Below are 72,089 nucleotides of genomic sequence, written 5' to 3'. Positions count from 1 at the left end.
CAGATGCATAATCGTGCTCACCCATGCCTGGCAGCATTTGTATAACTTCTTGTGTATTTTTCTTTCATCAGTGTTCTTTTGTAAAAGTGTTCACTTGTGTTTATTTGTGTATTTTCCTTTCATCAGTGCTCTTTAAAAGTGTTCACTTGTGTTTACCGCTGTATACTCCAATGCATTTTCTGTACCTTTTCCTAACCCACTCCTGCTATAGCGCGAATTGCGCTGCAGTATGTATAAATAAATAAATAAATAAATAAATGTTTCGACCTCATCATCCTGCAAATCGTTAATTATAGCCAATGAGATCCCCTGAAGCAGAACTTGCGCGGTTAGCGTGAAATTGACAAGGGGAAGGCAGGCGCGGTTGCCAGTAATTGTCAGCACAGTGTGCGGCACGGTAACATCATTTGTAAGTATAACGGCCGGAATTGGTGCGAGCACGTAATTGCCATCAGGTACAGCTTGTGAGGACAATAAGTCGACGTGTGTCACAGAGCGAGGCGGTAGGCGAATAAAATCCATGCAGCTCAAATGGCTTGGAGGCGGGTCCACAGGGTCGGCAAGAAGAGGCAAGTCAAGGCAAAGTGAGCCGGCCGAACAGTCAATGAGGGCAGAATGATTGGCAAGGAAATTCAGACCGAGAATGAGTTCGTGAGGGCAATGCTCGATGACGGTGAAGAGGACGACGCTGTGTCTCTCAATGGTGAGTCGGGCAGAGCACATGCCAACAATAGCGACAGTCCCTCCGTCGGCGACTTGTACAACTCGGTTCGGGGCAGGCGTCAGAACTTTCTTGAGGCGATGGCGAAGAGCAGCTCTCATAATGGACACATGCGCCTCGGTGTCAATCAACGTGCACACAGGAACATTGTTGACGAGAACGTCCTAAAGCTTCTTGTCCGTGGGTAAGGTGAAGTGATGATTTCGTGCCAATGTCGTCATTGCAGCTTCAGCTCCAGAAGCTGCTCTGTCTAGTTTTCCGGTCGGGGGTGCGGCGAGTAGGTCGGAGAAGGAGCACGGCGTGACGGGGGCAAACGAGATTGACGGCGGGAGGGAGAAGGCGAGCGGGAGCAGTGGGGTCGTGTCAAAGGTGTCGCAGGGTCCGATGATGGGGCGGGCATAGAAGGAGCGAAGGAAAAGGACGCGCTAGAGGGACGATGGTGGTAATCAGGAGAATAGAGCGTCGGAGAAGTCCAGCGGCTGCGGCAGTGGCAAGCAACATGTCCAATGGTCGGCAGTTAAGACAGATCGGCTTGTCCACCATTCGTCGTTCGAAGGGGTTGCGCTGTCCAGAGGAGTAAGAAGAGAGGGGTGGGGACGTGCGTGCAGAAAGAGGTTCTGAGCGTACGGAACGAATGGATTGCAGGCCGACGTTGGACAATTCTTGACGGACGATGGCCTGGACCAAGGAGATTGTCACCGGAGAATGATCAGGTGACGGGAATGAAGGGGCCGCCGGTTGTGCTGCTTCAACCTCACGACGAATGATGCGGGTCAAGTTGCCAGATCACGACGGCTGGTGGAAGAGGTCGTCACAAGATGGCGTGGCAGCTGTGTTGGGAAGTCTCATGATGTGCTGGGATACCCGGCGGCTTTTAGCATGCTCGAGACGGCGGCACTCCTTGAGGATCGCATCGATGCTGGTGACGTTCGTAAACACCAGTAAATTGAAGGCGTCGTCAGCAATGCATTTGAGGACATGATTAACCTTATCGTCCTCAGACATGTTCAGGTCAGCCTTAGCACAAAGGACCAACATGTCGAGAATGTACGACACGTGGGACTCGGTCGACGTCTGTACACGTGTGGCAAGCGCTTTCTTGGCATTGACTTGGCGACCGAACGGATTGCCAAAAAGGTCGCGGAGCTTCTCTTTGAAGAGATCCCAGCTCGAAATCTCCTCTTCGTGAGTCTGGAACCATGCCAGTGGAGCTCCGTCCAGGTAGAAAAGAACGTTGGCAAGCATAATAGTCGGATCCCACCTGTGAATGGTGCTGACACGTTCGTGTAAGCGGAGCCAGTCGTCAACATCAGGACTGCCTACTCCGGTAAAAACACCAGGATGCCCAGGGGGAGAAACGGCGGCGTAGGTCGGAGCTGCAGGCGGAGACGCTTGCGTAAATGAAGTGCCGCCAGCAAGAGCCGAAATTACACTGTCGCCGTTGCGACCGCTGCGAAGCTCCATGACGGGTAAGGGGAACGTCCACCTCCACCAATGTTACGTGTAGCTGATGTACAAGTCTATTTACAATATATTTACACGTAGACTAACGGTGGCAAAGATGGCGACGCTATATCAAGCGGACACGCGTCGTCTCCTTCCTCCTCAGTGCAGCCACACTGTGGCGGCTCTTCCGTATCAATAGGTCATTTAAGTTTTATTGTGTTTTCCTGATTTACCGGTTTTAGATTATTTTCACTCCGTCATGTAAGTGTGTCTGCATGGGTGATATCGCTGTGCACGTGGTTGTTTGGGTGTGTAAGTACGACCGACCCCGGAAGTAAATTTTCGTTGTTGATAGCGCTTCTCTTCGTTTCTTCTTGTGTCCTTGTTTTGTTGCGCTATCCAGATACCATTCCATGTGTCGTGTGTGACCGCTTGTGGTTTTCGAGTGACCTCACAACCATTACTGCACTACGGGACGTCGACCAAAGCACGATCGCCTTGGCTACGATGAAGCAGTGTGTGCCCTCGGAGGTGCGCGCCTGTTCTACGTGTCGGGATTCGTTAGTAAAAGTTGTCGTGCCACACATTGCAATAATACATGGATATGTATACATGGATATATGTATGATACATAGATATATGTATGATATGTATACATGGATATATATGTATAATAGCTGTGTCTTACCAGTACTCACCTACGGGGCAGAAACCTGGAGGCTTACGAAAAGGGTTCTACTCAAATTGAGGACGACGCAACGAGCTATGGAAAGAAGAATGATAGGTGTAACGTTAAGAGATAAGAACAGAGCAGATTGGGTGAGGGAACAAACGCGAGTTAATGATATCTTAGTTGAAATCAAGAAAAAGAAATGGGCATGGGCAGGACATGTAATGAGGAGGGAAGATAACCGATGGTCATTAAGGGTTACGGACTGGATCCCAAGGGAAGGGAAGCGTAGCAGGGGGCGGCGGAAAGTTAGGTGGGCGGATGAGATTAAGAAGTTTGCAGGGACGGCATGGCCGCAATTAGTACATGACCGGGGTTGTTGGAGAAGTATGGGAGAGGCCTTTGCCCTGCAGTGGGCGTAACCAGGCTGATGATGATGATGATGTATACCCCCCGGCGCCTCATGATCTTCCGAGGCTCAACATCGTGCAGGAGCGACTAGTCGTACCTCGCCTCCCCTTTTTCTGCCTATGGAATTTGACACACGGCAACGGACAGTTCGCCATTAAGAGGCCAACATACGCAGCTTCATCCACCTCCGTAGAGTGGAATGACAATGAATTTTTTACAGCAAAAGTGTTAAGGGCTAGTTCCCCCGGGATCGTGTCCATATGTCGGCACAAAACTATCATCAGGATCAGCTCCAACGTCCTCGTCTTCTTCCACAGCTGGCTCATAGACGACCCTCGCGATACCGCGCGAACACGCTCATGCCACTGCTACCGCGTTTGTCGTCGTCCTCATTAATTATTCTAAATAATTAATTATTCATTCATTCATTAACAATCACACAGACGTAACCAATTTTACATCGGAGCTGTTAAGTGCTAGTTCCCACAGCATCGTGTCCTCGTGTAGACACAAAGCGCGTGTGCCGTGTGCCGATCCCGAAGACAGTGCAATACCGGGCCGACCCGCGGCGAAGGTGAAGCAAGCGTTAAGCACTCCCCATACGTGGTCCGATGCCGAAGACAGTGCAATACCGGGCCGACCCGCGCCGACCCGCGCCGGAGGTGAAGCAAGCGTTAAGCACTCCCCATACGTGGACCAATCCCGAAGACAGTGCAATACCGGGCCGACCCGCGGCGGAGGTGAAGCAAGCGTTAAGCACTCCCCATACGTGGCCCGATACCGAAGGCAGTGCAATACCGGGCCGACCCGCGGCGAAGGTGAAGCAAGCGTTAAGCACTCCCCATACGTGGTCCGATGCCGAAGACAGTGCAATACCGGGCCGACCCGCGGCGGAGGTGAAGCAAGCGTTAAGCACTCCCCATACGTGGGCCAATCCCGAAGACAGTGCAATGCCGGGCCGACCCGCGGCGCAGGTGAAGTAGGCGTTTACCCTTTAATGTCCACTGTTGCCCTGGAGCAACAGCCCGAAAGATTTTTTTTCTTCGTGAATGCTGCCTCCTCCATGATAGTGTGGCGTCATCTGCGGGAGGACACCGAGCCTCTTGAACTTCAAACAAGTATGTAGACATGGCAGCACCGGTTCTTTGTGTTCAAAAGTAGAGCGTTCTTGGATCTACTGAGAGGTGGCCACGTGAGTTCAGCACACATGAGTAAGTTTGTTGAACTACAACGGAATAGGACACGAGAACTATTAGAGTTAAAGCGGCTCAGAAGACGTTGTAGGACAGTTATGATTACGCTAACCGGTGTGGCCGTAAATTGCACAACAGAATTTTACCCGCCAACATTGGTGTTGCTCATGAGCAACAACGGGCATATGCGGAGGCGCGATGAGTTATGGGGAGATACTGCTTGTAGTATTTTCCCGCTGGACTGAAGGTAAAACAAATTAATAAAATGATGTTAATTCTACAAAAAAGAACAAACATTAGTCATAGGGTGATATTTCTTGTATTTTATAAATAGATGGCGACGTCCAAAGAAAGAAAGTGGCTGACTGATGAAGAAATTCGCGAGCTTACCTTCCTCTCGTATGGTTAATTGTCCAGTGATGACTTCGACAGTGGCCCGGATGACTCTTAGATCCTTGAGATAATCGAAGATAGATTGATTCCTGCTCACTTGAAATTGTGAGCAACCTTCGCGATGAAAAGTCACGCGAAGAGGAAGACGCAGAAATGCCAAGCGATCCTGTCGAAGATTTGCCGGGAACTTCTAGTGCACACGCAGCGGCTCAGCGCAGAAAGAAGAAAATTTTCTCAGAACGTGGCCTGCTTCCAAGCCGTAATTGTTTCAAGGCCTTCCATGCAAAGTAGTACCATAGGTTCCCAATGTTGCTCTGGAGCAACACCCCATTCTTCAGCAATGGATAAATATTTTTTTTCTGACAGCATATTTGGCATATTTTGTCACTCCTTTATGCATGCCAAAGTTTCCGTGATGCTGCATATTGAAGAAAGCCTCCTACGCTGAAAACATTAAAAAGAAATCGCTGGGCTTTACGTAAGCGATGCAGTACAGCCGGTTTCTGCTAATACATAAGTTAATCCGACCCGCCTTTTTCGTTCAACCGTGTTTGAAAAGTCCTAAACGCCCTCATTCATGCTGGGCACGTTTAAATTGTACAAAGGATGATTCTACGCAATGTTGCATAGAGCAGTCCACTCTTAAAGGGAACACCCAGTTCAAACTTGCAGTTGAGATACAAGAGGAAGGCACCCAAGCCACACTCTTATGCATTATTGGATCTTAGCGTTGAGTGCGGGAGTTGGCAGACGTTGAGGTGAACTTTGAGAAGCGAAGGTTTATTTACATTATGTAGAGGATTAGGAACAGCTAGAATAACAGTAAGTGTTAAACGACGGCCAGCCGCAAATCCTACGCTGCGGCCCATGGCAAGAAGATCGTCTTTCTTTCGATGGTTCTCTGGCCTCCGGGGTCAGAGAACCATCAGAGAACGGGGTCAGTCCATCGGGGTCACTCATTTTCAGTCAATCGTCGAGCTCGTACAGCGGTCGTCATTTTCATCCAATCGGCGAGCCCGCACAGGTGTCGTCATTTCCATCCAATCGTAGGGCCCGGGCAAGCGGCGTCATGTTCGGCCAATGGGGACACTCGTTCGGCTCTACCCTCCGATGGCCACATCCGTCCTGCGTTGCCTCCTCGCCTGGTCGTCCTTGAACGACCTTTCAGTGCTGCCAAGCAGATTTTCTCGGGACTAAAGTCGACTACCTCGAAACGTGCCTACCTCCACGTACACTTTCGCGAAACGACACGCGGGGGTAGGAGTAGAGACAAAAGCTCCACCCATCCCAGTTGAAAATGACAACAGAGGTTGTGTTCAGTACTACAGAAATTTCTGTTGTGCAACAGGATTTTTCTGTAGTAACTACAGATTCCTGATGGAGCGACAGACTTTTCTGATGTACAACAGACATTTGTTGTTGCTACTACAGAAGTACAGTCTGTTGTATGTCTGTTGTTACAACAGAAAGCTGAAGCTCCACAACAGATTTTTGTAGTACTACAGAAAAATTTGTCATCACTACAGGCACCCTGTTGTCCCAACAGAAGTGTTCCTGAAGTAACCCGAAAAACTTCTGTAGTGCTACAGAGAGCTGTTGAAATACTACAGAAACCTATTGTGGCAACAGGCCCCCAATTGTCACAACAGAAGTGTTCCTGAAGTAATGCGACCCACTTCTGTTGTACTACAGAAAAATGTTGTTGTACGACAGAAACCTATCATTGCAACAGGCCCCCAGTTGTCATAACAGAAGTGTTCCTGAAGTAATGGACAAACTTCTGTTGTACTACAGAGAACTGTTCCACAACGGAAACCTATCGCCGCAGCATGTACCCAATGATGACAACAGAAGTGCACTGAAATTGTGTGATGCGACAAGCTTCTGTAGTGCCCGGTTGAAAAAGACAAAAGGAATTCCTGTCGCAACTACAGAAATTCTGTTGTACGACAGAAGTTGTTGACATTTCGTAATTGGGAGACATTTCTGACGTTACGACAGAAATTCTGATTTCGCAACAGAAGCATTCTGTCGCGACAACAAGAGTTCTGAAGTCGGAACAACAGCTTTATATCCTGACAGCGACTCCGACGTTACGACACCAATTCTGACGTCGCAGCAGAAACATTCGGTCGCGACGGCCAAGAGTTCCGAAGTCGCAACAGAAGCGCTTTCCGTCGCGGTCCTTTAAAATTGTATGTTTTCGCATCGGTGGTGTACACTGTACTTTTCTCTTGCGCGATATTCAATCGCGCTTCTCTGAAGCCGGCAATGCTGATGGCACCGACACCGGTATTAAAGTCGACGTGGCGAATAGTTATAATTGTGCCGTGACGACGCGGCACCAGCAACGCCCTACCGGCCTCCTCAAAATCGGCCGCTCATCAAAATCATACCATCTGCGGGAATGGCTGCGTATCCGTTTTTTTTTTTTGTAAGATGTGGCACACAGGCCTGTGGACTTACATGTGCTGTTACACTGACACATTAGTTAATTTCCCAGGAATATTTCACAAGCTTATGCGAAGCGGAAAAGAAGATTTGGGTTGTTCCACAAAGTTGCGTGAAAAGCTGTCTCGCTCGGGTCTCATTAATCTGGTACAGTGCTGCCGTGAGAAGCCAGTATGCTGTCAGAAAGAACTCTCATCCACGAATGTTTATGTAGCTATTTTGCATTGAACACACGAATTATATGCGCGCTCAAAAGTGTAAAGAACGAGAGACAACTGTCGAAACTAGCAGTAATAACCCTAAAAGTCAACGTTGTCTATTTCTGAATTCCTTATTTAATGTGGATATCGTACATCAAAATCGATGTTCTAGCACTGCACGATGTACCTGTCGATGGTACGAACACACTTGCTCTTCTAGAGATGCGGCACTTGACGCGGTGGAGTGATAGCGGATCTTGGCTCTCAAAATGCAGATGTAAACATCAGCGCATCAGCACGTCGTACTATTCACATGGCGAAAACGTACACTCCTATATTCTTTAGTGACCATTGCCTAGTCTCAGCATCTTTTGGCAGCCGTCGGTACCACAGTCGGCGTATGTGCTGGGAGCTGTGGAAGTTTAATAACCAGTTACTTTCGCGTGAGTGTTTCATAAATCGCATTACTGAGCTTATAGCTCATGTGTCTTGCCGCAAGGATTTGCCACTCTTTGCTTCGTGGGAATTATTCAAACAGGAAGCTAAAATGATAGCTATCGAAGAATCATCAATATTAGCCTTTGAAAAAAAGCATAATTACAAAGCATTGTGTAGACTTTTGAGTGAATTGCATGAGCTTGAATGCATACATCCGGGTCAATATATTGATGATATTCATAAGGTCAAGGCACAGTTACAAACTTTGAACGCAGAAAAATACAGAGGTGCACTAGTGCGGGCGCGAGAGCAGCGTTTCCTGGAAGAACAGCCTTGCAGTAGGGCCCTTGGTGATGAGCGCCGACACGCGCTGTCTAAACAAATACTAGAGATAGAGTATGGTGGAATGATTGTTAACGAGCCTACTCTAATAACTAAAGCATTTTTTGAACATTATCAAAAACTATTCCGAGACCATATGCCATTGGATACAGATGCTGCCAAAAAAATTGTATCGTTGCTGCCCCAGTTAAATCAGGATGAGTACGATTATACAAACGAAAACATTGATATCAATGAGGTAACTTCATGCATCGATTCGTTAGCGAAGGGCAAAACGCCCGGCCCGGATGGCCTTACTGCCGAATTTTATCAGTGTTTTCGTTCCCTCTTATCGCCATTATTACTTCAGGTGTACCGAGAGGCCTTGGAAGTAGGGTACCTAACCGCCACAATGTACGAAGGACACACAGTCCTTATAGCCAAAAGCGATGATGAAGAGAAATTGCAAAAAGTTGACGGATATCGGCCTATCTCCTTATGCAATGTGGATTATAAAATCTTTGCTAAGGTATTAGCTAACCGTTTGCAAGTTGTAGTAAGATCTGTGGTCGGTGATCATCAAACATGTGGCATCAGGGGGCGGTCCATTCAGACGAACATTCATGTTGCGAGATCGGTGCTAGAGTGTGTAGCTGAGGGGATTGGACAGGTGGCAATGGTACAGCTAGATCTGGCTAAGGCGTTCGACAGGGTGAATCACTCATTCCTGTTTACTTTACTAGAGCATATAAATATCGGATCTCTGCTCCTTAGAGGTGTCAGGATATGTTATGCTAATGGCTCAACGCGGCTTATAGTAAATGGCTCTCTCTCCGATCCGATTAGGCTTTTATCATCAGTACGACAAGGATGCCCCTTGTCACCGCTTCTGTTCTGCTTGTATTTAGAGCCACTTTGTATGGGCATCCTTAAAGAACAAAATTTCCAAGGGTTTAAATTACTGTCTAATGAGGTTCGGGTTCTTGCGTATGCAGACGACGTGGCCTTTTTCTGTACCGATAAAAAGAGCGTAAAGACTGCTCTTGCAATTACAGAAGAATTTTGTGCTGCTTCTGGTGCAAGCGTTAACTTTGAAAAAAGTTCAGGTTTTTGGTTTGGATTATGGGCCACAATGCCATCACATTACGCAGGAATTCAATGGAAAGAAGATCTGCGTTATTTAGGTGTGCCTCTCTCACAGTATAGAAATAGCAACGCTCATTGGTCGGGGGAAGTTGGCAAAATTCAACGTAAAGTGAATTCATGGCGAGGGCGGAATTTGTCAGTGTTCATTCGTGCTGAAGTGTGTAACGTTTTCTTAGCTTCCCGTCTTATGTATGTGCTCCAAGTACTGCACTGCTCAAGACTTCGCCTTCAGGCACTGCATCGCGTATTTGCAACATTCATTTGGAGTTCGAGCTGTGAATGGATGCGGCGCGACAATCTGTTTCTCCCCCTTGAACGTGGTGGTCTAGGATTAGTACACCTCTTCGTCAGGCAAATTGTTTCTCGCTTGTTTTTCTTTCGAGACAGTGACCATCCGTTCTTGCGTGAAATGTTGCAACTGCGTTTAGTTCATTATGTTCCTAACATAGTAGTGTCATCAAATGTCAAAGATGTCCCACAGGCTCCTTGGGGCTTTCTCAAGGAGGTTGTTGACACATTTCTTTTCTTGAAAGTTAGATTCAGCCTTGAGTACGTGTTCACAGCGAGTCGAAAAGAAATTTCTGCGGCACTGGTTGACTCTATTTTCCCAGATCCTTTGTATCGTGCACCTTATTTAAACCGACCTTATCAGGATGTACTTAAACGCGTCCGAAAAATGTGTGTGCCTCCTGGAGTAAAAACATTTTTCTTTAAATTACATTCGGAAACACTCCCTGTTAAAACTTGGTTGAATTCGAGGGGTTGCTTTGTGCCGTGGTCAACAAACTGTCGGCTCTGTCCACGTGCCGAAACCATAGATCACTGTTTCATAGACTGTAGGGACGCTGTATTTTTTTGGGACATTCTCCAACGGACGCTTAAAAAGGACATTGACATGACTCCATACTCAATTAGGTTTCTACCGTTTAAGGTTACAGGTGGTCCTCCCTATGACATGTTCATTGTACTTGGCTTATACAGCCTGTGGAGAAGTAGACTCTGTGATCGCCATGCCGAAAGCCCGCGAACTACAAAATCCTTCTTTCGCGAAAGTGCTGCGTATGTAAGAAGTGTGTACGCTGTGCAGGAACCTCCGCCAGACTGGATGCACTTGTTGGATGCATGTGTGTGTTTGCCTGAGTTTTAAGTGTGTAGTTGTGTCCGCTTTGTTATACACCTTCAGTTTTCTTTTCCATGTAATAAAGAAAAAAAAAATGTCAGGGGTGGTGCAGTGGTAAGATGCTGGGCTCGGAATCGTGAGGTCGCATGTTCGAATCCTAGGCAAAAACGTTTTTTTTTTTTTAATTTTTTTTCTTTTATGTTTTTCTTTTTTGTACTAACAAATTTACATAACCTTACGGACGTCTCTGTCAATTTTTAATTAAATATTGATCAAGAACTACAGAACTTTCTACTACAGGACGTCACACTACAGGCAACAGAACTACAGGCAACAGAACTACAGATACAACGTCCCAAAATACGACAGACTGTTAAAATTTCCTGTTGTGTTTTTCAACTGGGATGACACACAAGGGCAAGCTAGACAGCCTGTCTGGCGGGTCCGGTAGCATGGTTGACGCGCACCTGCGCACCATAATTGGAATACGTCGGCGAGGGTTTGCGTGCGGAGATCTTGGCCGATGCTAATTAATGGTCCGTATCTAACAGTCTGCCTGGCTATTTCCACGCGACCTTCTTTTCCAGTAAAGTTCAATAAATGTTGCCGTCATGTTCTTGGGTGTCGTTTAGGTTTTCTCTTGTAGACTGAATCGTACTGTACGTCCCCTCGCTATTAAATTAAGGGACATCGACTCTGAGAAGCGCTAGAGAGGTGCAACATCCCTTCGATGGACTCAATCGGCGAAAGGGTGAAGCCGAAAATGCTGAACGTGTCACACTGAAGTTCAAGCGTGCGGTACATTGTAGCGGAGTGTTCAGCCGATAAGCACAGAGAAACGCATCGAAGAAGCTGCAGTAGTCCTTCGACAAAGGTAACAAGTGACTGCGTGCGCAAGATGTTTCACCTGCGGTATTTTCTCCCAAACGAAAACGTAGTCGCGACAGACGCAGGTTAAGCCAGTTCATGAGACTCATGAGACACATGAGACGTGGGCGTGAAGAAGGTTGTCCGTATACCCTTGTCATCAAGATGGTTGCTTTCTGATCAAAGTAGCTCGTCTTATCCACAACTACAGGGGTTCAGGCGAACGCAGGCGAAGGGTAAGTAATCTCCGTTAGTAATAACCGTCGAGTCGTCTCTTCGTGTATCTTGATTGTGCAGTTGACAGCCTAAAAGTGTGACCTTGAGTAAGACTTCTTCATGAAGAATGTAAGCCAGAATTTGTGGTGGTGGTGGTTCTCGCCTATACGGTGCTTTGAAAATCACGTATACGCTTTCCTGCCGGAAAGGAGAGAGAGGCAGGGAAGCTTAACCTAAAGGCGCCCGCCACCAGAAATCATGATTGTGCGGGAATTCTCGCCAAAGGGATATCGTTGTGTGCAAATGACGAGCGTGTTTAAAACCTCAACAAAGAAATACGGCTTTCACAATGTAGATCTCTTGTGGAGCTTGTGGTTTTACCTTTAGGAACCATAGGTACCTCGTCAGTGTGAAAAGACTTCAGCAAGGCAACTACAAACTGCTGTAAAGAGCGAGTTTCTTTCTCACGTATTCGCCGACCGTATTGAATGGAGAAGAGGTACTTTGTTTTTGTTGCTTCTTACATTGGTTTAGCTTATTGATCTGGAAAATACCATATTAAAAGGAATTTGCAAAAAAAAAGGTCATTCAAGAGCGCCAAAACACATGACCCGGGTCATGAGTACACATGACCCGGACTGCTTGCAAGTCTGGCCCTCCTCCCTGCCTTCGCTTACAGAAACTACAGTTCACGCGAGTCGGTCTAGCCGGCCTGAGAACTCCATCCGTTACGAACACAAAAAGGCGGTACCCACTACTTCTTTCACATTTGCATTGACGTGCCTATCTCGCCGAGTTGGACCACACGTCTCGGGTTCTGCGCCCACACAGCGCGTTCTAGTTCGTATGCTCCTTTACGTTCCCCCTCTGCTCAGCCGCTCAGCTCGACCCAGCGCAACGCGTACAGGCACCGTGCCGCGGCGCATTTCAATTCGCACACGTTGCGACAGCGTGGGTGACTCGCCAGCAATCGGAAGAATCCCGCAACAGGTGTGCGCTGTAGGGCAGCGCGACGCGGTATCGGCGCGGCGTCCCTCCCCGCCGGGCGAACCAGTGGAAGTAAGCGCACTAAGGGCAGGCCGCTACTGCGCAGGTTCGTTGACCTCGGCATCTGCGCGCGCCTTGCCGGCCGGTCGTGGTCGTCAATCCACGTCTCCCGGGGAGACCGCAGCCGCAGGAGATCGGTGGGGCTGCCTAGGAGAAGCGCGCGCAAGTGGAACGCGGCTCGCCGAGGAAGGCCGGGATTTCCTGGCCACCGGAAGGGGTGCCGTCGACGCCGCTACTCCTTTGGAGCCATGACCCACTCCCGGCCTCCGCGGCAGGGGTCGACGACCGCCGCGCACATCACCTGGCCGCCGCAGCCGCTGCAGAAAGGCGCCGCTGTTGCTGTTTCCCCCGGGGCGTCGAATCGCCCTCCCTCCTGTTGCGCGCCCCTCTCTCCTGCCCTCGGGAGGGCAATAGCGGGCGATGTCTCTCCGGTCGCTGCAACTGGAGCGGACGTTGTTCGTTTTCGTGAGACACTCGAGTGTTCAGCTTCTGGAAGCTTTAACGAGGCCGATTCATGTGTAGATTTGTGTGGATGCTACAACGCATCGATATGGTTCGGGTGTCCTTTCAATCGTTCAAAAACGTATTCGCTCAAGGATATTGAATCGAGCGTTGACTTCTCCGAATAAGCCGCATCTTTCAAGACGTCATCGTCTTTTCTAAAGCCCACTTCTGCAAGGCGAAGCCACATTAAGGGATTAGTGTCTTACGTGTAGTCTTTTGAGAATTTCCAAGTCCATTGATGTCTAGGGTAGTGGCAGAAACATCAAAACCATCCACCTGCGAAGCCTAGATCATAGGTCGGCAAATTCACTCATGAGTCGACTCAATCAGACTCAGGTCGATCCGTGAGTCTGATTATATACATCAATGAGCGCGGCTAGGTACAATTTATATTTTTGAGTGAGTATGAGTGAGTCCTGTTTATCGTGGTGACATATGGTCTAGAGTTCGTCCGAAGTCAACTTGTTAATAGAGCTGGAGCACCCCAACGCTCGTAATTTATCATGCACTCTGCCTCGGTGTTGCGGGTTTCTTGCTCATTGGATCAGTGCCCAGAAGATGTAATTAACTTACTGCCGCTCCTTACGAGCACGTCAGCCTCTTCCACTCATTATGCCAAGGGCATTGGAACAGTTTCCCAATTCATCACCGTTGTTTGCAAATGCTGTCATGATATGCACAAACTACTTCTTCCTCTGGTGGCGGCCCTTTATAGCAACATCATTGTTCGTGGTGTCTGTGAACTGATTTGAAGCCCATTCGCTTATGAATTACCACACCATAGCCTCAGCTTCTTTCGCATAGCCTGCCGAGGAGTCAAATCAATCATATCTTCCATTGAGTGCACACGGAATCGCAATGCAGTGTGAATACGTGTCGAAGGCGCGAAGTCCTTGCGCTCCTCAATTGCGCATCTCGAAAAATTAACACCGTTCGTGACGTAAGTGAAAAATTCTAAAGCCGATAAAGCGGCCTTACGGATTTGTCAAACCAAAGCGGGAAACTCTTCTTTCCAGTGCCGAGATCGTTCACAAATGACCGACTCGCATCAGGTCTTTTTTATTTTTTTACGTGGAATGTACCGATAATTGCAATGCACCAGAACGTCCATACTATTAGTGAATAATGTTACTAGTTTCTAAATCTGTTCTTCACTTTGGGCAGATCAAGAACATCGGCGGTATTAGCATCGCTCATCGAAGTTCCCAAAGTCTTCCAGTACGATCGATACAAATTATTTGCATCTTCCGTGTAATCTTTCCGCGGTTCAGCAACCTGCCGTCTTCTTGCGTACATTTACCCCAGCGTGAAGCAACCTTCTGAATATTTCCAATAGTTACTGACGGGGTGGTGACAACAAAGCATCCGAATGCGCCCTAATTTTTCTGTCAGTTGTTGACAAGGCCATTAGCACTGTTCAAAAAAGGGCCCGAATCGCGTCTATTTCTGTCCGACTTTGCAATATAAGTCATCTTCCATAAGCCTAAAGATTACAAAGAACTGGGGAACGATAACGCACTGTTCTCCGCAGACAAGTTGCAGCGTAAATCTGTGAGCGAGTGTGGAGGAATCCCCTCCGAATGTGCGGCTGTGCATCCATCCTCCGAGCTATTCTGCATTGCCGGAGAAAACGGTACAGCCGCGTTGTTCCCTTCCTCCATCTCGTTCTCCCTTGTTGCCCCCGCGACCGCTGCGCACCCGGCCGGCACTAGTAACCTTCTTAGGCAGACCTTCTCGCATGCCCGACTCTACCGCTACGCGAACAAATGTGCAGTGGCCGTACCAATACGCACTGGGTGTTCAACAGGGTACGAAGTGTGCAAGTTCCGATGCGACATTCTCCTAATGTTCTTCCAGTGCTAATGGCCGTGGCGAGACACTACTTACGTACCCCAGACATTTATTACAGTGCGTGCTGCATTGGTCTATATGTTCTGTTGTTTCCTATTTCCCCTCGTTTTTCTCCTTTTTTTCTAAGTAGTCATTGGACGGTAGGTACTAAGAAACCCATTTTCCCATATTTCCTCACTTAATTATGTAGATACAAGCAAGACAAATGTTCACACGAAGATCGCAACTTGAAAGGATACAGTGGTTGAACAAGGAATATCAATGGAGCCAACGTAGTCATCGAAACGTTTCGACAACGTTCCAGCGTTGTCGTCCAACGTTTCGACAAGGGGACTCCTTGTCGAAACGCTGGTTTCAGCGACATTTATTATTCAGCGATTGTTGATCACGAATGAAACAGTTCCAAAAGGTACCATCGTTTCCTGATCGACGCAGACTTCGCACGCAGCGTGGTAAAACCGACTTTAGAGTAGGGTGGGCGGCAATGCAAAGCTTCCACTATGCTGCCGCAAGCACGCGGCGTATGCCCGCAGCTTTCACAACCTCGGTTCATCAATATGAAGGCAAGTACGATAACAGAACGCGCCTAGTGATGGTTCTCGCGCATGAATGGGTACGAATAAAGCGCCTGGAATGTCTGACATTGAACATAAATCAAAACCACGTGCATTCTGTTTGGCTGTTTGTGGAGTAATCTGCGTCGTTCGATGAGCTAGAATCTCTGAATATATGAAACAGCCACGTGTACTGACGACGCCCGCTACTATAATATCATCTTCACGCAGATCAAGAAGAAACGAAAGATGGAAGTATCTGTTGAAAGTTTCTGAAATTATTGAAGCGTTCTTATGGACAAACACTTCAGCATTGTCAACTTTGAGCGCTTAGGTCCCTTCAGATCTTCTTCCGAATTGTAAAGCGCACAAAATCAAAAGACCATATACGATCGAGGGCACATCCTCGTCATGTGATGACATGATTAGCATAAGGCTATAGGCAGGACATTCAGAGTCATGGGCGGGTATAGACCGTCACGACAAGCTATGGCCAAACGGCTGTTTCTGGTGAGACTCAGCAGCGTAGTTTATTGCGCTTAGACGGCATTTTCAAGAAGATTTACCTTCAGGCAGGGAATGCTGCATGCAGGCGACGCATATATGCAGATGGCGAAGCATGACGCCTGGAGTGCTCAAACGGCCAGCAGTCTTACTGCGGCCGAGTCTCTCAAGGAGAACAGGAGATTATAAAGCGGGGAGATGTCCGCGGCGTAGATGGCAGGAGAGGGTTCGCAATCTACATGTCCCGCATGAATCTTCGGCCCCGTTCATAATCGCGACTTCGTCCTTCCTGACTCCTATATTACCGGTTGCGTACCTCCACACGGCAACGCTTAGCGGTAGCACCCGACGACCCAATCGAGATACAAGCGGCGAGAAACAAAAAGAAGACAGTGAAAAAAAAAGAACGCAGCACCAATGTCAGTGCCCCCGGCAGCCGCGGCTGAAGTGGCGGTTGTGCTGGGGCGAGCGCGCAGGCTGGCCTCTCACTTCGCCCCAAGCGGCCCGGTGGCCCGCATGGCGACCGTTCAACCCGCTGCCGGCCTTGGCTGACGGCGAAAGCGAAAGTGCGCTGCCGCCCCTTGCGTCACAAGCGAAGCGGTTGTTGGGAGGGGGGAGGGAGCGCTTAACGGGCCTGCCAACGCTGTCGGCGCGCCAGTCACCCTCCCAGCCAGCCCCAGTCAGTGTCGGCAGAGTTCCGTGCACCGCAGCGATATAGCTGCGACGCCACGAAGAATGTGCTCGGAAACTGAATAAAAACGCGGAGGGCGATTTCTGGATTGTGTAATGCCACTCATCTTATCCGGCACCTCCGTTGCTGTCTTTCTCAGAAAAGTCTTGCCATCGAATCTTTCAGTCACCGTAATAGGAACTCCACCAGAACGCGCGAGCCTTCTCTGTGCATGCTTGCAAACTGTATTTTTTAATTTTTTTGCTCATGGCAGTTTTCTCGGGAGAGATTGAGAAATTTCAAAGGGTCTTCGCGCGGCTGCAAACTCCATTTCAACTCATCCTGCAACGTCGCGAGTCCTTTACATAATGCTAACGTCGCACTGGGAGAACACTTGAGCACCTTGTGCTTCTAGCGATTTGTGCTGTCAGTACTGCGAGGAACTAAACAGTTTACCGTCCGTTCAGAAAGCATTGCCAGTTGCCGCGGCAGTCACGCACGTCGCCTCGGGGATCTGCCGCCGGTTGCCGCTGAAGCCCGGTTGCCGCGTTTTGTGCTGACAACGACCAGCGTGGCTGCGTGGCCTCGCGGTGCGGTGATTCATACGCGTCCTTTGGCGGGGCTAATCGTGCCGGTGGTTACGCCAAACTCTAACCTTCCGGGTGAACGCAACCTTCGAGGGAACGCAACCCGGCCGCTACACAACACCGCGCACCACAACAGTCGCGTTTACAGGCACGCCAGCCTTGCAGGAACTGGAATATAGAGAAGCAGCCGGCAGTGGGCTTAGTGCGGCAGAATGCATAAGGGTGAGACCGGGACAGACCAAGGGGTGCATGGCTTAGCAGACATTATCATCACTCCAGGCTAACACCACAACAGAGTGATGATGCCGTAAGCGGACTAGTTAACAACAGCGCAGAACAGAATAGGTATTCAACATGAAAATGCATGGAAATCGCGTGATAAAACCCTGCTCTGCCTCGCCTGAAGTGTTGAGTTGCAAAGCATCACGCTACGGTTAGCATGATCATCAGGGCGTTCGGCGCACGCCTGCAACACTAAGAAGTCCGTCATAATCTGATTCTTGAATATGATTAGCGCTAAAAACGTTGACTTGTTTACAGAGTGGGTTGTTCATGTTTCAGGTCTGATGAAACCCTCACGAACCTTGAGGGCAAAGGCTGTTTGTTGTGTCAAATTTTAGGTTGTCGATGCTGAAATGACGCTGAAATAGCGAAAACGGTAAGCACCATATGATGTGCATTGCTTAGAAAAGTGCGTTGCCTGTACTAAATTCTGGCTTCAACTCAAATCCTGAGCACTAAATTTTGTGCGAGTAGTGTCGGTTGTAAATGATGGAGACTCGCTGAAACTTTATGAGCTCTGAACACTAAAGAGAGGGATTAGATATGGATTGTCGATGCTCGTGTCTCATTGAAACACTACAGGTTTTCACGGACGATCCACTGTCACTAAAACTTCACAACCCCTGAGCTCAAACGGCTGTACATTGCCTTAGAAAGTGGATGGGTTGTCAAAGCGTGTCAAAGCATAAATCTAGCTGACGCCGTAGAGACACTGAACATTAAACTCTGTGCATGGCCGAGAAGAATGGATTATCAGGGCTCGTGCCTTACTGAAGCCCTACAAACCATGATAACTACAGGCTTCAATTGTCCGCACGATTGGGATACCTAAGCTGTAATCACCCTGAAGGCTTACAAATTGGTTCATCGCGAGCGGTTGTCCATTGCCAGATGTCGGTTGTCAACACTACCAACTCACTCAAACCTTGCAACCCTTAATTAAACTCTTGAAGCTGTGCATTGTTTAGAAGGGTGCGTTGTCGACGCTCAAGTGTTCTCAATGCCCTAGAAATCCTGAGGGTTAAAGATCGCGTGTATAGCTAAAAGAATGGGTTGCTGCCTCAGTGATGGCTTGCAAGCACTAAGGCTGATGCATTGCCTCCAAGAGTAGGCGCCAGCGCTCGAATCTGACAGAAACCTTATTAATTCTGGCATTAATAGTGATGCATTGGGAAGAAGTGTGAGTTGTCTACGCGGTAATGTCATTGAGACCTTAGACGCTGCAACGTTAAAGGCTGTGAATTGCCTAACAGAATGGATTCCCAATGCTCTAATCTGACTGAAATTCTGCGGACTTTGATCAGTAAACGCTGTGTATTAATTATCTTGAAGAGTGAATTGTCAGCGCTACCCATACCCTGAGCACTAGGTACATTGCCCAGAAGAGTGGACTGTTGATGCTCTATTTTCTCTGAAATCTCACAATCCTCGAGCACATGGCGTTGTTCACTGCCAAAAAGTGCAGATTGTAAGTGTTAGGCCGCTCATCCCTCGAACATGCAGAATGGCGGTGTAGGGCTGCGTGATTGTTTTGTATGTACTGTCGCAGTGCCTCGAGTTGCCCATGTGTTTTATGAATAGGGAGGCGTCCACTCCCCAGCGCGTCCGGAGAGCAACCGTTTCTGATTTTGAGGGGTCGGACGACCAGCGTGGTGTCGGTGACGAGCCGCGGCGCGCGCCGGGCGGGGGGGGGGGGGGGGGGGGCGGATGCGGAGAACGGATTCGGAGAATGCGGTCTTACGCGCACTGGGTTGGCATTCCGCCGACGGTCATAACAGGTCCGCGCAGACAAGCCTCGAGTGGGACGGCTGTACGCGACGTCGTGGCGCCGGCTCCCGAGTCCCCTGCTGGTTAGAGACGCCGCCGAGGTTTAGAGGGGCCTAGCAATGTTGACCACGTGTTGCGCGTACGGAGCGGGGGTCCACTCCCCTACGCGTCCAGGCGGCAACCACGTGTATCTTGTTTTCAGCGCTGAGAAGAGCCCGCGTGGTGTCGAGTGACAACTTGCAGTGCGCGCCGTAGATAGAGGCGCGGTGCGCATGCGGAGATCGCGTTCGGAGAACGTCGTCTTGAGAACGAGTTCGGTTACCGCCAACGGTCATTATTTTTCCACGCGGAAACGCTTTGGGGGGGGGGGGAAGGGGGGGGGACTGCGGTACGCGGTGTTGTGACACCAGCGCCCGAGCCCCCTGCTGGCTAGAAACGCCGCTGAGGTTCGAGATGGCCTCAATAAATCGTGCGTGCCTGGCGTGTTTGCTGAGGTCATCACTGACCACGTGGAAATAGGAGGGGGAACGAAATTGTGGGAAGAAAGAAAACAGGGTTGTTTTCCATACATTTACGTTTGAGAGTAAGGCCAACCCTTTGGGTTGTGGCTTAACAGGCTTTCAACTCTCATTGGCAACTGCTTCTGTGGAATGGGCTAACGGTCCTATCGCCCCTTTTCTTTGTCTCTTTCACCTATAACAATCGAGACGAAGTGCTTGTTCCTCAGTCTTAGACTGTAATCACTAAACCTGATAAATCAGTAAGACTCCGCACGATGCAACGCTAGTCTGGGCCATAACCACTTAGTGGTAGAACAGGGAGACTCGGTTAGTCGTATGTAGTGACAGTTGTCCTAGGCTCTAACATAAGAAAAAGTAGAAGAGTAAGGCGCTGTTTACTTGTGTGTTTTGCATCAGTGTTCTTTTGTTAACTCTGCATTTGACTGTGTAAATATTTTCCTTGCAATATATCTTCAAGTTTTGTTACCTCCAACATGCCTCCTGCTTCATCAACGCCGATAATCACCTTGAAGAGACTTTGATCGACTTTAAGGAGAAAAGAACAAACTTAACTGTAAGCGCTGAAAAAATTACAAGCTTGATGTCACAAATGCAACTAACTTGGTATGAGAGGGACCGTAGTGAGCAGAGAAGCTCCGGATGTCTTTATATCCCATGAAGTCCTATAACAAAAAAAGATTAGGGGGTCTTACGAGCCAGAACCACGACCTCATTATGAGGCGCGCCATAGGGAGGGGGGGGGCGATTTCGGAAATTTGTACTACCTGGGATTCTTGAACATGCACCTAAATCTAAGTACACGGGCATTTTCGCATTTCGCCGCCACCGAAATGCGGCCGCCGTGGCCGGGATTCGTTCCCGCGAAATCCTATCTGCCTAATTATAAGTACACGAGCGTTTTTGTTTGTTTGTTTCGCGACCATGAGCATACGGCCACTGCGGCAGGCAATTGAACATGTGACGCTGTGCTCCAATGTCTCAAAGCTAGAGTCTCACTGAAGCTCTATAAGCTTTGAACAACAAACGCTGTGCATTTCCTATTGAAACGTGTTGTCAATGCTTAAGGTTGATTAAAACCCTGCAGAACCTGAATAATAAAGGGTGGTATGACTTGAAGAGCGAGATGTCAGTGCTGTCAGTGCCTTAAGTACTAAAGGTCGTACGTTGCTAGAAGAATATGATGTCTAAGCTCGATTCTCAGCGAAACCGTACAAATCCTGAGCATGAAGTCCTGATAATTGCGTACAATAGTGGACTTGCAATGCTCTAGTCTCATTAAACTCCCACAAACCCTGAGCAATAAGTGTTATGCAGAGGTTAGAAGAATAGGTTCTCAGTGCTCAAGTCTCACTGTAACTTGCAAACTCCGAACTATAAATGCTATGCCTAGAAGAGTGTGCTGTCGATGCTCGAGTTTTATCGCCGATATTGAACACTAAAAAGTTGTGCAGCTCCTTGGAGAGACGACTGTCGAAGCTCAAGACTCCCTCAACCCTTAGAGGTGACCAGCACTAAAAGCTTATGCATCGCCTGAAAACGCTACAGAAACCCGAGTCCTCGTTGCGTTACAGTGTGTGGAAGCGAGACTTCGTGTGTAGCATAAATGGTTGTATTGCTAAAATCCCAATACGCTTAAAATTCATGGCTGCTGCGCAGCTCAAGGCTGTGCAGCCGTTGGAAAAATCTTATGTCGATGTGCATGTCCTAACGCAAAATTTACTGGAACCCAGTGCTTAAACGCACAGCAGCGCCTGCTGAATTATGAGTCCACGTCATTTCAAATGCTCAGTGCATAAGCCAACACCAGAGCGGATAACGTAGCCCCCACGACTCTTATACGAGAAGCCCGAGCTTCCAGTTGAGGCTAAAACCCATTCAGCACTAAGAGCTATACAGTGCCTAGATGTGTGACCTACCGTTGTTTTAACATATGCAAACTATGCTTTAAAGGGTATATCCTATCGAATATCCTGAACAAATTAAAGGATCGTGTTTTACTTGAGCGTAATGTCATAGATTTATGAGCAAGCTTATGCCTGAGATTTAGAGTCTCATTCCTCGCGAAAATATGAATACTCGGCGCTGATTGTATATGCAAGTGAGACCAATAGAGAATGGTGATGTGCATACAAAGGAAGTCAATCTAGCTTCCCCTAAAGCGATCTCGAGAAAGAATGATCTTTATTTTAAAGGTTACACGAGACCTGCAAGTGCCAGGCAATAAGCCGAATGAAGAAAGAATCCCATCATGCAATATACCACGCACTGCGCAAGTGACCTAGAAGGTATATAACTATCACTATTCGCCTTAGGTGGTATTGCCTTAAACGTGCGCACCTGAAGCAAGGTAAAGGTGTCTCGTGACCTGGAAGATATATAGCACCCTTCGTCTTATGTGCCTTATGTGCCATTGATTAAACGTGCGAATCTGAAGCAAGGTAAAATTGTCTCGTTACAAATTGCACTCGCTACAAAAGGAGAAAGAAAGGGAAGCAAACATTGCGATTCACACGCACCTCTCTTGACGACTGCAAGCAGCCCATTGGCCGACTAAAATGGGATATTGGCAATACTTATCCGGTGTCGTAAAAACGCAGCCAAATTCGTCCCATCGAAGCGGCCTCGGCGTGCTACTACAGAACACACGCGCGGGACACGAAGTTAGGGTCATTGACCGTTCCGTACGCGCCTTTCCTCGCTCAGCTGATCGTACAGCCGACGAGAGCTGAGCAAGGGGAGGAGAGGCCGGTAAGAGGCAGAACGAACCCCTGAGCGCTTATAAACACCTCCTCGTACGAAATCCACTAAGAAAAAAGAAAACAAGAAAGAATTACTGCCTCATTCCAGAGGCAAAGGCACTCCCGTCTCATGTCCACACACATACGCCCTCTTTGGTCGCGATGCGGACGACGTTTCCTCTTCCGTCCGGAAACAAGGAAGAGGGAACAGTTGAGCTGCTCGGCGTTGCGAGGAGCCCGAAAAAACGAGCGGCACCTCGACGAGACGAGCCGGCTGTGGTGGCGAGCGACCGGCGCTGAAGCCAAGCGACGGCCGGTCCGGTCGCAGCGGGGAGCCCTGCAGGGTGGGAGGGAACAGCCCGCGAGGTCCTTGCACCGGGACAGTGCAACAGCGTCCTTGTTGCGGCCGGCAATGCAAAGCGCTCCAGAAAGCACGTGGCGCCTGCGCGGGCGGCTAGATCGATCTGACCGACAAAAGCCGTTGCGATCTCGGCTACCAGCCCTCACGACGCAACGCCGCTTGCCTCCCCAGAAGGGGCGCCTGGCCACCGCAGTTTGCGCGACTGGGTCCTACAAGTCGTAGGCGCTGGCCGCGGCTAAAGGCTCTCCTTTAACGGAACGGCTGGCTAGGAACGCCGTCCTAATGCAGACGGGTGGCCTTGACTGTAAAATTCGAGAGGCGTCGTTTTGAGGGTTAGGTAACGAGCATGCCATGACCGAGTCGATGTCCGCCTTTCAATGACTCTTTCACTTCAACGTAGGTGACTGGTTGTGTGTCACTGTGTGCGGCGCTTCAAATAACCTTTTTGACACCAAATTGGGTCCCAGGGTATTTGCAAACTGGGTATGTGCCACTTGTCATAATAGTAATCATATAAGACCAATCATCACCATTTGCCCATGAACCATAAAAGAGATTGCTAATAACATGAAAGTCTCCAGTCATCTCTTATGGATGGATGCAACGCCAATTTTTTTTTCGTTCCCTTCACTGTTTTTAGTTCTTTCACATACTAATGTCCTATAAATGTCACCTGTACCTACTCCTTTCCAGTTATGGTAGCAGATTTTTCACAAGCTTACCTAACGTGACATAGGCGGCTTAGAATAGAGCAGTAACTTTGTTTTATTCCTGCCTGCCCTAGACTCATCTCGCAGAGTTAGTGCATGATGACAGCCTAGGCAACGCAAGCATCATCCAGTGAAAATTTAAATGTCCGAGTCGACGTCAATTTCGAAAAATTCTTATATAGCCTGATTATAGTATGCACCCGCATTTTAAAGTGGCTTCGTGTTAGTGCAAGCAGCGTCGCAATTGCCACAGCCTATTTTGCGTTAGACTGGCTCAATAAACCACGCCCTTTATGCAGCGGCCAAGTTTGTTCCCAATTAAGCAATGTACGTATTTAAAAAATTTCTGTATGAAAGCAAACAGTGCGCGTGACCTGGCAACTGAAGTGTTATCAAGTGGTCGCGATCTGCAAGGCCACACTGCATTGTACCTTTAGTGAGACATTTCATTTCGGTCAACAGAAACGTACTTTAGCCAGCATCTCGCTGAAAACAGTAGCTATAAAAGTTCGACAGCATTTGGCCACGGTAGCAAAGAGCATTAAAATTACCCTAACACAGTCTTATTAGAGAGGATTAGTTCCGCTCATCGTCAAGTGCTGATTTTATGCGCATGGGTCAATGAATTATTATCTACTTGATAACATATTGCACACTCAACTCTGTTTCTGTGAAACAACAAATTATCAAATATACCTAAGGCACTGACGCTCTAGTGTAAGTTTTAAAATAGGTCACACAGTGGAGATTACAGTATTTGTTATCTTCGCTGCCGTGGTCAAGTTCTTTTGTCGTAGTTCGGTTCGTCGAAGATCCGCGCATGGGAACGGCTGCCGTACGAACGAAATTTGTTTTCGAAAATCTTGTTTGTAGCCAGTCGTCAACCATGTCGTTTATGACGGTGACGACCGCTACTTAGGGTTATGAACTTTGACAGTTTTTCAATCAACGAATCAATCTTTATTTCGCATTCATTCATTTACAAAAAAAAATGAACGCTGGGACAAGAACTAAAAGCTGCTTTTTTTGCAGCTTGACGAGGTTCTTGCCCATATTCATGACAACGAGGACATAATAATTGATACACAGGTGCATTTCAGCGTATAGATGCTGAGCACATGAAGAGAATAAATATACAAGCAATTAAGAGGAAGTCAATAGCACACGTTATATGGTAAGAACACTGAGAGGCGCGCTTTGCACGTAGCACGTCGTTACCCAAACCTTCCTGGGATGCGTTCCGGCCCAGTCAAAGTTTTGCTCGGAGATCCAAGAAGCCCCAAGGAGAAGTTCGAGAGTTGTGGTTAAGTGAAAAGTTCTATACTGCGTTCCATTAAGGAAGTCGTTCACTATAGCGTTCGTGGCATCAACGGAGGCAAAGACCACAGGCAGTATAATCTGCTAGCTGTGACAATCACACGTCGCTCATTTACAGCCACTGTGGTGACTACGACATGCACTGCCTCACAGAGTTACATGGCTTGCATGGCGTCGGCGGTCGCATGCTGAACGACGTCATGTTGCGGCGTACGTAACTTGCTCTAATTTCGTTGTCGTTGTTTTTTTTTTTCGTATCATCTTCGAGATCTCACGAACATTTCGCATGAAGCGCTAATCACAAACGTATAAATACATGACCCGTGAAGACTAACTTTCAGAAGGTATGACACATTTCCAATGCTTTTTATTATTTAATGTAGACCTTCAGCAGCTAAATTAATGTATCCAAATGGAGACGTAATCTACTTATGAATATTCCTGCTAGTGTCGACGCGATAAATATCTTAAATATAACGCTGAATGCAAACGTAACCTGCTAAAGAAAGGGGGGTTATCATCAGTCAATTTAGTACGGAGAGTACTGCGAAACAATGTTATTTTAATAAATGTACTATCAAGTTTAAAACGTTTATCTGCATCACTACTGTTACTGCTCTTTCTTGCATTAGGAAGCGCTGAACTCAACAATAACAAGCGCATCTACGTGTAACAATTATTTCAGTTAATTTCATGATATAACGCATAATCTATATAAGAGGTAAACATGCGTCATTAATTATTTTTGCAATTATCACGACCGGTTCAACGTAACACAAGTATTCACACAGCAGGTCCAAAAAGTAATGTGCAAAGTTTGCGTTCTGTTTCTAACACACACACACACACACACACACACATATATATATAAATAAATATATATATGTATATATATATATATATATATATATAAAGAGAGAGAGAGAGTCCTTAAGCCATAATTCAGTCCATTTCGTGACTGAAGCGACTAATGGAACAAAAGCAAAACGCCAGCTGTAAAACAAGGCTTTCCGTGGCAATGGCCGCCCTGTCTACTACATGATCACTATTCTATAGTTGGCACACGACAGCGTCCATAGGCACGAGCGGCGATGGTTATCCCCGCGAAAGGACGCAGGTAACGTTGTCGCTCCTAAATTAAGGCTCCCGCGGCGACTCCCAGCAGAGAAATCAACGCGAGCTCTCGAGCGATGTCGTCCCGTGCGCGCGGACGGAAGCGCCGAAAGCGAATGCTGCGGGGAAAACGAGAAAACACAAAACGAAACGCAAGACAGATGGATGCTCGGATTGAGAACGAAAGTGAGCGTCCGCTGCTCCAAGGTTGCTTCGCCCAGCACCCCGGGGCCAACCATTTCTTTCCACTGGCCGCACGGTACTTTTCCAGGGAAGTGTGCTACCAGGCTCGCGTACCCGTCCCACAACGCCGGACCGGCGCAGCAACCACCAACGCCTAAAGTTCGTGTGTATCGGGAGGCGCGCCCTACAAAGCACTGGACGCTGTACGGCGACTATGCGAAGTGAGAAATGGAGAAAAGGCGGGCCATGGGAAGACGGGAGGGCGATCCTAATAAGAGTGACACGCTCGAGCGTTGGTGCCTTAATTCTAGGCTCACTCTGCTGCACGGTCGCCAGTGGTAATGACCGTCATATAGACGCTAGCAGGCACCCCTGACCCGTGTCACCGAATACGTACTGGTGTTTAGATCATATTCTTCTACCGGTGCTACCCGCCGTGGTTTCTTAATGGCTGCGGTGTTGGGCTGCTTACCCGAGGTCGCGGGATCGAATCCCGGCCACGGCGGCCCCACTTCGATGGGGACGAAATGCGAAAACACCCGTCCACTTAGATTTAGGTGGACGTTAAGAACCCCTGGTGGTACAAATTTCCAGAGTCCCCTACTTTGGCGTGCCTCATATTCAGATCGCGATTGTGGCATGTAAATCCCCATAATTTTTTTTCTACTGGTGTTCCTCGCACAAAATGCTGCTCATTCGTCCCAGCACTGTAGAGCAAAAGCCCGCGCAGCGGATGCACTCGATGCGGCAAGTCTCGAAGCTCCAGTAAGCGGCAGTACACGAAAAGGTGGATGGATGAAACAGTGAAAGTCAGGGGTTTCGGGAGTGTGAAGGGGCTTCAGCCGGGGTTCACTTCGCCCACACAAACTTTTCATTGTTGTTCTTGTGAAACCAATCATTAATATACTATGCTGGACGGAGGTTGGCCCTCGACCTTGGAGGGCGAGGACAGATGGAGGAGCACCCCTCTGCAACGAAACCTCCCATCGCCTCCTCCCTCGCTCGGTTTCGGAGGCCCTGGCAGAGTTCAATTAAGATTCGCTGATAGGAACGTCAAAGCGGGCTTTTTACCGTAAACGCTTGTGTCACTACTCGGCACTGTTTTTCGTCGGAAGACAAGAGAGGACCACAAGTTGCTTCTGCTTCGTGGAGCGCACTAGGTTCACGGAAGTTTGGTGCGAGAGGCATGGAGATCTCTGGTGGAAGACTGTGCTATTATCGAACTGGAAGCAGCTCGGCGCTTTTGACGAAGAAAATGCAGCGGCTCAAGTTCCAGTGCTGTGTTCTCTCGCGGTTTTCATCCAATATAGCATTTCTATCATCATCATGATTAGCCTATGTATGTCCTCTGAAGGACAGAGGCCTCTCCCGGAAGTCTCCGATCACCCCTGAAGCACTTAGCCTTACGACAATGCACTCAGTGAAGACTGCATCTGATGAAGACTAGTTCAAGACAGTGCACTGGGACTTGAATCAGAAGATTGTCGTCATCGGGAAACCGTGCACCGCATCAACTTCCACAAATATGTGTACACGGTAAGCGCGGCCTGTCACATTATTATAACATTTCGTTGCTTGGCTCCGAGCTCCGAGAAGGATCCCTGCAGTGCAGCTACAGTGACTCCTCATACACCTTTCGCGAAATCCTGTTGTTGGCAGGGCGCGAATACAGCGCCTGCTTTTCTCCTTTTCTGCTTTTCAGGCAATGACGTCGGCGTACAGAGAACACGTGCTTCGCTCGCGCAATGTATACAATCGTGCATTGAACATCCCCGTTACTCTTCCATGTCATTGCGTCAGGTAAGAGCTTTCCTCTTACCTGACATCGCTAAGCACGTTTCGTATGTCAGAGCAATAAGCGAAAGAGTACACCCGGTGCAGCGCGTACGACGGTGCTCTTACCACGGGCTCGGGACGCGCGCGCAGTTTCTCTCGGTGCGCTTTGCACAAAGCGCTGCAGAGAGAGCGAACGGGAAAGAGAGAAGAGGCAAAGAAACGCAGCAAAGTCCCAGGAGGCCCCCGCCTCTGCGAGCACCCTCCTCTTCCCACAGGAACGCGCGCGCCGATTGAACGCCGCGGGAATCAGATAGCGGCGAAAAGGTGCGCGCAAGCCAGCGAAAGAATCGCGTGCATACGCGGACGCACCGCCAACGGCCGGCGACTGACTGGTGTGCACGCACCCTCGCCCCCACCTCGAAGGCGCACTTGTTGCGGCGGAAGGCGGCGGCACAGAAACGGAAACAAGGCGGGCACTCGGGCGGCCGACGGCGACCGCTGTGCGGCGGGGAGGTGAGACCCCCGGCAGGGGGGGCATCGACTTCCCTCCTCTCTCAGACCCTGGGGTCCCCCGCTTATATAAAAGGGGGCCGCCTCCCCATTCGGAAGCCCCCGACCAGCAGTAGTAGCAGCAGCAGCAGCAGCAGCAGCAGCTCAGAGCAGCGTCACAGAAGCTCGTAATAGCGTTGGTCGCGGCGGTAGTACTGTGGTACTGTGTAGCTAGAGGCAGCACACGCCTCGTCATGTCCGTCCTGTTTTTTTCGCCGTGGCTCGAAGTCACGCTGCCCACATGGCTCGCCGTGTTCGTCGCCGTGCTGTTGGTCAGCCGCCGGTTCCTAACCGGGGTCGCGAGCCAGTTACCGCTGCCCCCGGGACCGTGGGGATTGCCCCTGGTGGGCTTTCTCCCGTTCCTCGGCAAGGAGTTCCACCGCACCTTGCAGTCGTTGGCAGTCACCTACGGCCCCATATACCAGATATTCCTGGGCTCCAAGCGGGTCGTGGTCATCAGCGACCCCAAGCTGGTGCGTCAAGCCTTCAGCCAGGCCGCCTTCTCCGGACGGCCCGACACGGAACTCACCAAGCTCCTTCAGGGATACGGTGAGGACCTGCTGGATGGATGCGCTTCCGTGGCACCCTGCGCGATAGCGTTGCGTCCACGTTGGATGGCGTCTCGGTGGGTGGCGCGGTGACAGCCGACGCGGGCGATGGGGGGCGTGGCTGGCCGCCCCAGTCGAGCACCAGGCGGTGGACCAGACTGTTCCTCCGCGTCCAAGCAGCAGAGCGTTCGCTGCCGAGACGCCATGCTACCAAGCCCGATAGCCCTGATTTGACTGGTACGAACAGAAAGACACCATCAGTTCCTAATGCCGCGAGTTTGAGGAGGTCAGACACGCCTTTCGCCGCCCTGTACGGCCCAGTTTCAGGTGTTCGTTTTGGAAATACATTACGGATCAGGAACAGTCTGATATTCGCTGAACAGCAAACCAGGCGTACATTCCTTGCAGGCTCGATCACTTGATCTCGCGATAAGAATACGCTCGAACATGCAGTGTTAACACGCCGAGCTACACGACATTTGTCTTGTCAATGCAGAGCGTTATCCTTGGTGCTGCAAAAAATGAATATGCGTGAAATGAACACGGACTGTACGTGCATATATAGCATATACACTGATGTACACTGACGACATTTATTGGTGAAGTCACAGCTGCTCGCGCATGAGAAGTGGCATGTCGTTCCTTCGAATCGAGTAAATGTAAGGCGAAAGTACCGCTCTGGGTCTGCAATTTTCCGATTTTTTTTTAAAACACAACCTCTGGAACCAGTTCACAACACGACCATCCTTCCGGCACTGTTGACAACAGCAACGAATACGTAGGATGCACAAAAAAGAGGTGAGCGCTTGATTTGGCCGCGAGTATCCTCGTAACTCGCACAAACGCTACGTGCATGCATGTCCGCAGCCAGATTATTTGGCCTTTCTCGTAAAAGGCAAAGTTGAGGTCGAATAGCTAAGCAGTCGTCACAACATCTTATGGCCACACTTGGCGCTTCGACTCGAAGTCGAATCTCACAAATGAGCGTCAAGCGCGCGCTTGTCCACTGTGTTTCGATGGCACCCTCGTGCAACAAGCGTGACTTCTATTCTGTTGATCGTCGGTGGTCAGCAGTGAGGCTATGGTTGCACGTGCTGTATATTTCGCAGTACAGACACAGCCCTTCTACTCTGTGTGTACAGCGTTTGAACGTAGCGTGCGGTATATCGGTGTTCCCGTGTATCTACTTGACTATTGCGGGCAGGAACAGTGGCATATACTGCGTGGGCCGCGAATAGCTTTTCGCGCTCCAAAAAAAAAGAAAGTGTTTCAAAATGTAGCAGACACCGGAAGAGATCGCCGTTGAACTAATGAGCAAGTCACTCGCGAATATAGCGTGAATCGGCTTGTATACACACGAAAAACGGGATGATGAATACCTAGTCAAATGCGGCTTTATTGGACCATGGTCGCGGTATAGGAACGAGCTGTGTCATCTTTCCGGTGAATTCTATGTTACTCGCGTATAAAAAGTATACTGAAGTCGGAAATATAGAGCAAGGAGATCAATTTATAAAATGGCTAGAACTGGGGTTGGCGAGATTTCGCACCGCATCTGGTTACATCGGATAACTGTTATCATGCTAACAATATTGATAAAGGTACGCATTCAGACAAACGAAGATGACCTTTGCTAGTTTTAACGTCTTGGTTATTTCCCTTCTTATACAAAACGCTATGGGCAACTGCATGAAGTAAAATTTACAAGAGAAATATGCAGGCAACTGCCGGTTCAAACGTCTTGTTGTAACGTGGCCCCGACGCAGCGCCTGGGGCCGCAGTTAGCGATTAGTACGCTGCAGTATTTTTTATATACCTTTATACATAATCATAATTAGTCAGACGTAAGATGAAAAGTCACGACTTTTGTTGTTCTTTAAGGTAACAGGCGGCTGTTAACCGACGAGGCTCCGGCACCTCGCAGCAGCGGGACTCTCGCCGCATAATCTGAGCCATTACACTGCTTGGACGCAGGGACCGCATTATCGGTCCCTCTTGGACTTCATTAAGTCAGCAAATCTTTTTTCATTCATTTAATCATCCTTATTCACCCCCATCACATACCCTTGTATGCCCTGAGGCATTTATCCTCGCATCAAAAAAAAAAAAAAAAAAAAAAAAAAACCTACAAATGTGGAAATGTGCGCTTTTATAAAGAGTCATGATAAAAGCGCACCCACGGGCGCTATATCGCATTGTTACAAATGTGACACCGTGAAGTAAAGCAGGAAGGCACCTTATATAGGATCGTTCTGCGACATCTATTGCTGTAGCAATTGCAATCACTTTCTGTATCACATGCTAGAACACCAAAATTCACTCACTCATTTCATGGAGTTTAACGTGCCGATGGCTGTGTTACAATGTCTGTGCGACGTGACTGCGTTACAAGCCGTGGTGGGCCAAGCACGGTTTAGGGCAAGAGTGATTTGGACACTTCGCAGTGTTCGGTATGGAGCGTTTGTGAATCAAAGTAATTTTATAGATTTTAAACGCCGACACACGTACGACACTTTCAACGGTTAAAGCAGAACTGTCTGAAAAAAAAAGTACTCTATATTCAATAGCAATAATTTTTTGTTGCATTCAAGCAAGGCACATGTAAAAAAAGTAGTGCGAGCAAATTAGACAACCTAGGCAGACATGCGTGACTTTTGTACTGCAAGAACTTTGTGGCCAGGTGTCTAAAGAGAAATTAACTAACCTAAGCAAAAAAAAAAAAAAAAAAAAAATTCTAGGACATTTAAGCTTATCGTGAAATTTAAGGGCCTTAGCGGACTCAAGAATGACATTTCGGTATTCGAGTGTCTCCCAAGGTACGAAAACCTACATATGGAGCCACGCAACGAGGATCTAAATCAAATACACACGCATTTTCCCTGCTGCCCGAACACTTAGAAAAAAAAATGATATTGCTGCAGAAATCAATAAGCTCGCTCGATCTCACTTCTTTCACTTACCAACTAAGAAACAGAAATGAACCCTGTGAGAACATGGCACAGCATTAAAATACTCCATCACCCTTTATTTTAGAGCGCACTTGAAACCGAGCGCGGCTTGTCATGTATGCTTGGTGTAACAAACGATTGTTTACATGGAAACGATGAAGAAGAAGAAAAAAATCTACCGGATATTTTGATAATGCGGCATATGCGTTCGCGCGCTTTGTTTGAAAAAAAAAATCGATCACTTATATTTCTCAAGCCTCTCGCATTGCTTTCAGTTGTCTTGTGATTGTACTTCAGTTGGCGTAGAGTTATGGTGACACTATAGTTTGGAGGCTGGGTCAAGAAAAAAATTTTGCCATCAACCACGCGCTTCCAACAGAAAGGGTTTCCCAAGGCGACGCGGACTGTATTTTTTTTATATTTCTCCTTCTCACTTTTGTACATGTGAAGGTACGTTCAGACAGAAACACTAACCTGGCCAACCTCACCACCGTCTCCCGCAGGCATCATCAACTCTGCAGGCGCCCTATGGCGTGAACAGCGTGCTTTCCTGCATCGCGTGTTCAGGGACTTCGTGCCTCGACACGGCAGGCCCGGCAGCGTGGCACTCGAGCAGAAAATGCAGGTGTGTTGCACAGCCACTGTTTACGCGCTCATCAAATCCCACGCTCCTCGAGAGAGAGGGCGCTGCTATGTTTGTTTGTTTTTGTCTTTTTTCGATCGTCAAGGTTGTTCGGCGATAATCGCAGCGATCCACATTAACCAGGTCGCACTTGCCAAGCAGCGGTTACCACCGAACAACCAAAGCGACGCCAGCTCACGTGACGCTTACGGGGCCACGTGACGGCTGGCGTAGCGCGAACACAATTCTATACTTGGGGTTGGCGCTTCATGAATATGCGCCTTCTTGTATGCGTGTCTCTAATAAGAGCACAAATCAAAATGAATGAGCGTTTCATGTTTCTGGCTTTTCTCGCCCTACACACATATATAGCACAGTGTAAGATATACATATTCTTATATATCTTGCACGGTAACCTATCGTAAAGCGGAAACTACATGAAACGCATCTGAGGCGTATTTTCGGCGCGGCGTCAGTAAGTCTGTTTCACCTCGCTCAAAGCTGGTATAACGGCTGAAGCGTGTTCCATGTTGTTTCCGCTTGCAACAGCGACCGCGTGATATGCCGTCAAGGGCCTGATCAGAGTGTGGGCATTGTGCGGCGTGAAAGTGACGCGATTACCGGCGTGCCCGAAACCGTCGGAAATGGCCTCCACGTGGTTATCGCTTTACTGCCGGAAGGAGGGAAGGGGCCGTATTATTCGATCGACCATTTTTTCTTTTATTTTTTTGCAATATCACTAATTTCCTTGCGTGTCGCGTAACGTAAACGTGCATAAGTGAGCGTGACGAAGTGAATAGCTCACATTACGTGACTGTTGTATCCGTAGCTGTCGAGTGCGTCCGATGACCGTAGCTCGACGTGACATCGAGCTACGGTCATCTTTTTTAAGCTGAAGTGTGAAAATGGGTACAATGACAAGTCTTATTTTAGAATGCTTTCACGTGACATCCGAGGTGAACACATTCACGAATTTTCCGCGTTTAGTTGGCCCAGCAAAAAGGCAAAAAAAAGGGCCCTTGGAGAATTTTTTTTCGCACAAACGTCGTGCACGTTTCAGTCACAATATCATTTTTATCATTTTTTTCCCGTCGCTATAGTTTATACTCAAAATAACTTTAGGTTGTGAGATCAAGATGAAGTACCTTTCTAGAAGATAACTTCCATTGTTGCCAAAAAGTCACCTTCTGATGACCTTCAGAGTTAAAGTTAGCATTAAAACGTTAAGGCCATCCAGATAGAAATACGTGAAATAGCTCATTATACGCGCAATCCTTTCAGATTGTGATCTAGAAACGTTAAGTAAGTTTTGTTAGAGAGGAGACAAAAAAATTTGAAGTTCACAACCAATCGCTAGGAGCTCCCGAACTGTGTCTTTACTGCAGTACACGTATGTACCGTCGGCTATTAACTGTGGCTATTTCTTAAGAACACGTGCTGTGTCACTTGACACCAGTATAAATACATCGTTAACGGCGTATGTCCGGCAGTTTACCAATTATAAGTTTGGGGGCACGGGGCGGTCAGGCAGGCGAACACGCGTCTCGATGTGAGCGTTTTGCAGTGGCAGATAGTGGCTAACTTAACCCTCATACTGTGCTACGCGGAGGCAGAATTTTGCTGCTTCACACAAGAATGAATACGGCGCTTGACCAGGCCTAGAGACACGCACAGCAGACTATATAGCCTGTGAAGTTAAAATTTCTTTACATTTGTCTCCTACGCCACAGTTGGCGCGGAATGTTGATGATCCAGGTTCTTGCGTAACACGCAATCTGCTAATCTGTAGTATTTGCGGCACCACGCACAATACCTCGTGTCTGATACTACATGGTCTTGATTACGACCTCGTGGCAGTCGTAGTTTTTTTTTTTCTTTTTAATTATGGGGTTTTACGAGCCAAAACCACTTTCTGATTATGAGGCACGCCGTAGTGGAGGACTCCGGAAATTTAGACCTGGGGTTCTTTAACGTGCACCTAAATCTAAGTACACGTGTGTTTTCGCATTTAGCCCCCATCGAAATGCGGCCGCCATGGCCGGGATTTGATCCCACGACCTCGTGCTCAGCAGCCGAACACGGTCGTAGTTTACGAACCGCACAAACATACCATTGTAAAAGGTACTTGCGGGGGGATCAATACTTAAACAGCGTAAGCTTAGAAAAGCACGTGTCTATATTTTTTATGCATAAGGAATTCATAAGCCTGCCAAGAATTCAATTGTGGCCCATAAGAGCTTTGCAGTGAAGACACAGTTCAGTACTGCGTTTTTCTGGCCTGAAACAAAATTTACTCGAATTAACATTTCTAGACCACAACCTTGAATGCTGGTGCAAATAATGATCTATCTCAAGTGTTCTTTTTTTTTTTTATCTGGAGGGTCTGAATGCTTAATTTAGGTCTGAACACCGTCAAAAAGTGACTTTTGGGGGCAAAATTCGAAGTAATTTTCGGGAAAGATACCGGACAGTCAACATTATCTTTAGCAGAAACTATAGCTACTGAAAAAAAAGATAAGAAATTACTGTGGCTTGAACATTAACGACGTTTAAACAAAAATTTTATGAAAACGCAGAATTTTTTTTGTTTTCTATTGAGACAATTCAACGCGGGAAAACCATAAATGTGTTCACCTATGGTGCCACGTGAAAGAACCACGGCAATAGAATATTCTAAAATAAGATTTATCATTGTACCCAGTTTCACATATCGGTCTGAGAAAATTTCACCGACGATTACGATACTCCCTAATGCGAAATTTAAGCGCAGCTCTGTACGTGTTTTCGTTTCACGATATATTGAGGCGAAGAATTTGAGAGAGACTAGTAGCAGAGGCGCCAATCGTCGAAAATGTTATTTGCGGGTCAAGCGCGTCGGCTTTATACTTGACTCGTCGGAGGTTCCAGCGTAATCGCTGGTGCACGTGGGTTCCATAAAGTACTACACAATTCGCGTCGCGCATGCAATCAGATTACAAAACAATCGTAAACCATGACAATGGAAACAAGCGCGAACGAGACCAAACCAAGCAAACCAAACAAGCACGTGCGAGGGCTGACGCGAGCAGACAATAGCGCGAAACGAGCGATCCCACTGAGACCAGATACGAGTAAAACCCCTTAGACTTCGGGCTTTAGATGCGAATACTCATCGAGCGGTCGGGCGGGTCCGCATGACACCAGTTTCCAGCGCACACGTCACTGAAGGAGCGGCTCTCATTGGTCTCCACCGTTCGCGGCTCGCGCCTTTCGTCTCCCGCTCTGCGTTCTCTCTTTCATCTTTCGCTGTGCTCGTTCGCTCGGTTACGCCGCCGACGCTCGTCGTAGGAACGGGCGCCCAAGAGCTGCGCTCTAGAAAATCTACCGCAAACCAACAGTTGCTTCTTCAGGATGACTCCAAAGAGCGCTCATGTCACAATTCTATTTTTCGCGAGAAATAATTTGCTGTAATCTCATTCATACAGAGAGCTTTAGTTTAGGGGACGCAAGCGGCTTGCGTACGCAAGAACTAGGGGCGACGGTACTGCGCATGCGCAGACCGCTACGTCTACTTATGTAGTTGGGCTGTTGTGGGGGCCGAAAACATCGCTGCCCTAAGCGGTCACGTTATCCACGTGACCCTCGCGGTGTACAAGAACTTACGAGTAGTGACTAGCGGCTAGGTAATCTTATGTCTTTCGCCAAGTGTCGACAGACTTCGTTTTTATACACATTGGAGAGGTATAGCGTGTCCGGTATTCGGGTAAACGCAGGCGGACGGGGCCGGGCGATGGGGCGAGGGAGTAAAGCGCGGGCTACATGGAGCGAATTGTCACGGCGAACGCCCGGAATACATGGGCGGTCGGCATGGTGCATCTACCTGGTGGCGCAATGCTCAAACGGCCAAAAATGCTAATATTGCTGAAACCAAGTGTATTCTACTTCGCTGCTGGTGTAAATTTTCGGCACTGGCGTAAGCGTGTTGCGGCCAAAAATTTACACCCGCAGCAAAGTAGAATAGACTTGGTTACAGCAACATTAGCTGTTTTTCTGTTTGAGCTTTGCGCTACCAGGTGGCTGCACCATGCAGGCCGCACTTGTTTACGACTCCGCCCCAACGCTAAACCTCTCTATTAACTGCTTTTAATAAGGATAGTTTAACGTGCTTTACTTCGTATGCTTGATTTCATATTTTAAAAAATGATAACGCAGCAAAGATGAGACGTTGACAGCGCTGCGAGCGTATGGGACCTCACTGCGGCTTGCGTTTGGGGCCTCTAACGTGTTTCTGCTTGCGAACGCAAAATCACCCAAGCGCTAGGGGCTCCAAGGCCTTGCGTCCCCTAAACTAAAGCTCTCTGTCCACACAATAGCAAACTAGCCCGATTTCTTCAAAGGGAAACGGCGATGCTCGCCTTTAAAGTCTGAGAAGTTTCTCGTGGAATAATCCTAAACATAAATAGCGATGAAGTCGACACATGAGAGGACGAATGGTGCAACGTACCGCCAGCCAAGAAAGCAAACAAACGCCTTGGTTCGAAACGGGCACACATTCGCTTCTACTCACAGATGGCCACCGCCGTTGTTGCGTTGAGGTGTTACAACATCGGGACAGGGAACGCACATATGACGGGGGGAGAGGCTTTGCACCATTTCCCGTTCAAAGTAACGTTTAACGTAGCAGTGATAGAGGTCGCCCGCTGCCACAATCTAATGCCCTGTCAGTTGCAACAAGTGTCGAAGCGCCAACATGAGACGCCGCCACGTATGTATTTTCTAAAGTGAGCGGCCCGTCCCGCTTAGAGTAACGCTTACCGTAGCAGCAATGGTGGCCCACTGCAATAATTTGTACCGCAGTCGGTTGCAACAAGTGTCTAAGCGTCAGCACGAGACGTGCCTTTGCCAAAGTGAGTGACCCGGTGAAAAACCAATTGCGCGCAGGTGCACATCGGCGAGTTCCTGTCGTCGCTGGGGCCGTTCGAAGGCAGCTCGCTGCACGTGCGCCGGTCGCTCGCGCGCGCCGTCAGCAACATCCTCGGCTCGTTCCTCATGAGCGTCACATACTCGTCGCGCGACTCCAAGTTCGAACAGCTGCTCGCGCTCTTCGAGGAAGGATTCAGGCTGCTCACGCTCGCCGTGCCCGTGAACTTCATACCGGCGCTGCGCTACGTGCCGGGCTCCAACTGGGCCTACCGGCGCATTAAGCGCAACCGGCACCAGACGGCCGACTACTTCCGGCGCATCGCAGACGCGCACCGGTCGTCGTACGTCGAGGGCACCGTGCGCGACATCGTCGACGCGTACCTCGTCCAGCTGCGGAGGGACAAGGCCAGAGGCATCCAGCGGGAGGACACGTACTTTTCCGGTGAGGAACCAGTGAGGCCTCTCTCTCGCGCGCGCGCGGAAAAGCGTCGTCTTTGTTTATAGCCAGAATTGGAGTGCTTTGCATTTCGTGTCCTCCAAAACTCGTCATAGTCTGAAGCGAGGATATGGCTCGGCCTGGGCTGCTAGCGTCTCTCGGAGGCCTCGAACACTAAGACGAACCACCATGGAGGGAGGGGGGGGGGGGGGGGGTATTCTGTAAGAGTCTACCTAGTGGACTGTCCATTTCGGCCGCTGTTGATAGGCTAGGGCCGCTCGTCTCCTCGTTCTTTCAGCTGCATCCAATAAGCAGCGGCCCTAGGTGGACTCTTACAGAATACCCCCCTCCCAGGGCTATTGCAGCCACGTGCGTGCTTTATATGGACGTGCCAAAGACTTTCCGATCTATGAAACAGAGGGGACAGGCATAGAATTTTGGGGGAATAGCCATTTCCTTGCTTGAAAACCTAATGCATCGCGTTTGTAATCTGTTGCGCTCACCTCGCCTTTTAGTAAATTTACTAAATAGGTCAAAATCACGCATTTTCACTTCCCCTCCATCGGCCCTCATTTTCAATAATGAGCATAAATGGCGGAGTGGCTGCTAGGAAGCCAGCGCGCACGTTTGGGGGGATGGGGGTGACATCTCACGTGGCAGTAACCATGTTACGTTATGGCTTGTATTGTTCCTGGAACCGCCATAACAAAAACATGTTCTTCGGCATCAGTGCCCGAACCAAATAAGCAGAGCACTACCTGTAGAGAGCCCCAGAATTATGAATTCTTTACTTATTCTTCTGCCGGAAGATTCATGCCTCGATTGCTCTCCCGTCCTTGCTTGTCGCGCTACCCTTATTTTACCATGTCTCCTAACCCATTCCTTCCTGCCTCGTCTTCTCTACCTATGCGCAGAGGAGCAGTTGGTGCAAGTGCTGATGGACATCTTCAGCGCCGGCCTGGAGACCGTCACCTCGACCCTAGAGTGGGCCATCCTGTTGCTGGTGCGTCACCCGCATGTCCAGCGACGCCTCCAGGAGGAGCTGGACGCCCACCTGGCATCCGAAGGCGAAAGGCCCGCCAGCATGGCCGACCTGCCCGCCCTCCCTTATGCACAGGCCACCATCCTCGAAGTGCTGCGACGCGCAAACGTCATAGCGCTCGGAAACGCCCACGCCACAACCTGGTGAGCCCGAAACGACACTTGACCAACTGAAAGGTTTAATTGATAAGGCAAGTGTAGTGGCAAGCATAACATAAAAACATGATCGCGGTTACATGCATCCAAAGCGAAAACGGTGAAAACGACTTCGTGCATGTCTTCGCCGATTTGGTGGCAGGGTTCGATTCTCGAATTAGAGCGAATCATTCAGCAACAAAATTTGCCGAGGACCAAGTACCAGTTCTCTTCGCAGCAGATGCACTTAGTAGGTGCATATATTAGGTGCATGACATACATGTTCATTTCACGTGTCACAGCTTTGCTACATAAATGCACTACCGGAGAAAAAGAATGGAGCACGAAGTAAACTGCGTACACTTTAAAACAGCGGTACCAAGTGGTATTCTCAATGTCTAACATGCAGACGCTTAGACCAGGAACTTGAGCAGCACAAATACAGCCTTCCGCGCGTAGTTTCTTTGGGAGCAGTGGCCTAAAACATTTTATTTTTCTGTTCCGATAGTGGACGATTTTCAATTATCATTATCCATTATCGGAACAGACAAGATAGGTAGGCACACTGTCGTTCTCTTCTATCTTATTCTTCTCTACCATCAAGAGACGCATGGTGAGAAAGTTTATTGATGGGAATGCGTGCAACAGCTGAAGCTGGCTTGATGAAGATGAGCAACACAAGCGCATTGTACTCAACCCACATAATTTGTGCAGCGACGTGGAGCTGGCAGGCTACCGTATACCGGCGGACACTCACGTCGTCTCCAACCTTTGGGCCATACACATGGACCCCGACCTGTGGGAGGAACCGGAAGAATTCCGGCCAGAGCGCTTCTTGGTGGACGGGCAAGTCCAAAAGCCGGATTACTTCATGCCCTTCTCTGTCGGTGAGCATATAGTTACATTAAATTTGTACCTGTCGCGGTGGCCCAAGTGCTGTACACAGCATTTCTGCCGTATGCTAAGCGTGAGGTTGCCGGTTCAATCCCCGGCAACGGCAGCCACATTTTGATGGCAGGCGAAACACGAAAACGCTCGCATACTTACATTTATGTTCATGTTAAAGAACTCCAGGTGGTCAAAATTACTCCAGAGTCCGCTCCACTATACGGCGCACCTCATAATCAGACTGTGATTCCGGCACGAGAACTCCAAGAATGTAATTAAATTACGACCATCCAGAGTCGACCCCATCCTTTCTCAACAGCAACTTGAACCACAAGAACTGCCAGCGTTGCCTAGACTGCTCATGGTGCGGTGCGGGGTCCTTGAACGCTGTGGAAGCAGAACGGGCTGGCTGAGGAGCGAGGGATGGCTATCATTTGAAGGAAAAAACCAGTCAAAAAACACAAAGGACAAGAGGAGAGGTTCACACCACAACGACTGGACTATTAACTGAGCTTTATTAGAATCGATATAGTCCCAGCAAGGCCAACAGAGCATCCTCCTGCAATGGGATGTGGCGCGTTCCGCGTCTGTCGTAGAACTCTATGTGTTGTAGCATTGGCGACTAGCGTGTTCTCTCGTTCTGTTGCCAGATGTCTGCTGCTGAGGCGGTGCTGTGAAGTGAAGAGTTCAATTGTGGGTGGAGCGTTGTACCTCTGCGCGAAGTTAACCCGAATAAAAGCAGGCCATTTCGTCCTCGGCTAACCTCTCCCGTCTCCATGCTGTGCAGGTCGACGCATGTGCCTGGGCAACCACCTGACGCAGACCGAGGTGTTCCTCTTCCTCAGCAACCTGTTGCTTCGCTACACGCTCGAGCTGCCCGAAGGCGAGCAGCCGCCCTCCATGGACGGCCACGTCGCAGTGTCTCACACGCCCCGACCTTTCCGGGTCAAGATCGTGCCCAGGAACAATGCCGCCGAGACCACAACAGTCTTTGCCAACGTCAAACAATTCTGCAGCGACCTTGGTTGAGTGGAGCATTTCCCAATCTCGCCATTGCCCACCTACTATGTTCCTCCCCACTAGTTGTCCGTTCCTATTCCTAGGGAGCACTGAACATAATCCCGGTGAAAAACGAAGAGAGCATCCCCGGCAGCTCGCGACCCCGCAAGAATCCGTGAGCTGCAGCATCCGTGCTTCGCTAGGACTAAACGTCGCTGCCTACAACGGCCCGTCACAGAGAGCAGCTCCTCCCAGCTGTAAATGTCGCCGTGTAGACGAGCGTTGTCACATTTATTGCCGATGCACAACCGGTGATGAAGAAAGAGGCTGCGGGGACTGAAGGCAACCAGAATGATAGCTAGGCCTCAACTACTATAGTCTGCAGTGAAGAGCTACCTCGTATTCGTCAAAGCGTGGCCTGTCAGCCACGCGGGTGGCTACGCAGCCATCGGAGTACTAAGTGTACAGTCCTTAGAATGGGTGGCACAAGACACCATAATTTCTGTGCTCTACACGCCGATTGAGCTTGCGCGGGTATGCCGTATGGCCATATTATCTCAGGATGGAGACACGACATAATCCTTGTTCATAAAAGCAGCAGTTTCCATGTAGCATAGTATGTAGCAGCAGCCGTCCGCATGGTGTCAGGCTTGAGAATGCAGAGGGCATACTAAGCAGACCGTTTAAGTCACGTCATGACCATGATTGATTGCGCTGCAGCATATTTTAAAATTTGACAAAGTCAAATAGCTCCGCCACTAAGAGAAGAAAAAGAACAGAAGCGGCTTCTAGTCTTCTGATACAGGTGTCTGAAATGCAACAAAAGGCACGATCTGCAGTGAAAAGCACGCCTTTCTCACTGCTAAGTACAAGCTGCTTTCAATGAAGATAGCGAGACACTTATAAAAGTCAGCTCTTTTTAAACGCGCTGTAAACGTCCTGAGCGAACAGCCTACTTTCATGTCAATTGCAATTTCAAATGTGCGTAACTAGCCAAGCAAGAAGGTCATTCAATACTGGTGCATTCAAGCGATACATTCATGTCTATTGGAAAATTACAAGTGCTACGACATATAGTACACCAGAATCAATTTTCTTTTTTGCATTCAAGGTAATGTGTACATAAAAAAAAACAGGGTATTCAGTTGCATAGATTAATCTCTTACACTTGCAGATAGAAGTTTGCAAGCTTAGTGCACGAAAAGTCAGAAATGCACCACCTCAAGCATGAAGCCTTTTTACGACCAGTCACATGTGCTCTCATTCATTCACTTGTTGCATTTCACAAGCAAGCCATCTCCACCCATTTGAGAGCTTTGTGTTTTAGCCATAGACGCACAACCATGAGCTAGTCAGTTGAAAGCAATAGCATTCTGCCACCAGAATACCCTGGAGTGATTTAGCATAATGCAGACACATAGTACTACAATACTGGGATACATAGGCGTGAGCAGCAAAATAACATTTCCAGCAGGCTAGCGGTGATCACGACATCTCAAGATGTCGCCGCCTACACCAACTGTTCTCAGATACATCTCCCGGTATTCCAGTGCATGTCTCCACTACCCTATATTCATTAGCAAAAACCATTATCTTGTAAGCAGTCTCAGTGGTTGTTTAACAGTGTAGCCTTTATTAGTCACTGAATGCTGCAGCTGCTCAACTTAAGAGGAAGGTTTAGCTCCAGTCCAACTTCGATGCCGCCTATTCAAGTACATGTAAAATGCAGAAACGCTTTTCTGAGATAACAACTGGGCTGATGTTAATAAAATCTGTTGCATTTGAGAGAGAAAGCTAAATTCTAGTGACTGTTGGAAGTGAAATTTTGATTTAGGGCCTGAACTTTCAGAGACTGCTAGGTCTGAAAAAAAAATAGAAGCATGAAGTTTACAAATTCATAGCTCTGTATCTAGAAGACATATCACAGTTCTGTAAAGTGTATACATTAGAGCATCCAAAGTGCACAAATTTAGTATGTCAACATATATTTTACATGAGCCTGCGACATTGTTTACAAGGGTTTTGCTAAAGTTCTACTCACAACTTGGTGGTCTTTTTGAATGTCATGTATATAAATTTTGTCCGCTTTAAATATACTGTCAGGCGCCATTTAGAGAATTGTGATATAATTTTCCCTTGCAGAGTTAGAGTTGTAAACTTTATAGTTTCGTTTTCTGAATATTAACGTTTCTACCAATTTTTATTAAAAGCTTAACGACCTAAGTCAAAAATGTGCTACCAACCGTCAGTAGATTTTAACTTTTCTTTTAAATGTAACAAACGTCATCAAATTCAGTGCAGTAGTCGCTGAGAAAAACGACTTCTTTCCCATGTATTTAGATAGAAGGCCTGGAGCTAAAGCTTCCCCTTAAAGCTTATCCCAGTTTACTAAACACTGCACATGTTAAGAGTGCATGTGCATCTGCCCTGCCACTGCCATGACGTCTGTAGTCCTTCCCACTTATCCACTGTACATTAGTTCAACACAACCTTGAGCAGAAAAATAATGCACGCTCTACTGTGTATTTTGCCAGCAAATGTTTTTTTCCAGTTGTACCACTGGCAGAATCAAAGGGCATGTCAAGGTCCACATTAAGAGAGGAAATACGTAATATGAAACTTAAAAAAGGGTTTAGGAGCTTCAAATTCCAGTTGCCTTTCCTTCCACCAAGGACTACTACCACCAGCATTGTTTGTGGCAATGGTGCAGCAAAACGAATCACAAAATTAGCCTATCGTAGTTTCAGTGGTCCAGATTACAAAATGCTTACACCGTGTAGTGGCAGTGCTTTCCAAATGAACCTTGACAATTTTAGCGGAGACGGCGTTTAACAATAACTAAAAATCCTTGCAAAGCACATAAAACATTTCATTTGAAGCGCATCCCCTTGTATAAACATACCATCGGCCCCAGGTTTTGTCAGAGGCATTGAGCGAACGGAGGTGCGTATAAGCTACAAAGGCAGAACTTTTCAGCAGCTGTGACAAAGGAGGAGAATTAAAGTACTGTATCCACGGCAAACCAAAACTAAAGTAGCGTCTGCATTGTTCAAAGCATGGGTAGGCAATGCTACTTTGTTAGTGTAGTGACTCAGGCAAACGCTACTGAAAAACGAACCTATAAAGCGCATGTTTATTTGGGTATACCAATTTCTTCACAGATACTGCCATGTTTGGAAGATCTTTCTATACTGCATTCGCAAACAATTCTCTCCTATGTAGATGCACTTTGTCCTACAAAGCTTGTGTTACACAAACTCAGATCTCTCTCAACACACCAAGTCCTTGAGGATCTCTCATGTACCACACACGCAAACTGAACGATCTCGTGTACATAGCCGTTTACACATGTTAAGAGACTGTTACACTTTTCATTCACATATTTCCATTGCCATTTTCACATGTGTGTACATACTGTAATGCTTTTCAGTGTATATAGACAGCATTTTCACCTTGTTCTCCCCACCCCCTACCTTTTATTTTTTGCATCTGCAAAGTACAAGAAAAAGAAATTATTTCAACAAATTCACTCTGTGTGTGTTGTGCCTTACTTCTTTCAACATGCTCAAAGCAACATCTTGCCATTGTGCAAAGGAAAAACACGGTACGGCGGGCCATGTGCAGTCTACCAAGCTGTAACATCAGGCAACATTTACAAAGGGTATAGACACTGGACCATCTTATCTGCCAAGCAGGTCCAATCAGAAAACAGTCTCCCAAACCCACTCATCAAAAAAAAAAAAAAAAAGAAAAAAATAACAGTGTGGTTCGGTGTTTGCTACTTCCCATGAACACCCAGGGTCACAAGGACAATGTCATGGAAGAAAGACACATAGATCTTTAGCACTTATGTCACGTGTTGCCTGCAACTGCAAATCTCACTGAGCAAGTAGAACACAAAGTAGTATATAGGTTCTAGCAACACATATATAATTCAAGCATAAAATGGGGCTAAAGCAAGCTGGATAAAAAAAAATATAAAAGCGGCACAACAATGCAAACAACACTACTGACACCAAAATAGCAGCATCAACACACTGGGCGAAATAAAATATGTATATGTGAACACCCAATTTACTAAGAACTTAATGAAACACAGGCAAAGGCGACTGCCTCAAATCAAATTCTGCCCTTAAGAATGAAACAATTTCCTGCAATGTCTTACGGCAGTCTTGGTAAACGAAAGAGTGTCAAAATTATATCCAGCCCGGCCTGTTACCTTTATACAAATAGATTGATCTCACCAGGCTCAAAATGAATACGCAACGGCCCTGCCAGCACAATGATGACAGTAGTCCTTGCCATTTACTTGCTGAACTAAGGTCCAAGGAAACACTGAATGGAATGCCAAGAACAAGGTCAGTCACTGTTGTTTATCCAGTAAGCTTTACGGGAAGGGGGGGGGGGGGGTAGGGAGGAGTCTTTTCAACCAGCCACACCCCTCCTGTAGAATTCTTTTGGTCCCACCTCCCTGCCTTTTTATCTCAGAGGCTAAGCTGGTTTTGAATGGTGCACACACATTGCTTATCATAACTGCCCTTGAGCCTGCTAAGAACTATGCTTATGAACTATTCATAGAACTGCAACATATGTCTATCATAATTTCACCACATGCACAACTAAATGCAAAGTTTGGCAGGCTGTTCTCTGGCTGCATAAAATTCAGTACATTTGTGGTGACCCAAAGGTGGAAAATTGTCATGTAACTACGGAATTCCTGTTTTAAATACCTATGCATGTGAGGAAGCAGCATGCACCTAAAGGAGAGAAAAAGTGCATACACACGTGGAACTGCATGCAATCAAAATGTCTGCATGGCTTCAATGACATAAATGAAGTGAATCGCATGACATGTTCCACAGGACCCTATGGCCTGTGGCCCTATGACCTCCCAACATTAGGGTACATGTACACTGATGACTAGCTGCAGAGTCACATGTTTACAAACATGATGCAAGCTAGAGAAACATGGATACGACTAGTGAATCGCATGACATGTTCCACAGGACCCTATGGCCTCCCAACATTAGGGTACATGTACACTGATGACTAGCTGCAGAGTCACATGTTTACAAACACGATGCAAGCTAGAGAAACATGGATACGACTAGTCGCACCCCAACAACATTTTTTAGGTGTGCTAAAAAATTGCAAAACTGTTACCTCCCAAAAGGGCTGTAATTTTTTACTGATAGCAAGCAGCAGTGTCACAGGCACGGGCAGAACAATTCCAACATTAGTTTTGTACAGCACATGTGAGTCATGGCACCTTAGTGAAAATTCAAATAAAAGTTTGTATTAGTCTAACACAGTTTTGTATTAGACTAACAGAAATATGTACCAGTTGTATTAATTTACCTATAAGTTGAATAGGCATTGTGCATTAGACTACAAGTCTTGTATAAACTGCTAGTTTCTCTATTAGACTAATTTGTCCTGTTGGTCTCATACAGAGTGTTGCTGGTCTATTAGGCAAGATGCATTGCTGGATTCTGCTACTCTTGTTTGCTGCTTGTTCAATGCGAGGGTGAAAGTTGAAAATTGCAAGGTGCTAGGAATTTGAAAAGCGGGGGGCAAACTGAGGGTGGTACACATTTCTGCCACTAGATGTAGGTAGCAGTATACCTTGCTGATCAGTGTGCTGAATGACTTGCATCTAAGAAGAAGTAGTGCTTCACAAGTGTTGTTTTGTAATGCAATGTTTCACTGATTTGCTGCATTTCTCAGCAACGAATATGGCAGACTTCAAGTAGCAAAGGTTTTGCATCAAGTTTTCTTTTAAACTTGGCAAAACTGCAACAGAAATTCATTGCCATGTGCACAGGACATTTTTTTATGGCATAAATGCTTCAAAGAGGACTGAATGTGTGTTGACTATGAACGTTCTAGACACCCGTCAACGAGGACAACCCCAGAAATGATAGCGGAAGTTCGTAAGGCTACTCTTGGAAATCACAGGCTAACTATAAAAGACACCTGCGACATTGTAGGGCAATCGAACAGCACAGTTCAGTGAATTTTGTCTTATGTTGTGAACATGAGGCGCATTGCTGCAAAATTTGTAACAAGACTGCTCCATGATGAACAGAAGGTGCACTGTGTTTCTGTCCATATGGAACTGAAGCAAAAAAGAGACAATCCCACATTCCTCTCCAGTGTAATAACCGGGGACAAGACATGGGTTTGTGGCTACGATCCTGAAACCAAACAGTAGTCGTCGCAATCGAAGTCACCTGATTCTCCGCGGCTGAAAAAGGCAAGTAAAGTTCGTGGCAATGTGAAGTCCATGCTCATTGTTTTTTTTTTTACCTACATGGAATTGTCCACAAGGAATTCGTACCTCCTGGACAGTGAATAGCGAGCTTTACTGCAACACCTTGAGGTTCTTAAAAAGAGAGCATTCGTCGCAAACGCCTGGAGAAGTGGAAGAACAACAACTGGCTTCTTCACGACGAAGCTCTCACCCACGCATCACTGGTTGTTCGACAGTTCTTGGCTTCTAAACAAATCACAGTACTTCTGCAACCACCCTAGTCACCTGATCTCCCCCTTTGCGACTTTTTCTTGTTCCCAAAGTTGAAGTTGAGGCTGAAAGGACGTCGACTTCATATTGCTGAAGAGATCCAGTCGGAATCGCAGGCAGTCCTCAACACGCTGTCACCTGGAGAGTTCCACGAATGCAAGGAATTGTGGCAGAAATGCTGCGATTGGTATATGCATGCTCAAAGGGACTACTTTGAAGGAGACAGAGTTGATTAGGCATTACAGTAAACACAATTTTTTTTACAACTGAATACCCGGAACATTTTGGCAGCACCTTATAGACTAGGGGACTACTTCCTTGCACTGAGAGTGTTTCTAATTAATCGCTGAATTATTTAGGATTCTGCTGTACAAATGTGCAAAGCAGACTGTGCTCGCATGTTTGCATTAGTTTCAGTGCACTAAGCTAGTGAAACTGGCCCTCATCTCTCACAACATACACGAAAGCGACGAGCACCAACGTGGTCTTCCCAATTTTTCTTTATTGATGATGTTGCCTAACTAGGCTTCTGTTCAGCCTCATTGCGATGAGTCATTCAGGAAACAGGTAGTGTTTACAGCACAGCAAATATTTTTCCACAAGAAAAAGAACTACCAGGTATATTCTCTAAGTCACAGTTGCAGTGCCCATTAAGCTTACGAACGATGGCACAATAGCGGCAACCATATTTGTTTGCCACCGCAGTTTGCTGCTGAAGTTTCGCTTGTCCCGTATATTCTTTTGAAGTGCGTATATAGTATTGCTAAATTTGTAACCTAAACTACTAACTCGTTAGTGCATACAAATGGCCACGATATTTATTCACACCAAAGAACCGCATCACAGAGAAGGGAACATGGCAGGAGGGAAAAGCGCAAAACTGTGACCGTAGTCAGCCATACTTGTGCACAGCATCTATGCATTAGCGGCTGCCCTGTCAAGGCAACGTGCTCACATTTGTTAATTAATTTAAGGAACCTGCCTGTTGCAATCTTATTCGTGCAGTAGTATGTTCAGATAGTTTCATCTGTGGATGCTGTTGCGACAAAACATTGCAAGGCAACTGTTTCTATCTCTTTGCTTTGTGAATCCATCAGCGCACATTGATGTGCAGTGTTTTCCCCGACGCCAATTCTACCATTCAGAGGTAATTATTCTACTTATTTATGCACATAGTACAGTGTAAAGTTGTTTTCTTTCTTTATCCCAACAGTGGACTTGCTTCAGTACAGTGTCATTGGTTCAATTTTCATGTGCATTCCAGCAAAGGCATGCCCGTTTCCGACAATGCTGTGCAAGATTTCGGTCTAGAATTGTTCCTTATCTTCCCACAATTTTGACACAATACACAGAACATCTTTTATTGATTATGTGCGCTTTCTGCTTGTTTTTTCATGTCAGAAGCCATCATTTTTCATTATGGTAAACATTTCGAGCTAGCATATCCCACTTTGCGCTAAAATTACTTTGGTAACGGTGGAGCTACATTAATTCAACTTGGAAGCTAATATTGCCAGCTTACTATTTCCTCAGGGCACATTAGTGGTAGAACTAGCCCCCCTGCTTTGAATGTTTCTATGTATGTGTATTTTCGTGCCCAGGTTTTTTTGAACCCCTTCCTCAGAAGCACATCCTCTGGTCGAAGTGAATCAAAGGCTATGGCAGACAAGATTGCTGACTTTAGGAAGATCATGAAAGGGAATGTGTATAAATACATGCTGGGCTAATAAATGCTTCTAGCAATCTTTTCAATTCTACCCGTTTTTCATTATTCTGTATCTGGTGCATTCAGTACACCATAATGTAACATTCTTCAGGTGGTATTGCTCTTCAATTCATGTTTATGATCCTAAACGGTTACAGATCGCCATAATTATATATAGGTCTATTAGTGTATCCATCTGAGCATCAACATATGTTGCAAATGCAACATTGGCTTTCACACTACTACATGAAATAGACAAACATTAGTAGACCTATTCGACTAATACCCTAATAGCTCTATTAAACTAACACACTAATACGCTATTAGACTAATATACTAACAGACCTAATAGAGTGTAGAGTGAACTCTTTTAAGATGAACTCGGTTAAGCCAAATTCTTGCATATAATGTACAACGTCAGACTGTTTGTTTGGTTTTCCATGGGCTCAATGAAAAAAAAAAAAAAATCCACTTAGGACGAACTGCCTCAGACATGCTCTTCAGTTAAGATGAACATTCGGAGTGACTGCCACTGCTATCGAACCTTGAGGGTAGAGTGCCTCGATGCGCCGCACCCGGGGGCGCGACACATCAATGTACCCACTGGAGGCCTGCGGTGCACATCGACTGTGGACAGAGGCGAAGACAAGAGGATGAAACAAAGAGACAGTGGCGTTTCACTTTGTGAACACAGGTGCCGTGCAAGCGTATGTGCGTTATAGTGCATACGAAGCTATCGGCCCTCGGTGTGCCTAGACTGTCCGCATCACAGATCGTATTCAAGACAGGACTCGTGCGGCTGCACCATACGCAGCAACCGCCAGAGTAGAACGCCCCCTTGTAAACATTCGCTTGCTAACTAAATTAACAAACATAGTGTCAGTGCGCACAGGCAAACATGAACATATCACACTCAATGCCCACGGATGCTTGCTGTCAGAATGCTGGCATGTGGAATCGCAGCAGCAGCATCGAGCAAAGTGACCATCGTGCTGTCCATCGCTTCAACGCAAATTGAGCGGCGAGAACACAGCGCATCCAAAGCTATGAGCCATCGGCCCACCTAGACTGTGCCCCTAAAGCAGATCGCATTCAAGATAAAGCCTGTGCGACCTAAGTACAACACCCCCTCCCTCCCCGGTGCTATGCGCACGACAGAAGACCGTGCGCTTCCCCCCCTTTCTTCCTTTGCGCACACGAGATTGAGCTGCCATTGTAGGCTCATTGTCACACTTTCATTTGCACATGCAGCGTACGGAACGCAAGGGCGATGTTATCACAAGACAAGCCCGGTAAGTCTGCATTGCAAATGAAATTTGTAGCAACTGCCAGAGGAGGTCAACCCAGCACACCTCTGCCTACCTTACGCCTCCGCGATGTTTCACCTCGTTTCTCCTTCCCCACTTTGCTCAACGTCACCTAGACTTTCTTCTAGGTTGCATTGCTTTGCCACCATGCTCAGCATGCTCCTTCGTACTTTTGCTAGTTCGGAACCTGCACCAATGACCTGTGAGGCGGCAGATGCCTGCTTTAACTGCCTAGTGATTTTTTTCCAGCAGCACGAAGGCGCAGAAAGATTTTTAAGGTTGTTAGGTAAGATGACATTGTTTGTGGCTGCTTGCCGATTTGCACGGAAGTGCCAAACATTCAACTGGATGAAACCGAACAAGATTACCACTTGAACACAGTTTTCTATAAGTTCAGCTAAATAAATGCTTTTTATGTAATTTCTCTCTCGCTTTAGGTCTACCTTCTTTACCGTTTTGAAGTAATATATTTGGGTGCACCTGGTCATGTTGCCAATTATTCTTTTGATAAGACGAACTTCTGATAAGACAAAAAACATACCATAGTCCCTATGAGTTCGTCTTAAAGAGAGTCTACGGCATTAGCGTCGACAACCGAATAGGTTGTTAGTTCTTGCATTAGAATTTTTGCTAGGGCAGGTGCCAGTCACAGTGAGGCGTGCATACTCATTAGTGATTTAACAATAAGTTTTCGAGAGAAACCAGTAGGACCACTTCCTGCTCGAGTTCTAGGGTTTTGCATGCCAGAACCACGACTTGATCATGAGGCAAGCCGTAGTGGGAGATTCCGTATTAATTTCGACCACCAGGGGATGTTTATTGTGCCCCCAATGCACAGAACACCGGCATTTTTTCATTTCGCCCCAATCAAATTGCCACCGCCAAGGCAGGCATTTGATCCCGCGACCTCGCGCTTAGCAGTGCAACACCATAGTTGCCAAGTCACCATGGGGAGTACCATTGCCTGCATGATTATGTTTACGATTATGTCGTATGTTATGTTTTACGATATGATTACGTTATGTTTTACGATTATGTCGTAAACCTTCGCATGGGAACCGTCTCAAGATTGGCCTGCTCGGGGCGATCCAGATGATTACCGGCGCTTGGGGCAACGTGAAGCAGGCCACAGTAGTCTAGTGTTTCGACAAGGCAGGTCTTGAAGTGGCTGGAGATGAATGTCCGGAAGCTTCAGATGACGAGGAGTGCTTGGAGGACGCGTTTCGCAACTTGTCCAACTTTCCCAGCGCCGTCCCATGTGAAGTGACGGTTGAGGACTTCATTAACGCTGACAGCGGAGTTCAAGCGGTATCCAACCTCGCTGATGAGGACATTGTGGCCAGAATAGCTGGCGTTCAAGACGGCGATTCCAGCGACGATGAGGGCAACGGTGTTGTCAAAGAAACGCGTCCATGCACAGCCACTGAAATGGCGTCAGCGTTCAGCCTGATTCGGTGCTGTTGCGGCGGAATGGAAGGCACTGGGCTCTCGCACCTGGACAGTCTCGAGAAGATTGAGGCTAGTGTTTTCAACTTCATTTCCCAGAGGAAAAAGCAGCCCAAAATTAGCGATTTTTTTTCCGTGAAATAAAGCACTTTCATTTTGCATGCACATGCCATGTGATTCGCGGCTGTTTCAATCGGTAAGCCACAATTTGTTATGATCATGAGTGCTGTTTTAGCCTATATCTGTATATCAAATTTTCACTATATCGAACTATTTTCCGATCCCCTTCGAATTCGATACATCCGGGTTCGATTGTAGTAGCATTCTCGGACAGTTTCATATGTGGAAGACGTTACGACTTCAGGCTACCACATGGCAACGATTTTCATGCTGCCCTATGCGGCATTATGGATCCACTGAAGCAAATCGAACTCAACTGTTTTTTCCAGTCCCACTTCTGCCATATGGAGGTAAGTATTTCACTTATGTTTCAGGTGCAATATAATGTTTTTTTCTCTTCCACAGAGGCAACATAGAATATGAATGGCTCTACAGTACTATTAACAACTAGTTGTTTGCATGGAGAGGACCAGGGGTGTAATTGCGCAAACAGCTAGTTTTTCTGCTTGTTCAGTTGCCCTCTCGTCATTCATTGGCACCGTGCTTTATTCAGCAGCGGCCATTGTGGCAAGGTGGCACCACAAAATGCCCACACATCACACTCTTGTCAATCATTCGAAAACTGAGCGGTGGCATCTGCTAGTGTGGAACAGGTGATGAGGTTATTCCCTTTGCTGAATGAATGGGCGTGGCACTAGTAGTAGCCTACCGTCTGCTCGTGATGTCGTCGCTCGCCCAATATGACTGTGGCACGGGTCCTGTTTTCCAAAGATTAAAATGCGTTCCACCGGCGTAGAATGTTAGCAATGTTAATTATTGAAAATAATTTTAATCCCAGTGAAAGTTATGTGCCTGGGCTGTGATGAATATAAATGCCATTTTTTAATGTTAAATGATATGAGCACATTTGTCGAGAATGGCCTCCATCTCGCAGTTTCATGTTGTGCTCACGTAACCATGTTCAGTGTTTGGCGCTAAAGAGTCACAATGGCCGCTCCTACGTTGCGCTTTTGGAATCGCTCGGTCAGCCTCGGTGACGCATCTTTCAGGACACATTTGCAGAGTTGATGGAGGAGTTACGTGGACACTTCAGCCTCTCGAAGAAAAAATTCGTGGTGGCTCAGCAAACAATTGGAGGACGCTATCAGTAGCCTTTGTACCGGCGAAATTGCAGCAGCAGGCACGAAACATAAAATGCGGTGCTAAGAAATTGGATGAAGCCAGCGTCATGCACGAGAAACACTAGTAGCTCTTCATCGAAAGGAGTTTCAAGACTGTGGTACGAGGCGAGTTAGTGGAAATTCCACGCAAGGTGCCCCAGCTGAATGACGAAAGATACTGCACCAGCAGTATTTCCTGATGCCCCCTAAGTACCTGACAAAGCCCGTTTCTCTGGAGAGGAAGGAGTGCAACTTGTGTCACCAAACAACACTGCCTAAGAAACGGAAGTGACAAGTTGGCATTGAAGTGACAAGCATTCTCTCAGCGCACCTTAACGATGCTACAAGTGGTGCTTCTCTCACTAGCGACTTCAGTGGCCTAGAGGCACTATCGCCGCGAACGAAAGTGGACCACAGAAATGTGACGAGCTAACTCTTGTGTGCTGTCACATGAACGATGATGGTTCGCTGGACTGTTTGCTTGTAAGCCGGAGTGTCGTGTTCGATCTTAAAGTGCCAGAGGGAAGCACAGCCAAAGTTACTGAGTATATGGTATTTATGGAAAGCGATTCAAAACGCAAGATGCACAACCTGTCAAGGAGGCAGAGAATTTGCGGTCCAAGGCAGGAAACTTAAAACTGCGCTTCTGCAGTGTTCTAAAACCCATGAGAAAATCCTTCGTGTCATGAAACGGGTGCTACTTTTCATCAAGGTGCGCTCTTATTTCAGAGACAGCATGTGTAGCATGCAGGTGCCTTCGAAAATTGACGAAAAACACGCTGTCCAGAAGGAGGAGGACGAAAGCGACTGCCACAAAGATATCCTCAAGGACGCGCACTCTCCTGCATGCGAAAAGGAAACTTTGGCAAGCTGAGAAAGCAATCGCAGAATTGAAAACCACAAACAAGCTCTCCAAAACAGAATGCGAGAGAAGGATAAGCAGCCTCCCCCCACCCCCTTAAGCAGCAACTTGTCATCAGAGACTGTTTTGAAAGTCTGTTAAAGGAGCAAGGTATACTGATGAGTACCTACTCGAATGTCTGCTACTCAAACGAGGAGCGTAAAGTTATATGAGCACATAAGGTGCAACAAAATAATGGCTCTTTCGGGAAGAACGTGCCGGCACAAGCGCGTTCAAAAGTTTAGAAGTGGGTTTGGCTTCAATACGAGAATCGTCGGTGTGCTTGCTGAGGAATCCAAGGAAATGGATGAGTTTCCTTGGCATGGTGGTGTCGTTTTTGACGAAATGAAAACTGACCACCTGGATGTCAAACTGACTGGTACGAATGTGTTGTTACTCTGCCTCCAAGCACGTAGCTTTATACTTTAATACTTGTTTTCTTAGTATAATTTTCATTATGTTTGCAGGTGACTTGGAAGGCTTAGACTTAGAAGGCAACCAGACAGGCAATTCTGTCGAAATGTTAAGCTACAAGTCTATACGTGCAAACTTCAGACTAGAGGCAATGCAACTTGCAATGAACTATATAAAAGCCGTGAAAGGAATATCCACCTTCAAGACTCACGTAGACTTCACCCGGAAATGCAAACACGAAAACGCTGTGCCACGAAGTCCCCAGCTACACCAACCGATCAACACACCAGAAGGCCGGAACATCAACGAGGCCCAGTAAAAATTGGTGACAACACAGTTACATTAGTGCCACATGGTGATTCGGAAGAAAGAAGTCGATGTGTTCTTCGCCAGAAGACAGCTTGAACACCACGTACCCCATCTCTTTTCGTAAATTGATTTGTTTGTAAAGGCCGTCGCGTCCTCAGAGAAAATGAAACACCGTGAGACGCAGGAGAAGCTCTCTTCCCTAATCAACGAAACCGAGAAATCAGGATTGTTAAACAAACACACGGTAACGAATTTATCATTGAGAACGCCCATGACCCAATAAACTTCAATCCTGGTAAAGGGTCACAAATTCAATGTTACTACAGATAACCCACCCTTCACCAAGATGAGCACTGCCCTTGAGAGCGGCATCCAGCAAGTGGACCCTAAAGTGTGGGAACAGGTCAGACTGAAAGCAGTCGGCATAATAAGGTCCAATAACAACCACAGAAGAGAACACAACTTGTCTTTGTGATGTGTGGTGCACGACATGGTGCGGTGATCGCGACGGTCAAGAGCAGACGACAAGGAGTGCGCGCGCCGCGACCGATTCCGTGCTGGAAGAAGGAAAACAACGACGCCGAAGAGCGTCCGGCACGAGAACGCGCGGCGCATGAAAGACAACAAAAAGAAAAGCAACCAATTAGAAGAGACCACGGGGCGTCGGGCAGCCAATCCGAGAATGCCAAATCGGCCAGACCAGAAGAAAAAGCGTGGTGCGCTGGCAGAACAAGGGGGACACGCAAGAGGACACGCAGGGAGACGCCGGGGAGACGCCAGGAGAGTCCCAGGAAGCGACGGCAGGAGGAGGTCAACCACCGGAGTGGGCGTTGAAGACGGGCCGTCGGGTTCCGGACCCGAGCCCACCAGGACTTCACCCGACCGGGGCCTCCTGCCAACCTGTTCCTGTGCGTCGCCCGTCTACCCGAGCGTGCCGTCAGCTCCTCAAGGCCGGTGAGCTTCTGCGCCAGTGGGCAGGACGAGAACAGTCGGGCTTCGGGCCCGAGTTCTACGCCAGCTGCCCGGCCAGAACGCCACCCCGTCTGTCGTGCCGCCTGCTGCTCGAGGCTGGCGTTCGAGCTTCTGCGCCGTGGGCGAGAAAGGAGCAGTCGGGCTACGGGCACGAGTTCTACGCCAGCTGCTCGGCCAGAACGCAGCCGCCGTCCACTCCTGCCACCAAGCCGCCCACTTTACCTCGCCTAGCCAGAGCTGGCGCACTCCGGTCGCCCGGTCGGTCAGCTTACACCGCGACCTATGGTGAGACCGGCGCCACTCCTTTCGCCAGCTTGTCGCCGCGTCGAGACTGTGACGCGCTCCCGCCCTCGTGGCAAGCCCGAACTCGCGCACCCCGTTAACCTCATGCAAGCCCTATATGTGTTCGTTGCCGCAATGTCTTCTTGAGTGTTTATTTTAGGCGTGTTTTCTATTTTCTTCTATTTATCTGAAGCCTTTTTTAGTTTGATTAAAAGTATTTGTGTGTGTGTTCAAACCAACGGCTTTGTCCTCAATTGGGTTCTCGGAGGCTCCGCCTAAGAGAACCAACCGAACCATTGAGTACACGAACCTTTGCCCCCATAAGTGGGTCATCACAGTCTTCCGATGAAATAAGAGCACTGAGAATACTGAAAGAAGATACAAGCATTGTAATCCTACCGGCGGACAAGGGTAACTCAATCGTTGTTTTGAACATACAGGACTATGAGGAAAAGGCGTCCACATTACTTAACAGCCAAGACTACGAGAAACTAAAGAAGGACCCCACTACGAGAACCCAATCAGTGCTGAATAAGACGCTGGTTGAAATATTCCACGGCCACCCAAATTCTCGAAATCTCTACCTAAAATTAATCTGTAGGAACGGATCCGCCCCAGCTTTTTACAGCTTACCAAACTCCACAAACCCGGAATCCCCTTACAACCAATCGTAGACTTGTCATGTTGCCCACTGCGATCACTATCCACTTACTTGCAGCAGATTATATCACCACTCACTGGAAGGACAGCATCCCACATGCACGACTTCAAGAATTTCATCAAACTCACATCAAAAGTATGTATAGAAGATGATGAATGCTTAGTCTCTTTTGATGTGATCTCTCTGTTCACCGGAGTACCCATTAGGTTGGCTATTTCCGCAACTAGGGATGCCCTGTAATGCGACGATATGCTCAGCGAGAGAACCCCCTTTTGTAGACAGAATCTGCCGCCTTCTCGAGCTGTGCCTGTCCAATACCTATTTCACCTTCCAAGGCAGCTACTACAGACAGGTTAAAGGAACTCCCATGGGGGCCTCAATTTCTGTTGCCATGGCTAACTTGACTATGGAGAATATCGAGGAAAGAGCTCCGAGTACCTTTTCCCCGAAACCAAAAATCTTCCTCAGGTACGTGGATGATTGCTTCTGCATCATGAAGATGGGGTAAGTCAAAAACCTACAGAGACACTTACTCCACAGACCTGGATATAGAGTTCACATATGAGCACAAACAAAACGGATCGCTCCCATTCTTAGATGTACAAGTTACCAACAGACGGCATTCTAAAATTTTCAGTCTACCAAAAACCAACTCACACGGGCCGCTAACTTCACTTCGAATCCGACCATCCGGCAAACCACAAGGTGTCTGTTGTAAATTCTTTATTCAAAAGAGCCGAAACCCCATCCCTCATCAGAATAAGATCAAAAGAAAGAAAAGAGAACGGTTCTCAATGAACTTAAAAGGAATGGCTACACAGAGGACTTCATTCGAAAAACAACCCGAGAACAAAAAAGATGAAAGAAACTACGGGACCTTCAGCCATTGAATTCTCCCCCACCTCAGAAACGAGTGTCCATTTCACACGTCAGAGGTACCAGTGAAGCTCTCAGCCGAATGTTGAAAAAAGAAGGCCTCAAAGTTGCGCACAAACCAATAAACACTTTCAATATCCTCCTCCCTAAACCAAAAGATTGTCCACCAAAAGAAAAAGCTCAAGGCATCATCTACAAAATCAGCTGTGCCAACTGCCCGGCATTGTACATCAGAGAAATTGAAAATCGAAAAGAAAGAATCAGACAACACGAGAACGACGTCAGAACACTCAACCACATACGCAGCGATTTCGCCAAACACTCTGAAGACACCGACCACAAAATTGCTTTCCAAGAAACCCAAATCCTTCAAACAGAGACAAACTCGTGAAAAAGACTACTACTGGAGTCATGGCACATTCAGAATATGGGGGGTAACATAAATCACGTGGAGGGTAACCTACCCTCAGTGTATAGCCATGGCCTTGATAACATGATGAAAAGAAGAGGACGCCCAGCCAGGTCGATTCCCAGTCAAGGTCACCAAAACGCCTGCACTCCCCCATAATCCCCCGTCAACGGCACTCTCGCAGGTCAAGCTCCTCTAGCACCGGTCATCCCAGCCGACCAGCACCAATGCAGCCATCTCATCCTTTCGCTTCCTCCTCCCCTTCCCATCTGTGAAGTGTCTCCCCATCTTCCGTACTCTCCCCTCCTTTTTTACAAAAGACCCCTTAAAAGCTACACACCGCCACCCCTGAAGGACAACCCCTGAAGAAGGAGCCGAATAGGCTCTGAAACGTCGGACTAATAAAATTCACTTATTTGGTTGGAGTCAGTCTGAAAGTCCTAAACAGAACTTAAGGATGACAGAACCCTTCTGTAATACTTTAATAAAGACTGGCACAGTTGCAGAAGTATGCATGTTCACGCTTATCATTCCAATGTATGCAGTTTAGGAAATAATACCGTATTTATTTGCATAATGATCGCACTCGCACAATGATTGCACCCCTAAATTTTGTCGTCAAAATTCAATTTTTTTCTTTCCCGTGTAATGAATGATCACACCCTGAACTTCCCGCAGCAATATGTCGCATGCCAAGCCTAGCTAATGATCATTGCGCTTACCATCTGTCGAATGCTGTCGAATGCTACTCGAACGACTCTTCAAGACATACCAAGTGGTCTGCATGCACCAAACATTCTTAAGCAGATGCCCCATTTTATTCCTTTCGTCACTTTTCACATTTCCATGAAAAAAAAAAAAAAAAGAAAGCTACAACCAAACTTGCTTTGGCTTTATTATTTGAACGCTTTATAATGGTTGTGGTCAACAACAACAACAAAAAAAGGCGCCTTTTGATTCTTCTCGTCTGCACTCGTGGGCACGCAATAAATCACGAGCGGCAATGATAGTAGCCACGCTTACACTGATACGTTAGAAGTGTACCCTATTCATACACAGACGCTTGTAACACAGCTAAGATATTTGCCCACCCTCAGCAGAAACATGCCGTATTAGCATAGTAGTGAAGACAAACGCCGCAATTTTCACAGCATACCCGCCATATGTTTCTATGTCACTGGCAGCTAAGCACGCCCATCTCTGTTTCTGTCCCCTCAAAGTGGACATAGCTACATTATTGCCACAGACTTGCCGCTATTAACAATATTATTCATTACTGATGCGGAAGAAACTGTTTCAATGCGCGTAATGTACTCGCGAAAAGAAAAAAAATCTCGTTCAGCGCGTTCGGCTTGCTCCGCCGGCCGCAATTTTTGTTTTGGTGTCCCGCACTGTTACAGCGGCAGCGAACGTTGCGGCAGCCGCCTGTTTGTTGGCCTGTTGTCATCCCGCAGCAAATGCGGGATGAAAAAAAAATGTTAATTTTCGTGAGAAATTTGTCCCGTGTAATGATCGCACCCCTGAATTTGCGACAATTTTTTTGACAAAAAGGTGCAATCATTATGCGAGTAGATACGGTACAAACAATCCGATGAAAAGTCACAATAAAACATTACAGGGATATTTAAGAAGTGAAATGCACTTGGTTGAAGAAGTGAAAGCTTCGATAGCCTAACTCATGACGCCCTTGAGATCTTGAGAAGTGAGATCTACCACGGAAATTGACTGACTATGAATAAATGTGCGTGTTCTTGCATTAATGCACGATAAATTGGTGTTGGCAGCCCAATCACACAAATGTTTACTACTCGAATCGGTCTTGAACCCCCACGAAGTATGATGGGAGTTGCAGTGTCCGTCAAAAATCATTTCTTTTCTACAGGACATAATTACCTAATCAAGGACAATAGTATTCAGAATGCCTACGGGGAAATAAACATTAACTGATGTCAGCGGGATGCGGCCTCACATAGAAATGTCTATAGCTAGAATCTCACTGTCATGCTAGCAGAAAAAGCAGGACCTTTTATTGACTATATGACAAGCGATGCTGCACCCTGGAACCGCAAGATATGGAAAATGGGCATAAAAGAAAATTCAAAAGAAATATGCGGGAAAAGGACACGTGCCGTGGATGGTACAAGATCCCTCCGCTTTTTCTCAAATTTTCCCCATTTAGCGAAATACATTCGCAACAGAGTGCTGCGAACAAGCTTCAACACACCTGATGGAAGGGTACGCGTATTTAGGCATTAGGAAGTAGTATTTTGTGGGTTTTAGTCATTTGCTTTTTGTACATAAGTTTTTTTTTTTATAATTGCTGTTATTTCAGGTGTCGCTGGAGCCACTTTGGAGAGCTTTTGAACTCAATTCAAATAATGTCACCATGAAGGCAATGCCTCGGCTAACACGGACAAACCTTGATCCAAACAACTCTGAAAAGATGAGTTGCCTATGCTTTCCCGTTGTTCAGCTCAGAGTCGCTATGAGGCCATCAACTCTTTAGGCACAAGCTGAATTGCAATGCGTAAAAATTGATGCAATAAAGAAATTTTTCAGGTTCATACTTTAAATGTATATAGAAAATTCCTTTAATTACAGCTTTGAAAGTGCATTTGTGAATAAAATTTACTCAGTGAGTTCTTTCCTGAACTGTTCACTCACGTATATACTAGTGACTTCATTAGAAACTGTAAATTCCTCATTTTATTTGGATGACTTTCCTGTTTGTTGGTTCCTTTGTGCAGGAGAATTCAGTCTCCGATTGAAATTATGACATCGCGCTTCCCTGCCGAAGGTTTTAGGCCAAATTCACAAAAAGGGACAAGAGCTTGAATATTTCTTGAACTTTATGACACAGTGGGAAAAGCAAGCAGACAAAAAACATTTCTTAGGTGACTCAACAGCAGAAGGCCTCAGTGTCTCCATCACCAGCCCTTTGGAGCTCTTGGGGACCCTGGACTGAGAGGCTCCGACCACCCCTCCTTCAAATATTTTCAATTGCAACAAAGTTTCTATTTCTATTTCTGAAGTGGGGTACCCGTATGTCATGACATCACGTCTTAGTCGAGACATAATTGAAAACTTCTTTGGTGTTGTGAACCAATCCTCAGGTTGTAATGTGCATCCCACTGCACAGCTATTCTTGACCACAGTCAACTGCTTCAGCTATTACAACCTGGCTAAGAGCATTCCTAATGCGAATGTAGGCAGTGACATCACAAATTCACTAATGTGTATGAATGACCAACTCGCAGGTTCTGGCGCTCTTTGGCCAAACCTGGCCCTTGCGCCACAAAACACTACACATCAATCATCGCAGGTTCACATAAAAAGCGGCTGATTGATATGGTGCTCAGCGATGGTGACCTTGCAGCAGCAGAAGCTGCAGTCAATGATATGCCTGAACATGACTGTGATCTGCAAAGAAGCGATTCGAGACTGACTCATTACGTGGCAAAAAAGTGTATTTTAAAGTCTAAGTGCCTTGTTTGCACAAATGAGCTATTACTTCCTGCCTCGGATGGGAAGAAGTTGAATGCAGTGGTGTTCACAAGAGCCTGCGACTTCAGTGGCTTGCTCTATCACTCGGTGAAACTTTTCAATTTCGTTAGTAGCCTTGAGGACATATTTACAAGCTGCTTAAGCTCTAACACAAGCTGCACCAAGACAGCATCATGGATTTGCTGGCTGCCATACATAGCAAAGAAATCGCAGCTACCGGATGTGAGGAACACAGAAAAACTAACAGCCAACATGACTGGATTTTATATGGTAACCAGGACGCGCTTTTATTTCTTAAAGGGTTAAAGAAGTCTCGTGATGCGGCACTACGAAAGTCACACCAACAGTTGAAGCTAAGTCACATATGAGGGTAATCACATCAAGCCGTTGGACAGTGGTCAAGTGAAAAGCCAGCATATTGTGTAAATAAAAGTGCATTGGAGCGCTATATGACAACTTTGCTGTTCACTGTTCATAGCCATCTGTGCATACCAATACCAATATCCAGTGTGTTTGCTTCTTCGTCTGTTGTTGTTTGCGCAGTTACATTATGCATTCTAATATCGACCACCAACTAGCCCACCTTTCTCTGTTACACACACCAATATAGCAGTGGTAAGCTCAGTGCAAATTGCTTGGGACACAAAAATCTAAAAATGAAGATATTGAATGGTGATAAAAATGAATGAAATGTCACCTACGAACCAAGAACATCTATGCAATACAATGCAGGGTATTCGAGCACGTCACGTTTTAAGTTGGGTGCAAAACGAAAAACTAGAACATTGCCATAACTCTGTAAATGCCACATCGATTTCGAAAGCTGGGTACAGAGGGACGAGCTCATAAGAGTCATCAAGAACAAGCTCCTAACGCCGCGACAAAGTATATTTCTGCTAGAGTAGTTCTATTAAGGAAACAATATTAATCGCCATTGCCCTTCATCTGCGATGTGTTAACAACCTTCTTCAAACAGTGGGCCGGTGTTAGCCTCCCCAATTACCAGCAGCTCAAGAAATTGGCATGTTTGCAAGATCCACAACTTGCTGGGATTTCCGAGAGGATCTATCATGATCTTGAGACCTTTTGGATATTGCACCGGTTGACCCTCATGCTAAATAGTTCTTATCCAAGAGAACGGGCAAATCTGACGCAGCAACATGCTACTAATCTTGCCTGGGGTGTGACCGAGCGACTTGAGGGACTGTTTGTGGCCAAAGGCTTAGCTCCATTTTTTGGAGAGATTATCTGTGTCCCAGGGTATGTGGCTATCCTAGGGCATAAAATCCTTCAAGACCGTAACATGCTTCTTATGATGAAAGATCTGTATGCTGCAAGAGCCTGTTCTAAGCTTGCCTTAGTGGCGAGACTCGAGACTCAACTGCTTAAGGAAAGACTGAAGAGTTTGGACAGATTTTACCAGGAAGGTGATCGAGTGATGGCCAAATTTGGTAACCGATTTTACGCAGCTGTCAAGCTCATTGAACCTCATGCAAATCACCACATCATCCAGTTGTGTCAAGCTTACAAACCTGACATCCGCATTTCAGGGGAATTTGAGCGATTCTTAGAAGAGGCCAGAGCCAGCCTGGCTGTGGAAGGGTTAGAGTGTGATGACTGGTTCAGAGTAATCCTTGAAGAGGGACATCCAGAAACTGTCCTGTTGTTCTACGGATCCTTTCGTCACTGGGGACATCCGTTCCTGGATTACAAGTTAGGCTTGACGAAACTCAAGGGGAGAGTAACGGAGGATAAGGTCATCGATACCGAGTACGCCGGAAAGTTAGGTAGTGATCTTGCATACCTCGTCCTGAAAACACAGTTTGCCAAACAGCGAAAATGGTTCGTAGATGGCTCAAAGTTGTCCATGGATCATCCCCTCAAGGCTCATGTCGAGCTCAATACATGGCCTACACTATCTGAAGTGGAAGATTTTGGGGACAACTGGCATCAATTACCTCTTACACAGTGTTTTCCCATCCCTGACTTCATCGACCCAAGTCAACTTTATTCGGATAAGAGCCATTCAGCATCAAGAACTGAATTTGTTGATCATCTCCGACACCACAAGAATGAGTCACTCCGCAGTCACCGAGTCCTAAAGACAGCACTTAGTACCGAGATGGTCAATGTCAGGAACTTCCTACAAGAAGTCGACTCCCACGGTCTACCTGACGACGAACTCATCATCGGCCTACGAGCCAAGGAGAGAGAAGTGAAAACGGAGGGGAGATTCTTTGCTCTAATGTCATGGCAACTGCGGCATTACTTTGTGCTTACAGAGCAACTGATCAAACAGAATTATCTCCCATTATTTAAAGGCCTTACAATGGCAGATGATTATGTGACTGTACTGCAGAAGCTATTAACCTCATCCCAGGGACAAGGGTTAAGCTCTCAGAAAAAGCAGGACTTTTTATTGACTATGTGACAAGCGATGCCCACCCTTAGCAGAAACGTGCCGTATTAGGATAGTAGGGAAGACAAACGCCGCAATTTCCACAGCATACCCGCCATGTGTTTCCATGTCACTGGCAGCTAAGCACGCCCATCTCTGTTTCTGTCCCCTCAAAGTGGACATAGCTACATTATTGCCACAGACTTGCCGCTATTAACAATATTATTCATTACTGATGCGGAAGAAACTGTTTCAATGCGCGTAATGTACTCACGAAAAGAAAAAAAATCTCGTTCAGCGCGTTCGGCTTGCTCCGCCGGCCGCAATTTTTGTTTTGGTGTCCCGCACTGTTACAGCGGCAGCGAACGTTGCGGCAGCCACCTGTTTGTTGGCCTGTTGTCATCCCGCAACAAATGCGGGATGAAAAAAAAAAAATGTTAATTTTCGTGAGAAATTCGTCCCGTGTAATGATTGCACCCCTGAATTTGCAACAATTTTTTTACAAAAAGGTGCAATCATTATGCGAGTAGATACGGTACAAACAATCCGATGGAAAGTCACAATAAAACATTACAGGGATATTTAGAAGTGAAATGCACTTGGTTGAAGAAGTGAAAGCTTCGATAGCCTAACTCATGATGCCCTTGAGATATTGAGAAGTGAGATCTACCACGGAAATTGACTGACTATGAATAAATGTGCGTGTTCTTGCATTAATGCACGATAAATTAGTGTTGGCAACCCAATCACACAAATGTTTACTACTCGAATCGGTCTTGAACCTCCACGAAGTATGATGGGAGTTGCAGTGTCCGTCAAAAATCATCTTTTCTACAGGACATAATTACCTAATCAAGAACAATAGTATTCAGAATACCTACGGGGAAATAAACATTAACTGATGTCAGCGGGATGCGGCCTCACATAGAAATGTCTATAGCTAGAATCTCACTGTCATGCTAGCAGAAAAAGCAGGACTTTTTATTGGCTATGTGACAAGCGATGCTGCAACCTGGAACTGCAAGATGCGAAAAATGGGCATAAAAGAAGATTCAAAAGAAATATCCGGGAAAAGGACACATGCCGTGGATGGTACAAGATCCCTCCACTTTTTCTCGAATTTTACCCAGTTAGCAAAAAACATTCGCAACAGAGTGCGGCGAACAAGCTTCAACACACCCGATGGAAGGGTACGCATATTTAGGCATTAGGAAGTAGTATTTTGTGGGTTTTCGTCATTTGCTTTTTGTACATAGGTTTTTTTTATAATTGCTGTTATTTCAGGTGTCGCTGGAGCCACTTCGGAGAGCTTTTGAACTCAATTCAAATAATGTCACCATGAAGGCAATGCCTCGGCTAATATGGACACACCTTGATCCAAACAACTCTGAAAAGATGAGTTGCCTACGCTTTCCAGTTGTTCAGCTCAGAGTCGCTATGAGGCCATCAACTCTTTAGACACAAGCTGAATTGCAATGTGGAAAAATTGATGCAATAAAGAAATTTTTCAGGTTCATACTTTAAATGTATATCAAAAATTTCTTTCATTACAGCTTTGAAAGTGCATTTGTGAATAAAATTTACTCAACGAGTTCTTTCCTGAACTGTTCACTCACGTATATACTAGTGACTTCATTAGAAACTGTAAATTCCTCATTTTATTTGGATGACTTTCGTGTTTGGTTCCTTTGTGCAGGAGAATTCAGTCTCCGATTGAAATTATGACATCGCGCTTCCCTGCCGAAGGTTTTAGGCCAAATTCGCAAAAAAGGGACAAGAGCTTGAATATTTCTTGGACTTTATGACACAGTGGGAAAAGCAAGCAGACAAAAAACATTTCTTAAGTGACTCAACAGCAAAAGGCCTCAGTGTCTCCATCACCAGCCCTTTGGAGCTCTTGGGGGCCCTGGACTGAGAGGCTCCTACCACCTCTCCTTCAAATATTTTCCATTGCAACAAAGTTTCTATTTCTATTTCTATTTCTGAAGTGTGGTACCCGTATGTCATGACGTCACGTCTTAGTCGAGACATAATTGAAAACTTCTTTGGTATTGTGAAGCAATCCTCAGGTTGTAATGTGCATCCCACTCCACAGCTATTCTTGACCACAGTCAACTGCTTCAGCTATTACAACCTGGCCAAGAGCATTCCTAATGCAAATGTAGGCAATGACATCATAATTTCACTAATGAGTATGAATGACCAACTCGCAGGTTCACATAAACAGCGGCTGATTGATATGGTGCTCAGCAATGGAGACCTTGCAGCAGCAGAAGCTGCAGTCAATGATATGCCTGAACATGACTATGATCTGCAAAGAAGCGATTCGAGACTGACTTATTATGTGGCAAGAAAGTGTATATTAAAGTCTAAGTGTCTTGTCTGCACAAATGAGCTATTACTTCCTGCCTCGGAGGGGAAGAAGTTGAATGCAGTGGTGTTCACAAGAGCCTGCGACTTCAGTGGATTGCTCTATCACTTGGTGAAACTTTTCAATTTCGTTAGTAGCCTTGAGGACATATTTACAAGCTGCTTAAGCTCTAACACAAGCTGCACCAAGACAGCATCATGGATTTGCTGGCTGCCATACATAGCAAAGAAATCGCAGCTACCGGATGTGAGGAACACAGAAAAACTAACAGCCAACATGACTAGATATTATATGGTAACCAGGACGCGCTTTTATTTCTTAAAGGGTTAAAGAAGTCTCGTGATGCATCACGACGAAAGTCACACCAACAGTTGAAGCTAAGTCACATATGAGGGCAATCACATCAAGCCGTTGGACAGTGGTCAACAGAAAAGCCAGCATATTGTGTAAATAAAAGTGCATTGGAGCGCTATATGACAACTTTTCTGTTCACTGTTCATAGCCATCTGTGCATACCAATACCAATGTCCAGTGTGTTTGCTTCTTCGTCTGTTGTAGTTTGCGCAGTTACATTATGCATTCTAATATCGACCACCAACTAGCCCACCTTTCTCTGTTACACACAACAATATAGCAGTGGTAAACCCAGTGCAAATTGCTTGGGACACAAAAATCTAAAAATGAAGATATTGAATGGTGATAAAAAAGAATGAAATGTCACCAATGAACCAAGAACATCTATGCAATACAATGCAGGGTATTCGAGCGCGTCACGTTTTAAGTTGGGTGCAAAACGAAAAATTACAACATTGCCATAACTCTGTAAATGCCACATCGATTTCGAAAGCTGGGTACAGAGGGACGAGCTCATAAGAGTCGTCAAGAACAAGCTCCTAACGCCGCGACAAAGTAATTTCTGCTAGAGTAGTTCTATTAAGGAAACAATATTAATCGCCATTGCCCTTCATCTGTGAAAAACTTCCTTCTTTATATGTTCATATCTCGGGGTCGGCAATTGCATGTTAAGTATAGATAGACAATCATTTTCATGTCGTCATTAAAGACTCTTGGAAGCGAAAACACAAGCTTACTGAAGGCACACATTTTGTGCGAAGTGCACCGTCAGTAAGAAGGGATTTACCATACAAAGCGTATATATTGCAGTTGGTTATCCAGCTCAGCCACACGCGAAAATCGCAGCAAGCGTTTGCAAATACTCATTGTACAAAACGTCTTGCACATCACGGAAAAAACAGTGTCGATAATAAGCCTGGCAAACTGCAACGAATACCACCGCGATATGTGAACTATTGTGGTTATGTTTCCAACCAGGCGATTCCACAACTACAACCAGCACAAGCGACAGTATTTTAATCTTTCCATATGCATAACGAAGCTGCAATGAACAGAAACCGGAAACAAAAATTTTTGTCCCTTAATAGTCTTGCATTACATCATGGTGGTAAACTTAATCTGCCGAAAATTCCGGATGAAGCAGTTGTCCTAGCAGTGCGACGACCCAAAAGCTGACGGGCTTTCAAGGATGGACGGAAGGATGGATGTTGAGCGTCCCCTTTGGAACGGGGCAGCGGGTTGTGCCACCATGGTGGAGTTGCACACCACCGACACAGCCATCACCCACGCTCCTTCAGCATCCACTACCTCGGTACCCATCATATTCACGGACTCAATGGCAGCTTGCCGGTGCCCGATACATAACTTGCTCCCACACGACACCGCTCAACAAATACAATGCGACCTGCACTGACATGTTGAAATCGTCTGGATCCCAGGTCACCAGGGTATGCCGGGTAATGAAAGAGCTAACCTGCTCGCCCGAGAGACTTTTCCGAGCTCCCGTCATCCCTGGATCTGCCCAGATGAGCACCACAGCCTCACCTTCCCTCAAGCCATACAAGCGTTTGCGCCGCTTATTTCCTGCCCTACACCCCCACATCACACGTCAACAAGGCACCATCATCCACAAAGCACAAATAGACACCCTTCTAACCCCAGCCCACCTCCACCTCCTCCACGGTCTCACAAAAGATCCCCCTCCCTGCATACACTGCGGAGACCGGCCGAACACCAATCACATCTTGTGGATATGCCACCCGCCCTCTCCTAGCCTTCCTTATCTCACCTCTTTATCCCTACCTCCAAACCCCGGGTGGCTGACTACAGTCACCACAAATCAAGGACAGGAATACCTGGCAGCGTACATCTCAACCGCCATCAAGCACGCTGACAGAGGTCGCCTGGTTTGAGGCCACCTTCTCGGTAATCCACTGAGCGATAATAAAGTTTTCTCTCTCTCTCCTTTTACCCGTTTACTAAATGGAACCTAGTGATTAATTTGCAACCATATACATGCTTTGCAGAACGGAATAACTTGCAGATAATGAATACCTTTTTCCACAAGCGGGATAGCCGAAAGTGCACGTGGAGGAGCCCGAATGGCGAGACTAGAAATGAAATTGATTTTATACTCTGCGCTAACCCTGGCATCATACAAGATGTGAACGTGCTCGACAAGGTGCGCTGCAGTGACCATAGGATGGTAAGAACTTGAATTAGCCTAGACCTGAGGAGGGAACGGAAGAACCTGGTACATAAGAAGCCGATCAATGAGTTAGCGGTAAGAGGGAAAATAGAGGAATTCCGGATCATGCTACAGAACAGGTATTCGGCTTTAACTCAGGAAGAGGACCTTAGTGTTGAAGCAATGAACGACAATCTTATGGGCATCATTCAGGAGTGTGCAATAGAAGTCGCTGGTAACTTCGTTGGAGAGGATCAGGAGCTATCACAGGAGACGAAAGATCTGATCAAGAAACGCCAATGTATGAGAGCCTCTAACCCTACAGCTAGAATAGAACTGGCAGAACTTTCCAAGTTAATCAACAAGCGTAAGACAGCTGACATAAGGAAGTATAATATCGATAGAATTGAACATGCTCTCAGCAACGGAGGAAGCCTAAAAGCAGTGAAGAAGAAACGAGGAATAGGCAAAAATCAGATGTATGAGTTAAGAGACAAAGCCGGCAATATCATTACTAATATGGATGAGATAGTTCAAGTGGCTGAGGAGTTCTATAGAGATTTATACAGTACCAGTGGCACCCACGATGATAGTGGAAGAGAGAATAGCCTAGAGGAATTCGAAATCCCACAGGTAACGCCAGAAGAAGTAAAGAAAGCCTTAGGAGTTATGCAAAGGGGGAAGGCAGCTGGGGAGGATCAGGTAACAGCAGATTTGTTGAAGGATGGTGGTCAGATTGTTCTAGAGAAACTGGCCACCCTGTATACGCAATGCCTCATAACCTTGAGCGTACCGGAATCTTGGAAGAACGCTAACATAATCCTAATCCATAAGAAAGGGGACGCCAAAGACTTGAAAAATTATAGACCGATCAGCTTACTGTCCGTTGCCTACAAAGTATTTACTAAGGTAATCGCAAATAGAATCAGGAACACCTTAGACTTCTGTCAACCAAAGGACCAGGCAGGATTCCGTAAAGGCTACTCAACAATAGACCATATTCACACTATCAATCAAGTGATAGAGAAATGTGCAGAATATAACCAACCCTTATATATAGCTTTCACTGATTACGAAAAAGCATTTGATTTGGTCGAAATCTCAGCATCATGGAGGCACTACAGAATCAGGATGTAGACGAGCCATATGGAAAAATACTGAAAGATATCTATAGCGGCTCCACAGCCACCATAGTCCTCCACAAAGAAAGCAACAAAATAGCAATAAAGAAAAGCAGCAGGCAGGGAGATACGATCTCTCCAATGCTATTCACAGCGTGTTTACAGGAGGTACCAGAGACCTGGAGTGGGAAGAATTGGGGATAAGAGTTAATGGAGAATACCTTAGTAACTTGAGTTTCGCTGATGATATTGCCTTGCTTAGTAACTGACCTGGAGAGGCAAAGCAGAAGGGTGGGTCTAAAAATTAATCTGCAGAAAACTAATGTCCAACAGTCTCGGAAGAGAACAGGAGTTTGCGATAGGTAGTGAGGAACTGGAAGTGGTAAGGGAATACATCTACTTAGGGCAGGTAGTGACCGCGGATCCGGATCATGACACTGAAATAATCAGAAGAATAAGAATGGGCTGGGGTGCGTTTGGCAGGCATTCTCACATCATGAACAGCAGGTTGCCACTATCCCTCAAAAGGAAAGTGTATAACAGCTGTGTCTTACCAGTACTCACGTACGGGGCAGAAACCTGGAGGATTACGAAAAGGGTTCTGCTTAAATTGAGGATGTAAGAGTTGTCGGACGATCTCGTCGCTGCCACCAGATGGAAGGGTTGGAGGTTGTAGGGAGAAACTTGGGAGGACAGGACTAGGTGAGCAGGATTTATTTACATATATTTACGTTTTAAACAAGAGATACATTCGACAGTCTAGCGTGACTCCCAAATGGAGCCCACAATGCGTCGATGTCAGAGGAGGAGAAGATCAAACATATAATGAAGGGTATCCAGAACGACGCGTTTGAAATGTTATTATCGAAGAGTCCTCACACTGTCGCTGAAGTGATAGAATTGTGCCAGAGTTACGACGAGTTGCGCAGCCAACGGCTTCGCACCCGATGTCCTACCCCGCACCTCCACCACTTGCTAAGAGATTTATTAGCAACAGGCGCGAACGGGTAGCCGTCACAAGCGTTCGGTGAAAGACAGCAACCACGAGCTCATGCCGGTAGCGATGGTGCTGTGGCACAGGCAGGCTACTCTTCTTCGTTACAGTACCAAGAATATGGGACCCACTGTTTTGCTTGGAAGCTCCTTTTACCGCAAAGGAGGCATTCTTCTTGTACTCTTATGAAGAAGTGCTTGACATTCTCGTCACAGAGACGAACAGGTATGCCAAGCAGAAGCATCAACCAGGCTGGCATGAAGTTTCTAAGCAGGCGCTTGAAGCCTTCGTAGGGATGCTTCTTTTAATCAGTGTGAACCCTACTCATCACATGTACTTATATTGGAGTAGTGACAAATTTTTTTTTTTATGTGGAAGAAATAAGCGATGACTTTTAAGAGATTTCCAACAATCTTCAACTGCCTTCATATTACTGACCTATCAAAGCAGAAGAAAAGGGGCCAAGATGGCTACGACCGACTTAGAAAAGTCCATCCTCTTGTTGATACTTTGAATGAATGTTTCAAGCGGCACTACAACCCTTCATGTCATCAAGTAGTGGATGAAAGTATGATACCATTGAAAGGATGGTCCTCTTTGAAAAAGTACATGCCAATGAAGCCGATCAAGCATGGGTATAAGGTGTGGTGCCAGGCCGATTATGCAACAGGCTACCTTCTACAGTTGCAGATTTCTGAAGGAACAGACAGCAATCGGCTTGCTGATCTAACCTTAGGAAAGTATGTCATCTTGTCACTCTCCGAGGATGCCCAAGAGGGCTCTCAGTTGTTTTTTGTCAATTTTTTTACGGTAAAAACCCGTGGTAATGAAATCCCGAGGCAACGAAATTCTCACCGCAACAAAATATTTTCGGATCCCCAGTGAACACCCACAGGAGTCAATATATTTTCTATCTCGCGACAACAAA

At 46.9% G+C, this 72,089-nt stretch overlaps 1 protein-coding gene and 1 long non-coding RNA gene across 2 annotated transcripts; one reads left to right on the top strand and one right to left on the bottom strand.

Annotated features, from left to right (window-relative positions):
• Positions 1-28,574: 28,574 nt before the first annotated feature.
• LOC126524986 (cytochrome P450 18a1-like) lies at positions 28,575-44,675 on the top strand. The gene is made up of 6 exons (XM_055067514.2): positions 28,575-29,176; positions 32,627-32,748; positions 37,666-38,089; positions 38,998-39,268; positions 39,974-40,146; positions 40,935-44,675. Exons 1-6 carry the CDS (start codon positions 28,822-28,824, stop codon positions 41,174-41,176), a joined length of 1,587 nt encoding a protein of 528 aa, XP_054923489.1. The 5' UTR covers positions 28,575-28,821; the 3' UTR covers positions 41,177-44,675.
• Positions 44,253-50,486, bottom strand: LOC140216784 (uncharacterized). Its single transcript, XR_011893475.1, has 2 exons — positions 45,758-50,486; positions 44,253-45,726 (listed from the first exon to the last, which is right to left on the bottom strand). It is a non-coding gene; the product is annotated as an uncharacterized lncRNA (long non-coding RNA).
• Between the last annotated feature and the right edge of the window lie 21,603 nt (positions 50,487-72,089).

This window comes from Dermacentor andersoni, chromosome 3, assembly GCF_023375885.2.
Source record: "Dermacentor andersoni chromosome 3, qqDerAnde1_hic_scaffold, whole genome shotgun sequence".
NCBI classification, from domain to species: domain Eukaryota; kingdom Metazoa; phylum Arthropoda; class Arachnida; order Ixodida; family Ixodidae; genus Dermacentor; species Dermacentor andersoni.
This window is presented reverse-complemented; position numbering and strand designations above follow the sequence as displayed.

Coding starts and splice junctions, on each gene's coding strand:
- LOC126524986 (XM_055067514.2), top strand. CDS start 28,822: ATGTCCGTCCTGTTTTTTTCGCCGTGGCTCGAAGTCACGCTGCCCACA. Junction 29,177..32,626: donor CAAGCTCCTTCAGGGATACG/GTGAGGACCTGC, acceptor CGTCTCCCGCAG/GCATCATCAACTCTGCAGGC. Junction 32,749..37,665: donor CACTCGAGCAGAAAATGCAG/GTGTGTTGCACA, acceptor AATTGCGCGCAG/GTGCACATCGGCGAGTTCCT.